The 71,911-nt window shown below is 46.1% G+C and overlaps 1 protein-coding gene and 8 pseudogenes across 1 annotated transcript; all 9 read left to right on the forward strand.

Moving 5' to 3' along the window:
• The first annotated feature begins 5,929 nt into the window (after window positions 1–5,929).
• Window positions 5,930–17,853, forward strand: PHF5A (PHD finger protein 5A). Its single transcript, XM_073642701.1, has 4 exons — window positions 5,930–6,118; window positions 11,739–11,762; window positions 14,622–14,788; window positions 17,675–17,853. Exons 1-4 carry the CDS (start codon window positions 6,067–6,069, stop codon window positions 17,762–17,764), a joined length of 333 nt encoding a protein of 110 aa, XP_073498802.1. The 5' UTR covers window positions 5,930–6,066; the 3' UTR covers window positions 17,765–17,853.
• Window positions 17,854–29,223: 11,370 nt separating this feature from the next.
• LOC141160328 (U2 spliceosomal RNA) lies at window positions 29,224–29,329 on the forward strand (annotated as a pseudogene).
• Window positions 29,330–30,155: 826 nt separating this feature from the next.
• On the forward strand, window positions 30,156–30,261 carry LOC141160323 (U2 spliceosomal RNA; annotated as a pseudogene).
• Window positions 30,262–32,713: 2,452 nt separating this feature from the next.
• Window positions 32,714–32,807, forward strand: LOC141160371 (U2 spliceosomal RNA; annotated as a pseudogene).
• A 3,979-nt stretch (window positions 32,808–36,786) lies between these two features.
• LOC141160291 (U2 spliceosomal RNA) lies at window positions 36,787–36,888 on the forward strand (annotated as a pseudogene).
• Window positions 36,889–37,760: 872 nt separating this feature from the next.
• LOC141160294 (U2 spliceosomal RNA) lies at window positions 37,761–37,862 on the forward strand (annotated as a pseudogene).
• Window positions 37,863–46,767: 8,905 nt separating this feature from the next.
• LOC141160290 (U2 spliceosomal RNA) lies at window positions 46,768–46,869 on the forward strand (annotated as a pseudogene).
• An 876-nt stretch (window positions 46,870–47,745) lies between these two features.
• Window positions 47,746–47,847, forward strand: LOC141160330 (U2 spliceosomal RNA; annotated as a pseudogene).
• Window positions 47,848–48,647: 800 nt separating this feature from the next.
• On the forward strand, window positions 48,648–48,806 carry LOC141160287 (U2 spliceosomal RNA; annotated as a pseudogene).
• The last annotated feature ends 23,105 nt before the right edge of the window (window positions 48,807–71,911 follow it).

Raw genomic sequence — 71,911 nt, forward strand, 5'->3', positions numbered from 1 at the left:
TCCTGTCAGGGACAAAATGTCCCCATTCTTCCGATCAGTGCATTTTCCAATGTTCTGACCCAAACGATCAATAAGTTACCACCTATTTTGTGGAGCCCATGGATCGGTGATAACTTGTTTTAACCAAAGAACCCCTTTAATGCAAACGAACGTAATTGTACATCCCAGTTATGGTGGTGCACAGTATATGTGCAAGAGCCGCCTATGATTTACAGTCAACGCTCCACTATAACGGGGATATCGGCTAACAGTTATTTGCATATTGCTGTAGGGTGGGCCCCGAGGATCAATTCCTCCTGTGGGCCTCAGACACCCCAGTCTGACACTGCTGACAGGTGAGATAATGCACTATAGTACATAAGTTCCGTAAAAAGAAAAAAAATGCAGTGCATGAATAATAACAAAGGGTTACATCACCCACGCAGAGATCAACTTATAGAAGCAGCAAATGTCATAAAATGATATTTTAAAGCGATTGTTATGGGGAACCTATGACATTAAGTGTTAATCTGCAAGTTAATAGCTTTATGGAGGTGCCTGGCCACAGTCCTGAAAGGCGACACCCAAGAGAAAATTAACTTTCACCAGGGAGCCACCCGTTTTCACTCATACAGGCGCAGTCGGCGCAGCTACATTCACCACTCACAGCACCGAGAGCGATGGCTGTAAGCACGCCCTGGCACTGACTGACAGCCAGCTCCGCACTGTCTGCCAGTCTGGCACGCCAGCAGCGCCCGGGAGGAATAAACTTTATTTATTTTCTCCATGGAGCCGCATTTTCAGTAATGTGGCCAGGCACCTTCCTAATGCTATTAACCCGGTATCTGCAGGTTAATAGCGTCATCCATTGTGACAGGTTTCTATTTACAAGAGTTAGGACATATGAAAGGGACAGTGGCATAACAGAGTCCGATAAGTGACAGAGTCCGATGATCCCCGGTTCAAAATTTGGACTTGGACCCCTACATGCATGTTGGTCAGATGTATGGGCCCATGTAGCGTTCTAGAGTCTATAAAGACATACAACCCCTGGCAAAAATTATGGAATCACCGGGCTCGGAGGACGTTCATTCAGTTATTTAATGTTGTTGAAAAAAAGCAGATCACAGACATGGCACAAAACTAAAGTCATTTCAAATGGCAACTTTAGGGCTTTAAGAAACACTAAAAGAAATCAAGATTAAAAATGTGGTACTCAGTAAGGGTAATTTTTTTCACACCAAGCAGAGGGAAAAAATTATGGACTCAATTCTGAAGAAAAAATTATGGAAACACCCTGTAAATTTTTATTTCCAAAACTAACACCTGCATTAAATTAGATCTGCTCGTTATTCTGCATCTAAAAAGAAGTGATCACACCTTGGAGAGCTGTTGCACCAAGCTGACTGACATGAATCATGGCTCCAACACGAGAGATGTCAATTGAAACAAAGGAGAGGATTATCAAACTCTTAAAAGAAGGTAAATCATCACGCAATGTTGCAAAAGATGTTGGTTGTTCACAGTCAGCTGTGTCTAAATTCTGGACCAAATACAAACAACATGAGAAGGTTGTTAAAGGCAAACATACTGGTAGACCAAGGAAGACATCAAAGCGTCAAGACCGGAAACTTAAAGCAATATGTCTCCAAAACAGGTAATGCACAACAAAACAAAAGAGGAACGAATGGGAGAAAACTGTTGTCAATGTCTGTGACCGAACTGTAAGAAATCGCCTGAAGGAAATGGGATTTACATACAGAAAAGCCAAACAAAAGCCATCATTAACACCTAAACAGAAAAAACAAGGTTACAATGGGCTAAGAAAAAGCAATCGTGGACTGTGGATGACTGGATGAAAGTCATATTCAGTGATGAATCGCAAATCTGCATTGGGCAAGGTGATGATGCTGAAACTTTTGTTTGGTGCCGTTCCAATGAGATTTATAAAGATGACTGCATGAAGAGAACATGCAAATTTCCACAGTCATTGATGATATGGGGCTGCATGTCAGGCAAAGGCACTGAGGAGATGGCTGTCATTACATCTTCAATAAATGCCCAAGTTTACATTGATATTTTGGACAGTTTTCTTATCCCATCAATTGAAAGGATGTTTGGGGATGATGACATCATTTTTCAAGATGATAATGCATCCTGCCATAGAGCAAAAACTGTAAAAACATTCCTTGTAAGAAGGACGTTGAAGAAAATGGTCCATGACAAGGCTCCAACCTGCAAAGCTGATCTGGCAACAGCAATCAGAGAAAGTTGGAGCCAGATTGATGAAGAGTACTGTTTGTCACTCATTAAGTCCATGCCTCAGAGACTGAAAGCTGTTATTAAAGCCAGAGGTGGTGCAACAAAATACTAGTGATGTATTGGAGTGTTCTTTTGTGTGTTTTTCATGATTCCATATTTTTTTCCTCAGAATTGAGTGATTCCATATTTTTTCCCTCTGCTTGGTTTGAAAAAAATTACCCTTACTGAGTACCACATTTTTAATCTTGATTTCTTTTAGTGTTTCTTAAAGCCCTAAAGTTGCCATTTGAAATGACTTTAGTTTTGCGCCATGTCTGTGATCTGCTTTTTTTCAACAACATTAAACAACTGAATGAACATCCTCCGAGCCCGGTGATTCCATAATTTTAACCAGGGGTTGTATGTGTTCACCCCCCCCCCCCATGCAATAATAATGCCCCCTGTCCTAGTTCCTTCTTGTAATAATTTCTCCATCATGGGTCCCATTCTAGTGTAATGCTCCCTTTCTGGTATAAAGTCCCCCATTCTGGTGTAATGTCCCCATTCCAGTTTAATGTTCCCCGTTCTGGTATAACACCCCCATCCTGATATACTATACGTGTTCACCGCCCCACATAGATGGAAAACAAGCAGATGGGAAGGTGCACTTAAATGTTTGGCCCAACCATGATGCACCAAGCTCTTGTACTTTGTTTGAGCAGTCATTCTGTGCTGACAGTCGCTTTAATGGCCCCACTGCTGAATATTCCTTGCTCCTTCCGAGAATACTCCGCAACAACCACTTTCAAGGTGGGAGTTGGCATTGGCCTTTCTTCTTTTGTGGGTAGGACCACACAACTGTCCTGACAGAATGCCCACAGATCGCCACCTATGAGGCCGGTCCCGTGTTCCAGCACATGGAGGCTGTACAGCTCTGCACTGAGTCCCAAAGCCTCTGTGCACAGGGCTAAGCTGTAAGCATCATTCCTGAGGGTAAGGGTCCTTTCACACTGTGTTATTATCCACGTTCGTTGGTCCCGTTGGGGCTTGCATCAAAACCCCCCACAAAACGGGATTCGGACAAATGTGCCAACAGGTTCATAGACAACAATGGTGTTGACAGAGCGAATGTGCACTCTGATCTGCATTATTTTCAGTCGTATATGCCTACTAGAGGTGGCCCACAGCCATAGTAGACTGCGCCTGAGTGTGCGCCTCCAGTAGACATAGAAGTCCGAAAAAGATGAATAATAGAGGGCACATTGGCTCTGTCAGCACCTTTGTGGTACAGGGCCCTGTCAGCGCACACATCCAAATTCCGTTTTGCAGGGGATTCAGACGTAAGTCCCGATGGGGCCACTGAAAGGGTATGTGCAGACGATCCGGAGCAGACTGTGGCCCCGAAGCTGCGGAGAAGCCGTCTCTGGCTTCTGCTCATTATGCAAATGAGCGGCGAACGTTTTTTTTCTTTTCTCACAGGCTGACTTTCCCCATAGAGATTAGGTCTATGGGGAAAGCCGCATGCGGACCTGCAGGAGGAAATAGACATGCTGCAGTCTAGAAAGACGCGCCGCATGTCTGTTTCCACGGGTGTGCCGCAGACACATAGTGGACATGGGATTTGTATAAATCCCATCCACTATGCTGTAACATCTGACTGCTGCGGATTGCACACAGCGCAAATGTGCTGCGTCCAATCTGCAGCCATTCCTGACCGTGTGCACGTACCCTGAGGGTGCCAAAATGCAATGTGAACGCACCTTAACACTTTGCTGGCAACAGGTATGACGAGCACAGATGCTACATACGTTATACATTGTGTGCAGAACTATTAGGCAAGTTGTATTTTAGAGGATTATTTTTATTATTGATCAACATCTATGTTCTCAATCAACCCAAAAGACTCAAATATCCAAGCTTAATATTTTTGGAAGTTGGAGTGGTTTTTTTTTTTTACATTTGGCTATCTTAGGAGGATATCTGTTTGTGCAGGTAACTATTACTGTGCAGAATTATTAGGCAACTTAATAAAAAACAAATATAATTCCATCTCACTTGTTTATTTTCACCAGGTAAACCAACACCAGTGCACAAACTTTAGAGATAAACATTTCTGACATGCAAAAACAAAAAAAAAATTAGTGATCAATATAGCCACCTTTCTTTATGATAACACTCAACAGCCTTCCATCCATAGATTCTGTCAGTTGCTTGATCTGTTTTCGATCAACATTGCGTGTAGCAGCCATCACAGCATCCCAGACACTGTTCCGAGAGGTGTACTGTTTTCCCTCCCTGTAGATCTCACATTTTATGATGGACCACAGGTTCTCTATGGGGTTCAGATCAGGTGAACAAGGGGGCCATGTCATTATTTTTTCTTCTTTTAGACCTTCACTGGCCAGCCACGCTGTGGAGTAGTTGGATGCATGTGATGGAGCAGTGTCCTGCATGAAAATCATGTTTTTCTTGAACGATACCGACTTCTTCCTGTACCACTGCTTGAAGGAGTTGTCTTCCAGAAACTGGCAGTAGGTCTGGGAGTTGAGCTTCACTCCATCCTCAACCCAAAAAGGTCCTACAAGTTCATCTGTGATGATACCAGCACATACCAGTACCCCACCTCCACCTTGTGTCTGAGTCGGAGTGGAGCTCTCTGCCCTTTACTGATCCAGCCTCTGGCCCATCCAGAGTCACTCTCATTTCATCAGTCCATAAAACCTTTGAAAAATCAGTCTTAAGATATTTCTTGGCCCATTCTTGACGTTTTATCTTATGTTTCTTGTTCAAAGGTGGTCGTTTTTCAGCCTTCCTTACCTTGGCCATGTCCCTGAGTATCGCACACCTTGTGCTTTTTGATACTCCAGTAACGTTGCAGCTCTGAAATATGGCAAAACTGGTGACGAATGGCATCTTGGCAGCTTCACGCTTGATTTTCCTCAATTCATGGGCAGTTATTTTGCGCCTTTTTTGGCCAACACGCTTCTTGCGACCCTGTTGGCTATTTGCCATGAAACGCTTGATTGTTCGGTGATCACGCTTCAAAAGTTTGGAAATTTCAAGACTGCTGCATCCCTCTGCAAGACATCTCACAATTTTGGACTTTTCAGAGCCAGTCAAATCTCTCTTCTGACCCATTTGGCCAAAGGAAAGGAAGTTGCCTAATAATTAAGCACACCTTATATAGGGTTTTGATGTCATTAGTCAACAGCCCTCCTCATTACAGAGATGCACATCACCAGATTTACTTCATTGGTAGTTGGCTCTCAAGCCTATGCAGCTTGGAGTAAGACAACATGTATAAAAAGCATTGTGATCAAAATACGCATTTGCCTAATAATTCTGCACACAGTGTATACAGCCCATGCATCTAGGTACATGCAGGGTTTACCAGTGTGTAATCCCCCACAGATCAGCCCACCAGCCTGTACTATAACGCAACAAAAGCGCCCCTGTAGCTGGGCAGTCGGCAATGAGCGGTATATACACGTGCACAGGGTCACATGACCATCCTCTACAGCACACTGCGGCTGGGGAAGGCGTCCCTGTAGCTCGGCAGTCCGCACTGAGCTGTATACACGTACACAGGGTCACATGACAGTCCTCTCCAGCACACTGCGGCCGGGAGGAGCGCCCCTGTAGCTCGGCAGTCCGCATTGAGCCCTGCGTGCGTGTGACTAATAATTCCATCTGGGGGATGAGAAACGCCGAACGACGTGAACAGGAAGTCAGAGAGGTCATAGTTTACCGTACAGCCAATCAGCGGGCGGAGTTGTGGGTATCGGAACGAGGCTAGAGACGCAGAACCAACGTGTCTGCTGATTGTGGCCTGGGGAAGAGGGAAATATGGCGAAACATCACCCTGACCTGATTTTCTGCAGGAAGCAGGCCGGCGTGGGTAAGCTGCTCATACCGGGGGACGGCTGGAGGCTTGGAGCCGCTTTAGGCCGCAGGGTTCTGGGCGACTCTCCACCGCTCCTCATGCATCACCTGGTTGTCTCCCTCCTTGTGTTCTCGGGAAGCTGCAGACTGCAGTATCCATAGGGGATGGCAGCTTTAGTACCCCCTCGGGGGCTGTGGGGGGAAGTTACTCTGTACAGTTAGTATATAGCGATATTCTGGCCCAGATTTAGATTATCTTATTTTTAGCTCCTGTCCCCATGACTCCTAATGGCCGGCCCCTTTGCCATCTCAGTGACCCTGTGTCCAACAGGTCATTAAAGGGATTGTCCGTCTTTATTCCATTTGCTTTAAGTTTGTCAAAATCACAAAGTTGTCTGTACTGAGCCCCAGCTCTAACCTCCGCCCCCGGTCCTTGCTGCCATGATGGTAGTAGTGAGATCACGACAATGTCCCGACTGCTGCAGCCGATCAGTGTGCTTAGCAGTAATGCCAGTGTAGATGGCACGAGACCACTGAGCCTAGTGATTGCCTGCAGTGGTCATGTGGAGTTGTCATGACATCACTGCTGCAGCCATATCCACAAAGACTGAGGACAGCGGGGTAAGTACAACTGACTTCTTGATTTGTGTATATATAGAAAGCATATGGAGTAAGAAATAATGGATGGAGAACCCCATTAGCAGTGACAGACTGCACCAAATATCATCGACCAAGCACTACCGGAAATGGATGGAGGTCCCAAAACACTGCAGACATGAACCTCTGAGATGGAGCTGTTATATTTTGGTTAGTGCTGCCATAGTCTGGCATCATAAAAACAGAAATAATGTCAGTACAGGACCCATTTATTAAAAGGGAACCTGCCATCAGAATTTCCCCCATTCATCTGATGCCAGGGTCCTGGTGTATACTCGTAAGTCTGCAGATGCTACTGGTGTCACCAGCCCATGGAGCGATCAATGTAAGTACATGGGCGGGCTCAACTGGATCACTTTGGGACTCGCATGAGATGCTGTAACGCCATAGGATAAAATATGTGCAAAATACAAGGACATAAAAACACACAGATGAACTGTCTGTGATATACAATAGCCAAAAAACTTCCATATATTGTTGCTTCCAAAGATAAAGATATATGTCATATAAGCATATTATATCTGACACAACCAAGGGAAAAATGGCAATAAGAAAAAATGGAGCCTGCGGTACACTATACCAACTGGTTGTGCCTCAAATATGTGAGAACATGGAAACGATAGCCCTATCAATGGTGACCATTTAACCTTACTATATATAGAAATGGAACATCCTCACCAGTTTTGATATCCGTTCACGCTCTCAGACTTCAGAGTAGCTCCATATGATGGGGGCAGACCAAAACTCATAAGGTCACCAGCCCATCACAAAATACCGGTCCCGACGCGTTTCTTAGCCTTAGCTCGTCATCAGGGGAAAAGGAGAGAAGACATGCGGTATGCACGCTGCCCAAAATCGCGCAGCTCATTCACCAGACAGCGCCATCTGACACTTTGATAAGTCCTCTTTTAAATCCTGGTCGCGCTATGTTCGCGATCGTGTCACTTCCGGTTCCGGTCAACTGACATCCGGTATGTGGAACGCAGATGCCGGCTGTGACACGCAAGCGTCACTTCCGGTGTGCGCATCACATACAAGGAAGAAACCGCACACTACGGAGCGACGATTAAGGGGCACACAAGGTAGCCAACTGACATCTTGTGTTGGATGGTGCCAAGAAGCCCTCCCATCCACAAATACCCCAAACCAGGGCGAGTATCCAGACCATACAGTAGCTGACACTCATCCAGGAACATACCATATATGCGGCGGTATATACTAACCGCGTCTGTTCTGCCCCAGTGGTTCAGGAGCTGGAGATACTTCATAGGTCAAAACCGCACAGTGGGTGCCACGGCCGAGCCCAAGAGCGCACTTGAAACCCAAATAGGGTAATGAAGATAAAAAATATGGAGATGAAAATGAAATTATGAAAAAAAGGGGAGGTATGAAAAAATATAAGAAGGAATATGAGGGGACCTCCTAGTTCCCCTCATGGGTCCCCTCATATTCCTTCCAGCTCCTGAAACACTGGGGCAGAACAGATGCGGTTAGTATATACCGCCGCATATATGGTATGTTCCTGGATGAGTGTCAGCTACTGTATGGTCTGGATACTCGCCCTGGTTTGGGGTATTTGTGGATAGAAGGGCTTCTTGGCACCATCCAACACAAGATGTCAGTTGGCTACCTTGTGTGCCCCTTAATCGTCGCTCCGTAGTGTGCGGTTTCTTCCTTGTATGTGATGCGCACACCGGAAGTGACGCTTGCGTGTCACAGCCGGCATCTGCGTTCCACATACCGGATGTCAGTTGACCGGAACCGGAAGTGACACGATCGCGAACATAGTGCGACCAGGATTTAAAAGAGGACTTATCAAAGTGTCAGATGGCGCTGTCTGGTGAATGAGCTGCGCGATTTTGGGCAGCGTGCATACCGCATGTCTTCTCTCCTTTTCCCCTGATGACGAGCTAAGGCTAAGAAACGCGTCGGGAGCGGTATTTTGTGATGGGCTGGTGACCTTATGAGTTTTGGTCTGCCCCCATCATATGGAGCTACTCTGAAGTCTGAGAGCGTGAACGATATCAAAACTGGTGAGGATGTTCCATTTCTATATATAGTAAGGTTAAATGGTCACCATTGATAGGGCTAACGTTTCCATGTTCTCACATATTTGAGGCACAACCAGTTGGTATAGTGTACCGCAGGCTCCATTTTTTCTTATTGCCATTTTTCCCTTGGTTGTGTCAGAGATATAATATGCTTATATGACATATATCTTTATCTTTGGAAGCAACAATATATGGAAGTTTTTTGGCTATTGTATATCACAGACAGTTCATCTGTGTGTTTTTATGTCCTTGTATTTTGCACATATTTTATCCTATGGTAATAAATGTTAAGTTTTAAGTTTCTATAACACTACACCTGCTTGCATCTACATTTATTTTCGTGTAGTTATTTCTAAAATCCCCGCTGCTGTATTTTGATGCTGTAACGCCCCAATAGCTCGCGGCGATGTGTTATGAAATCATATTTAAAATTCCAACATCTGAACAAAATCATAACTAATAAATAACCTTTATTATGAACATTGCATTCACAACAGGACCCTAGTGTCAGATTAATATGCACAATTCTAACATTAGGTTCCCTTTGAATGGAAACAGAATTGTCATAAAATATTTTGCTTGCTTCCTTCCAGCTGTTATCTTTTTTTTTTTTTTTTTTTTTAAGCTAGATTTTTTAAAAAAATGAAATTTGTAAAATTTTTTTTTTTTTTAAGCTAAAATACCTGGTATAAACTGGATCCACTTACTGTTTGAAGATTAAAATCTTTTGGAAATAAATCATAAAGGATGGTCATCCATTATGTCCTATGTTTATGGGTCCATTTTTTAGCAGTGCGTTTGACCAGAACACCCCTTTAAAAAAAAAAAAAAATGTATATATATTTATTTATTCTATTAAACAAAACCAGATGCATAACAGAAAACAAAGTGGCGGTTTTTAAATGAATCCATTTTTTTCCTCCCTAATTTCCAGAGGAGTGGCCAAAAAAACCTCACGGCTGTACAGTCATGGCCAAAAGTATTGAGAATGAGACAAATAGCAATTTTTCCAAAGTTTACTGCTTCATTTTTTGTAATGGCAATTTGCATATACTCCTGAATGTCAAAGAGTGATCAGCTTAACAGCAATTACTGTACTTGCAAAGTCAATATTTGCCCAGAAAATGAACTTTAACCCCCAAAACACATTTCAACATCATTGCAGTCCTGCCTTAAAAGGAGCAGCTAACATCGTTTTAGTGATTGATCCATTAACACAGGTGTGGGTGTTGATGAGGACAGGGCTGGCGATCAATCAGTCATGATTAAGTAAGAATGACATCACTGGACACTTTAAAAGGAGGCTGTTTCTTGGTATCATTGTTTCTCTTCAGTTAACCATGGTTATCTCTAAAGAAACACGTGCAGCCATCATTGCACTGCACAAAAATGGCCTAACAGGGAAGAGTATCGCAGCTACAAAGATTGCACCTCAGTCAACAATCTATCGCATCATCAAGAACTTCAAGGAGAGAGCTTCCATTGTTGTCAAAAAGGCTCCAGGGCGCCCAAGAAAGACCAGCAAGTGCCAGGACCGTATCTTAAAACTGTTTCAGCTGCGGGATCGGACTACCAGCAGTGCCGAGCTTGCTCAGGAATGGCAGCAGGCTGGTGTGAGTGGTTCTGCACGCACTGTGAGGCGGAGACTCTTTGAGCAAGGGCTGGTTTCAAGGAGGGCAGCAATGAAGCCACTTCTCTCCAGAAAAAACATCAGGGACCGACTGATATTCTGCAAAAGGTACAGGGAGTGGACTGCTGAGGACTGGGGCAAAGTAATTTTCTCTGATGAATCCCCTTTTCGATTGTTTGGGACATCTGGAAAACAGTTTATTCGGAGAAGAAGAGGTGAGCGCTACCACCAGTCTTGTCTCATGCCAACTGTAAAGCATCCTGAAACCATTCATGCATGGGGTTGCTTCTCAGCCAGGGAAGCGGCTCACTCACAGTCTTGCCTAAAAACACAGCCATGAATAAAGAATGGTACCAGAATGTCCTCCAAGAGCAACTTCTCCCAACCGTCCAAGAGCAGTTTGGCGCCCAACAATGCCTTTTCCAGCATAATGGAGCACCTTGCCATAAAGCAAAGGTGATAACTAAATGGCTCATGGAACAAAACATAGAGATTTTGGGTCCATGGCCTGGAAACTCCCCAGATCTTAATCCCATTGAGAACTTGTGGTCAATCATCAAGAGACGGGTGGACAAACAAAAACCAACAAATTCTGGCAAAATGCAAGCATTGATTATGCAAGAATGGACTGCTATCAGTCAGGATTTGGTCCAAAAGTTGATTGAGAGCATGCCAGGGAGAATTACAGAGGTCTTGAAGAAGAAGGGGCAACACTGCAAATATTGACTTGCTGCATTAACTCATTCTAACTGTCAATATAACCTATTGGTACTCATAATATGATTGCAATTATATTTCTGTATGTGATATAAACATCAGACAAACACTAATAAAAAACAGAGGCCAGCAGATCATGTGAAAATATAATTTTGGTGTCATTCTCAAAACTTTTGGCCATGACTGTATGGTCGGAGCGTGCGAGCACTGCCCTGTGTCGCCACTGAACAGTGTCAGGATGTAGGGAAACACCCCTAAATGGTAACACGCCGTTGTCACTGTATTCATACATTCTTACACACAATGAAAAGATGCTCCTAAATTGATATGATTGCTATTTGCTAAAGGAGACATGACAGGAATGTGGACAGGTTTTACAGCCTTTTATCACACCCTGGTCACCATCAGCAAGAGGTAATCCCCCTCCGCCCCCCACGCCAATGCTGTAAAGTCAATGTTTATATAGGTACATATTGTTTTTTCTTAGATGGGAATTAAATATTTTTAACGTGTGATAAATAACTATTTTATTGTTGAGAGAATCTATAATATTTTAATTTTTTTTATTATTTTGTTTTCAGCTATAGGAAGACTATGTGAAAAATGTAAGTATTTGAAATATAATAATTTTCTTGTGCTATCAGATAAATTCTAGAAACTCTGATAAGGATGATCAGATTCTTTAAACTGGTTTTCCACTTTTGGAAAAGTGGATGCCAAATAGTGTTTAACCCGCCTTAGCGCCTGTTTCCCGCCTCTGGTCTGTGTTTTGGCTGCAGTGGTGATGTCACAACTCTGCCACTGTAGACGACAAGAGCTGCAGAGCTCATGTGATTGGCTGCAGCGGTGGGTGCTTGGGAGCGTGAGTACTATCTGATTTTATTTTACATTATAGGAATCTTTTGGAGTCCACTTCTCTAAAAGTGAAAACCCCTTAAAGCTGATTATATACATAAGATGATGATTCCCCCCATCTCCTTAATAATGGTCAAGATCTTCTGGAACAGTGATCCATTTACAACTGAGAAAATGTAACATAAATATATGTATCCCTTGCATTATATATCTTTACATCTACATGTCAGATGCACCCTTTCCCAACATATGATGTTCATGTGAACTGCATAGGTTAATTTATCCCCACTCAGTCTTGAATAGCTTTACACTAAGGGCACAGACACACTGCCGTATTTCTCATGCGAGGATCATATCGCAGTCCTCGGACTGACTGTCTGGTCTCCTGACCTGAGCATGACAGCTGCATAGAAATACATCATGCTGTCATGCTCAGGTCAGGAGAGGTACCAAGCCAGTCCGTGCACTGTGGTGCGATCCTCGCACGAGACCTACCGCCGTCTGTCTGTGCACTAGGGTTGAAAACGAGTATAAATTTCACCCCAACATAATTCAAATACCCCAGATAAGTCTGCTGCCACCACCTATGGAATTTGAGGCCAATAAGTAACTCAACAAGCAGGCACACTTTGCTGTCTCACAGTGAAATGGTTAGTCTATATAGAGCTGTGGATTCTTTGAAGAGGTTGTCAGGCCTGAAGTTACAAGTCTGCAGTAACTCTGTGACTGCAGACTTGTGAATCCTCACACTGCACGCGCTGTGATGATTCAACGATGTCAGCATTGGGCAGTCATGGAACCACAAGTATGCGATTTGCGTGTTTCCGGCTAGACTGTTCCAATTAGACTGTTTCTGGCCTCGCTCAATACACTTACACTTGCATTAAGTGAGGCTGTGCCCATCTAGTCATATGACTGCATACATGTCAATCGCATACCTTCGGTGCTGCGCCCTCTGCTGCCTGTGCCAGAGAATCCTCACAGTGCGCAGTGGGCGCAATGTGAGGATTCACAAGTCTGCAGTCACTCTGTGAGCTTAAGACCGGACAACCCCTTTACATTTTATTACATTTCGCTCTTTCATTCTTTTAGCTTCAACAGAAAGGTACAGTATTTATAAAAAGTACAAAACGACTAAATAAGATGACATACAAACAAGCGCCTAGTTATAAAAGAGTCTTTTGTACTCCTTGAGTGAGCGGGTAATATTGGAAACACACCTTAGATATTGGGTCTGACCACTAAAAAGTCCACATGTCAGGAGAGACCTGTTAGTCAAGGTGATCGAGGAGGAAAAAGCCCCCCGAAGACCTAGTTTAGTCGTATAATCTGCAGGCAGATTTTCAAAGTTTTCTCCCTCTTAAACTCAGCAGTTTTAGAGTATAACATTCATGGCTGCCATAATGCAGCCAATGTCTGATGATATTGTCTGTGGTTTGGTCAGCCTGAATCAGATGACAGGTTCCCTTTAAAAGGAATTTGTTTCCGGGTTTTTCCACCTAATCTTAGAGCAGCATGTTGTAGAGACAGAGGCTGATTCATCAAAGCAATTTTGCCAGAACTCTTGCGTAAACTGCTTTGAAAATTCGCACAATTTTGGCCCAACTGAGTTGTGCAAAAATGTAGCAGCTTTTGGTGTTTTCACACTAGTTTCTCTCAGCCCCATCAAAATGGGCAGAGGTAGAACTGGGCGCGGTGGAGGCATGACACCACAACTAGTCTTCTGACAAGCTTTTGCATCTTACTCCAATCAGATTCCTGGTGTGGCGCACACCATGTGTCCAATGCTCTTGATTCAGTAAGAGGTGAGTACCTCCTAATGAATCAGGAGCGCCTTCAAGACCAGCGAGAAAATCTCTGGTCTTGATGAATCAAATCCAGGGATGTCACTTACTGGGCTGCTTGCTGCAGTTTTGATAGTCACTATTTTATTAGCAGGAGATTATCACTAGAGGCCTAGTAAACCTGCTGCCATATTCATGAGCTCTGTATCAGCCCACCACTGATTTTTATTTTTAGGGTGTTTTATTTTATGCTGTTTTTGAAGCCAAAACTAGGAGTGGATTTGTTGGGGGAAGTAGAATTCTTCTGATATAAATCTCTTTCCGACAACCTATTCTTTGCATTAGCTTCAAAAACCGCATCACACCAACACGTGATAAGGTGCACTTAAGGTACGTGCACACTTTATTTGCAGCAGAAATTTCTGCATCTCCTGGCAGGAAAAACACTGTCTAAAGGTGATTTATTTATTTATTTTTTTTATGTGTGTTTTTGTTGCAGATTTTTCCCCATTCATTAATATCATTGAAATCTGTAGCAAATACGCTGAAAGAATTGAAATACTGCAGAATTAAATCTGCAAGGAAAAATAAACATGTGCATGTGACTTCAGGATTCTTATTCACTTTGCTGCCACTAGGAAATCCTTCAGGTTTTGTGACAAATCTGCGCAGAAAAAAATGTGACAAAATTGCAACGTGTGCAGAGGCCCTTATACAGCATGTGTAATTGTTCTATTACTGTTGAATATTTTGCTTTCACCCTGTTAAATGCCTCCAAATATGGGCTGTATTCAACTAAAAAAAAATGCATTGTTAATTTTGTAGGTGATGGAAAGTGTGTTATTTGTGATTCGTATGTGCGGCCTTGTACCCTGGTCCGGATCTGTGATGAGTGTAATTATGGTTCGTACCAAGGCCGTTGTGTCATCTGCGGAGGCCCAGGAGTGTCGGATGCTTACTATTGCAAGGAGTGCACCATTCAAGAGAAAGATGTGAGTGACATAATCCAATCGCATGTGGGCCGAAAACAAAAAATGAGATGTACCGTATTTTTCGGACCCTAAGACGCACCCCAAATTTTGGGGTGGAAAATAGGAAAAAAAATATTTTTTATAAGATTGGGTCCGTCTTATAGTCTGATTAGGTATCTTACCTGGGGGGTGGTGGAGCAGGAGGCAGGGTCCTTCAGGAAACCGGCCCGGCGGAAGTGAAGGAATGCTGCGGACCCTGGATACATGAAGCCGGTGCCCCAGCAGCTGTGAGTTGCGGTGATGGTGGAGCAGGATCACAGGTCCATCCTTTCCCTGCCTCAGGAACCCGGCGGCAGCAGAAGAGGTGAGATGCCGGTGTCTGGCCTGGGGCCTGTGGACTGGCCTGGGGCCTGGAGCTGTGAGCGGTGTCCGGCGGTGCGGCAGAGCAGCGTGTGCGGCTTCCGGTGGCCGTGGCCATCTTCCTGAGGCTGTGACCTACGGGAAAATGGCCACTGGAGCTCCAGGAAGCCGCACACGCTGCTCTGCCCCACCGCCGGACACCGCTCACAGGCCCCGGCTCCACTGCTTAACCACCCGACACCAGCGCACAGGTACAGGCCCCTGCTCCAGTTGCATCTCACCTCTGCCGCCGCCAGAGGACCCTGCGATCCCCACTCCACCACCACCGGTAAAGTAACGTTCGGACCATAAGACGCATCCTCCCCCCATTTTCCTTTCAAATTTTGGGGGAAAAAGGTGCTTCTTATGGTCCGAAAAAGTTTGGATACCTTCTCATTTAAAGATTTTTCTGTATTTTCATGACTTTGAAAATTGTACATTCACATTGAAGGCATCAAAACTATGAATTAACACATGTGGAATTATATACTTAAAGTGTGAAACAACTGAAAATGTCTTCTATTCTAGGTTCTTCAAAGTAGCCACCTTTTGCTTTGATGACTGCTTTGCACACTCTTGGCATTCTCTTGATGAGCTTCAAGAGGTAGTCGCCTTCAAGATTGTTGGAAGACCATTTCCGGAGTTCCCAGAGATGCTTAGCACTTGTTGGCCCTTTTGCCTTCACTCTGCGGTCCAGCTCACCCCAGACCATCTCAATTGGGTTCAGGTCTGGTGACTGTGGAGGCCAGGTCATCTGGCGTAGCACCCCATCACTCTCCTTCTTGGTCAAATAGCCCTTACACAGCCTGGAGGTGTGTTTGGGGTCATTGTCCTGTTGAAAAATAAATGATGGTCCAACTAAACGCAAACCGGATGGAATAGCATGCCGTTGCAAGATGCTGTCGTAGCCATGCTGGTTCAGTATGCCTTCAATTTTGAAGAAATCCCCAACAGTGTCACCAGCAAAGCACCCCCACACCATCACACCTCCTCCTCCATGCTTCACGGTGGGAACCAGGCATGTAGAGTCCATCCTTTCACTTTTTCTGCGTCACACAAAGACACGGTGGTTGGAACCAAAGATTTCAAATTTGGACTCATCAGACCAAAGCTCAGATTTCCACTGGTCTAATGTCCATTCCTTGTGTTCTTTAGCCCAAACAAGTCTCTTCTGCTTGTTGCCTGTCCTTAGCAGTGGTTTCCTAGCAGGTATTTTACCATGAAGGCCTGCTGCACAAAGTCTCCTCTTAACAGTTGTAGAGATGTGTCTGCTGCTAGAACTCTGTGTGGCATTGACCTGGTCTCTAATCTGAGCTGCTGTTAACCTGTGATTTCTGAGGCTGGTGACTCTGATAAACTTATCCTCAGAAGCAGAGGTGACTCTTGGTCTTCCTTTCCTGGGGCGGTCCTCATGTGAGCCAGTTTCTTTGTAGCGCTTGATGGTTTTTGCAACTGCACTTGGGGACACTTTCAAAGTTTGCCCAATTTTTCGGACCGACTGACCTTCATTTCTTAAAGTAATGATGGCCACTCGTTTTTCTTTACTTGGCTGCTTTTTTTCGTGTCATAATACAAATTCTAACAGTCTATTCAGTAGGACTATCAGCTGTGTTTCCACCAGACTTCTGTACAACACAACTGATGGTCCCAACCCCATTTATAAGGCAAGAAATCCCACCTATTAAACCTGACAGGGCACACCTGTGAAGTGAAAACCATTTCCGGTGACTACCTCTTGAAGCTCATCAAGAGAATGCCAAGAGTGTGCAAAGCAGTCATCAAAGCAAAAGGTCGCTGCTTTGAAGAACCTAGAATATAAGACATATTTTCAGTTGTTATACTTTTTTGTTAAGTATATAATTCCACATGTGTTAATTCATAGTTTTGATGCCTTCAGTGTGAATGTACAATTTTCATACTCGTGAAAATACAGAAAAATCTTTAAATGAGGTGTGTCCAAACTTTTGGTCTGTACTGTATATAATGTAAAAATAACTGCTAATGAATAGTACAGAACTTTTTCAACTATATTTAAATTATAGCATGATTATATGTTTATGTGCATAATTATTATATTTTTATTTGGCTTCAATGAGACTCCATATGCACAAGGTTATGAAATATTCTAGATTTCTGCATAGTTCCCTGCTGATTTACTTGTATCTATCAGCACAGAACAAGCTCAATAAGAAAGCCACCTGGTAATGTGTGAATACATTGACAACTAAGATTCACTATTCCTCAGTGGGACTTGTCGCTGTCCACAGTTTTTGACAAGGGGGAATACTCGCATGCCAGCTTGTTCATACATTTTCAGGGGAAATAACAGAAGCCTAGCACAGAATTCTGAGTTGTCACCTTATAATTTTTAAGTACATTAGAATTTTACATCCAAAAAAATAATTACTAAACTATTTAAACAAAACTGATTGTTTTAATTTGCTTGATCCTTATATTTTTATATTTTTTTTTTTTTAAACCATTTTACCCACTTTTTTCCTTCCCCAGAGAGATGGTTGCCCAAAGATTGTGAACTTAGGCAGTTCGAAAACAGATCTTTTTTATGAGAGAAAGAAGTATGGTTTCAAGAAGAGGTAGTTCAGAGTCTGGATCCTGCTTGATGGAAACTGTACATTTTTTTTATTATTATTACTGGATAATTAGATCAATAAATTCTGTTTCTACAACCATTTGTTTTGGGTGTTTTGTTCTTTGTCATGAGTTCACAGATCTATCTAAACATCAACATTTCCAATCTGTTGAGCTGTATTATTATTATAGCGCCATTTATTCCATGGCGATTGGTATTGGGGACATATCACTTTGAAAAATATTAATACGTTTTGTAACAAACTTTATTTTTACTGATAAAAACAATTGCCTGAAAGTTGTCATAATGGTACCTAGTTTGATGTAATTATGACCATTATAGTAGTATACTGCTTTTCTGCTGTAATTGTAATTTATTTGCAAGACGTGTCCAGAAATTGCTAGAACAAAAAGGTGATGGCACAGCTGAAGACCTTAATTTTTAACCCCTTTACAGCCTGTGCTGTATTAGTACGCACAGGCTGTAATCCCCCGGTTCAGTGAGGGCTCCTGTGGTGAGCCCGCACTGAACCGGGCACATGTCACCTGATTATTACAGTTGACTAGTGTTGAGCGAGCACTAAAATGCTCGGGTGCTTGAAGCTCGGGTCGAGCTCGCCGTGATACTCTGGTGCTCGACCCGAGCAACGAGCCCAATGTTAGTCTATGGGAGACCCGAGCATTTTTGTAGTGGCACCCCCGGCAGTCTGTGGAAAGCCTAGAAAGTGCCCCAAACGATAGTGACAGTGCTCAAATGACATGGGGACAGCATGGGGATCGCCCCAGGAAGCATTTCTGACCCCCAGGTCACTGCTGTCAACAACGTGGTCAGAGGTATTAAGCCACTGTTAAGGGCTCACAATAAAAAGTTCAAAAACGAAACAAACTGTTTTCCTGTGAAATATGTTAACCCCTTAACGACCTTGGGTCTTTCTGTTTTTGTGTTTTCATTTTTTGCTCCCCTTGTTCCCAGAGCCATAGCGTTTTTTCTTTTTTGGTCAATATGGCCATGTGAGGGCTTATTTTTTGCGGGACGAGTTGTACTTTTAAACGCCATCACTGGTTTTACCATATTGTGTGCTGGAAAACAGAAAAAAAATTCCAAGTGCGGTGAAATTGCAAAAAAAGTGCTATACTACAGATGTTTTTTGTTTTTATTTTTTTCCACGTTTACTGAATGCTAAAACTGACCTGCCACATTATTATTCTCCAAGTCATTGCGAGTTCTTAGACACCAAACATGTATAAGTTCTTTTTTATTTAAGTGTTGGGGGGAAAAAAAAAATGACGCGATTTTCCGAGACCCTGTAGCGTCTCCATTTTTCGGAATCTGGGGCCGGGTGAGAGCTTATTTTTTTGCGCATTGTTTTTATTGATACCATATTGGAGTAGATGCGATGTTTTGATCGCCCTTTATTGCAATGTTGCAGCGACCAAAAAAACGTAATTCTGGCGTTTAGAATTTTTTTTCTCGTTACGCCGTTTAACGATTGGATTATTTTCTTACATTGATCGGGCGATTCTGAACGCGGCGATACCAAATGTGTGTGTTTGTTTTTTTAAATTATTTTATTTTGAATGGGGCAAAAGGGGGGTGATTTAAATCTCTATCTATTATAATTTTTTTTTACACTTACTACATGCTTCAATAGTCTCAATAGGAGACTAAAAGCTGCAGTTGTCTGATTGCCTGTTGTCTGAAATGCTCCTGTGCTATGAGCGCCGACCGGTGGCGCCCATAGCTAGCGAGACATGACAACCACAGGGGTCTGCTGCAGACCCTGGGTTGTCATGCCAACCCATCAGTGACCCGCGATCACGTGACTGGGTCACCGATGGGCGGAGCCTAGGACGCGCTTCCCATAAGCGCGAGTTAAATGCCGCTGTCAGAGATTGACAGCGGCATCTAACTAGTTAGCCGCGGGTGGATCGCGATACCATCCGCGGCTGTTGCGGGCACATGTCAGCTGTAAGAATCAGCTGACATGTGCTCGGTTCAGTGCAGGCTCAGCGCTGGAGCCCCCGCTGAATCGGCCTTTCCGACCTGGTGCGTACTATTACTGACCAGGTCGGAAAGGGGTTAAGGAACATCCTTTCCAGGGTAAAGACTTGTATATAAGGTAAAATAAATAACCGAAAACAAAAATGCTCCTCCACACCTTGTTCTATGTTCACAAGTAGGATTTTTCATGCGTTTTTGCACTTTTGTATTGCTTTCAACCGTGACAAATGCATTCACCGGGAAATGTCATTTTAACATTTTACAACCTTATCTGGCCATGTGCTGTGTGACACATGCATACAGTGCTGAAAAGACATGGGAACAGCATGGGGAAGACCCCTGGAAGCATCTCTGACTCCCAGGTCACTGCCTAAAAGTGTGCCCATCAGAAGATGCAGACTTGCAACTATCCCCGTGCAAGTCCTTGTCCCAGGGCAGTGTTCAATTGTACCTCCCCCATTACTTGCAATGCAAGCGCAAATATGCAGCCAACCACCCACCCACCCGCAGGCTGCAATACCATACTGCTAGCTTTCACTTGAAATGGGGCCTTTTAGTTTGGAGGAGGCCGAAGCTGGCCACTACCTCATGGCTGCTTCGGCAGCGAGGTATCCATACTCAGTCCCCAGCCGCCCGGCGGCCAGGTGTCCACACTCGGTCCCCAGACGCCGTGGGGCGGCCGGGTGTCCATACTTGGTCCCCAGCCGCCCCATGGCTGGGTGTCCACACACGGTCCCCAGCCGTCTGGGGGCGGCCGGGTGTCCATAAGCGGTCCCCAGCCACCCCTATTTCTCCTGTCACTTTCCCACACACTTTTCTTAGCCTGGCCTGCTTTAGGGCTGCATTGGACGAGCCCACCAGAGAACCAGACTCCTCCGGTGGGCCCTGGCTTCTCCATCAGGGGAGTTGAGTGCCAAAGTGAGGAGCATGATGATGATGATGATAGAAGTTAGCATCTGCTTTGTTTTTTTGGAATGCAAGCGCATGTATGTAGTAGCAGCTAGGCCTGAGGTGGTCAGCGTTTTGGCGCATATCCTATCTCCTCCGAGGATTGCTGGGATGTTTTCCTGCTACTATCCCAGTTCTATGACTCCCGTTAAAACAAAGCTTCAGGTGATAAATGATGGATGAGGTGGTGGCAAAGGAGAATGGTCCCTGTTCCTCCTGCTCTTTCACATCAATATCAGGCCAGTCAACCACACATGTCTTGTAGGATATGTTACTGTACCAAAAGGAGCGCTTCGGCTACACAGTTATAGGGCATACAGTGAGTGCAATGCCTACCAAAAATTTAGAGGCACTCCAAAGCCTATTGGAAGTGACATGGAGGTCAGAGGGCCTTAACTAAACCATTTTTTCCATTTATAGCAACTGGGTCTCCTGTGCACTGTTGGCCTAAGCAGTGAATGGAAGGCTTTCCAAAAATTCTGAGGAACTGCAATGCCCCTTGAAACAGACGTGGATTACAGCGTACTAAAAACCTTCTACCCATTATTGGGGAGTGGGTCTCCCTTAGTGTTCGCCTATGCATTGAAACGCAAAAGCTGACTAAAATTAGGAGGAAATGCAATGCCCGTTGGAAGAGTGGTGGAGGTCACAGTAGCTTAACAAGACGGTTTTAATGCCCCTCGGAAGAGATGTGGAGGTCGCAGTAGCTTAACAAGACTGTTTCAATGCCCCTTGGAAAAGTGGTGGAGGTCACAGTAGCTTAACAAGATTGTTTGAATGCCCCTTGGAAAAGTGGTGGAGGTCGCAGTAGCTTAACAAGACGGTTTTAATGCCCCTTACAAGAGCCATGCAGTACAGCATATTACAAACATTATTCCCATTATTGGGGAGTTGGTCTCCCATACTCTTTGCTTATGCCTTCCAAGCAAAAGCTGCCTAAAATTAGGACGGAGGAACTTGCAATGCCCCTTACAAGAGCCATGCAGTACAGCATCTTAAAAATATTATTCCCATTATAGGGGAGTGGGTCTCCCACAGTCTTTGCTTATGCCTTCCAAGCAAAAGCTGCAAAAAATTAGGAGGAAATGCAATGCCCGTTCGAAGAGTCGTGGAGGTTAGAGTTAATTAAAAACAACATTTCAATGCCCCTTGGAAGAGCTGTGGAGTTCAGAGTGGTTTAACAAGACGCTTTTAATGCCCCTCGGATGAGACGTGAAGGTCCCAGTAGCTTAACAAGGCGGTTTTAATGCCCCTCGGAAGAGACGTGGAGGTCGCAGTAGCTTAACAAGACGGTTTTAATGCCCCTTCGAAAAGTGGTGGAGGTTGCAGTAGCTTAACAAGACGGTTTTAATGCCCCTTACAAGAGCCATACAGTTCAGCATCTTACAAATATTCTTCCCATTGTTGGGGAGTGGGTCTCCCACAGTCTTTGCTTATGCCTTCCAAGCAAAAGCTGACAAAAATAAGGATGGAGGAACTTTCAATAATGGCAACATTGACCACGGTCACCCTGGTGGTATAGTGGTGGTGGAGGCTGAGGATAAGGAGAAGAACATAAAACAGCCGAAATGAGGAAGCGTATACCCATGTGTGGGTGTGAAGCGGTGCATGTGAATACACCTCCCGAAATAACACAGTGGATTTGACTTTGTTACTCTGCTGTCATTTGGTGGTGATGAGAAGTCTGGCCCAATCCAGCCCTTGTTCATTTTGATAAGGGTCAGCTTGTCAGCATTGTCAGTTGACAGGCGAGTGCGCTTATCAGTTATAATTCCCCCAGCGGCACTAAAAACACGCTCCAATAACACGCTAGTGGCAGGGCAGGCCAGGACCTCCAAGGCGTACAGAGCGAGTTCATTCCAAGTGTCCAACTTGGATACCCAATAATTAAAAGGCACAGAGGAATCACAGAGGACCCTGGTAGGGTCGGCAAGGTACTCCCTCACCATCTTTTGAAACTTTCCACTCCTTGTGAGAGTACCCCGTGCCTCAGGGTCTGTCCGAAGGGAGGGTCTGAGAAAACTGTCCCAGAACGTTGACAGTGTTCCCCTGCCTCTGCTGGATTGGAGTTGCGTCTCTCTCGCATGTAATCCTTCGTTGGGCAACAAACTGTGACCTCTGCCGCTAGCTTGTTCAGAGGGGAATTTTTTTAACAGTTCTGCAGCAAGGGCCTTCTGGTACTGCCCCATTTTTGTAGACCTCTGCACCTCAGGAATAAGAGAGTGAAAGTTCTCCTTGTAGCGGGGGTCTAAAAGTGTGACCAACCAGTAATGACTGTCACCCAACATTTTGACAACGCGAGGGTCACGGTTAAGGCAGCGTAACATAAAGTCAGCCATGCGTGCCAGACTGGTAACGGGCAAGACTTCCGTGTCCTCACCAAGATAACGACTGACCATGCTCTCCTCCTTCTCCTCCTCCTCCCCCCCCATGTCCCCAGGCCACACACACTGAACCGACGGTATGACAGTTGTACAGGTACTACCGTATACAGCGCGTGATACAAGCTCCTGTTCTTCCTTCTCCTCCTCCCCTCCCTCATTGTCCCCCAATGCACGTTGGGATGAGATGAGGCTGGGCTGTGTGTAATCGACCGCTATGGCTTCTTGATCCATCTCCTCATACTCTGGCTGCAATGCCTCCTCTTTAATTCTCTGCCACGAGCGTTGCAAAAGACAAGTGGAATGCTGACGCTAATGATGGTGTCATCGCCACTCACCATCTTGGTGGACTCCTCAAAGTTTGTCAAGATGGTACATATGTCAGACATCCAGGTCCACTCCTGAGGTCTTATGTGTGGAGTCTGACCTGAATATTGATGGCCTTGTTGCAGCTGGTACTCCACAACTGCTCTCTTCTGCTCACAAATCCTTTGCAACATGTGGAGGGTAGAGTTCCAACGTGTGGGGACATCACAACACAGCAAGGGCGGCGGAAGCTGTAGCCGACTTGCGAAAATGATCTGACAGGCGGCGTACTTTGATGACCAGATCTGGCAACTCGGGGTACGATTTAAGAAACCGCTGAACCACGAGGTTAAGCACATGAGCCAGGCGTGGTACGTGTGTGATCTCTCCTCGCCTCAGAGCCGCCACCAGGTTACGGCCATTGTCACACACGACCATGCCTGGATGTAGGTTCAGCGGTCTCAGCCACAGATCTGCCTGTTCTTTCACAGCTGTCCACAACTCACAAGCAGTGTGAGGTTTCTCACCTAAGCTTATGAGTTTCAGCACAGCCTGTTGCCGCTTGGCGGAGGCAGTACTGCTGTGCTTCCAGCTTGTAACTGATGTTGTGATATATGAGATGGAGGCTGAACATGAGGAGGAGGAGGATGATGCGCAGGAGCTGTACACTGTGGGGGCAACTCTGACTGACATAGGGCCCGCAATCCTCGGTGTGGGGAGGATATGTTCCGTCCCAAGGTCCGACTGGGTCCCGGCTTCCACTATGATTACCCAGTGTGCCGTCAGGGAGATGTACCGTCCTTGGCCACAAGCACTTGTCCACGTGTCCGTTGTCAGGTGGACTCTCCCAGTAACTGCGTTATTGAGGGCACGGCAGATGTTTTGGGACACGTGCTTGTGTAGTGCGGGGATGGCACACCGGGCTAAATAGTGTCGGCTGGGGACCGAGTACCGAGGGACGGCCACCGCCATAAGGTTGCGGAAGGATTCTGTCTCCGCCAGCCTAAAAGGCAGCATTTCCAATGCAAGCAGTCGTGAAATGTGCGAATTTTGGACTGTGGCCTGTGGGGCTTTGGCTGCGAATTTCCACTTTCATTAAAAGGTCTGGGATATGGACAATTGAACGCTGTGGTGGGACGTGGACGTTGATGCTGTTTCTTGAGAAACTGCCATAACAAGTGAAGACTGAGAGGAGGGGGCATCTTTGCATGCAGTATGGACAGTGGATTGCCTTGCACACACAACAGGGGGTTCTATTGCACGCACAACAGCGGAAGAAGCAGCACAACAGCGGAAGAAGCAGTGGTGACACCCGCTGATACTGGTCGTGGACCCTGGGGTTCACCCCACAAAGTCAGATGCTTTGCTGCCATGTGCCTGATCATGCTGGTGGTGGTCAGGCTGGTAGTTTTGTCACCCCTGCTAATGCTGGTATGGCAGGTGGTACAAATGGCCTTTTTTGGGTTATCAGCAGAGTCTTTAAAAAAATTCCAGACTCTGGAAGACCTACAGGTTGTACAGGCAACGTCCCTCGTGTTGGTGTTACGGGGAACTGTTGCCTGCCTTCTGTGTGCGGCCACCACACTGCTTCTTCCTGCCTGTTGGGGTACTCTGCCTCCCTCACCCTGTGTGCTGCTGGCCTCGCTCTGCCTGTCCTCCTGCCACTTTGGGTCAGTTACTAGATCATCCACCACCTCCTCCTCTTCCACTTGCGCACCACGAACCTCCTCCTCACTTCCTGGCAATTGTGTATCGTCATCGCCCACCTCTTGTGACAAATTGCCAGCGTCGACTTCCGGTGGCCGTGGCTGTTCAAATATTTGGGCATCGCTACATAGGATCTCCTCTTCCACCACTTCAAGCGGAGCAGGCGAGGGGCACAAATTTGGAAATGGACCAGTGAACAGCTCTTCAGAGTGTCCAAGTTTGGGATCAGTTGCTGTCTGACGACACTCGGCATGGTGGGAGGAAGGAGCATCAGGGTGAGGAGGAGTATGCGGTCGAGACTCACAGCTACTAAGATTTGACCGCGTGGAAGACAGACAGGAAGTGGTGGTGCCCAGGTAACTGGAAGTATTATCTGCTATCCAATTAATAACCTGTTCACACTGATCAGTTTGCAATACTGGTGTTGTTCTGTGCTTCCCTAGTAATTCGGTCAAGAAGTGGGAGTGAGAAGATGTGGCTGTTGGTTGTGGCACATTTTCACCTTGGCCACGGCCCCGTCCTCTGCACGCACCATCACCAGAACGTCCAGTTCCACGTCCCTTGCCACGTGCCTTGCCCATTGTAAAGGAAGTAAAATAGCTTACACTCGCACTATCAATGGAAAAAGGGTAATAAAAAGAAGATTACAACCGTGGAAGAGGAAAAGCACAGTTCTATTTCTCTGGCCTACACCCGACTCTTTTAAACCATCTGAACAATCAGGGAGAAACTATTAATGTTTTTCTTTACGGAAAAAATACCGAAAGCTGAATAATAGAGATTTTTTACCGTGCAATGGCAAAACCACAGTTATTGTTTACTGGGGTATACCAGACAATTTTAATTAGATATATTAGCGGCTGAACAGTGAGCGGCACACTCAAACTGTTCTTTTTTAGGTAAACATGGCCCAAAAGTGGATAATAAAGAGGTTTGAACCGTGGAACTGCAAAACCACACTTCTATTTCTTTGGCCTTAACCAGACTATTTTCAACAGATATATTTGTGTCTGAACAATCTGGAGCCACTATTACTGTTTTTCTATACGGCAAAAAATGGCAAAAGCAGAATAATAGAGATTTTTCACCGTGGAACGGCAAAACCACAACAATAATTTACTGGTGTATACCAGACTCTTTTAAACAGATATATTGGTGTCTGAACAATCAGGAGACACTATTACTGTTTTTCTTTACGGCAAAAAATGCCAAAAGCAGGATAATAAAGAGCTTTTACCCGTGGAACTGCAAAACCACAGTTCTATTTCTCGGGCCTACACCAGACTATTTTCAACAGATATATTTGTGTCTGAACAATCAGGAGACACTATTACTGTTTTTCTTTACGGAAAAAATACCAAAAGCTGGATAATAGAGATTTTTTTACCGTGGAACGGCAAAACCACAGTTATAATTTACTGGTGTATACCAGACTCTTTTTAAACAGATATATTGGTGTCTGAACAACCAGGAGACACTATTAATGTTTTTCTTTACGGCTAAAAGTGCCAAAAGCAGGATAATACAGAGATTTTTTACCGTGGAACAGCAAAACCACAGTTATAATTTACTGGTGTATACCAGACTTTTTAAAATATATATATTTGTGGCTGAACAGTGAGCGACACATTCAAACTGTTTTTTTTTAGGTACAAATGGCCCTAAAGTGGATAATACAGAGGTTTGAACCGTGGAACTGCAAAACCACACTTCTGTTTCTCTGGCTTACACCAGACTATTTTAAACAGATATATTTGTGTCTGAACTGTCACAGACACACTTTTTTTTTTTGGGGGGGGGACACCAAAAGGTTAATAAGACGGGTATTTGTACAGTGTGAAGGAGGAAAAAAAAAAAGAGGATTTAGATGAAAAAAAAAGTATTTTTCCTGGCCCTCCAGGACCTGGAGCTAAGTCCAGAAATTTCAGCAACAGGAGCACACAGGACTGTAATGCAGCGTTTGATTCTATGACCACTGCGTCTCCTACACGGCTTGCCTGCCTGATATTCGGGATGGATATTAGTCCTGAGAAGGACGGTTTGTTTGATTTGGCAGCCTTAACAGACCCTACACTAACTATTTCGCAGTATAAATCTCTCCCTAGCTCAGCAGCGCTTTCCCTACACTAGCTGATCTGGAGCGACTGTGTCCAAGATGCCCGCGCCCGGTTTAAATACTCGAGGTGACGCAGTGCGGCCAGCCAATCAATGTAATGCCCACAACCAACATGGCTGCAGCATTACTGTGACTGGCTGGCAATCCCTGCATGTTCATTGGCTCTGTAAAGAGCGCCAAACATGCAGGGCGGAGACCCGAGCTCCCGCCCCAGTAACCCGGAAATGCTCGGTGCTCGCCGAACATCCCGAGTAGCGTGATGCTCGGGCGAGTACCGAGCAGTGTCGAGCATGTTGTCTCAACACTATTATCTATCTATCTATTTATCTATCCATCCATCTTTCTATCCATCTTTCTATCTCTTCCTTCCTGAGATAAGCTGCAATAATGCATTTGTCCTTTGCTACACCGTTGCACACACACCATATACCTAGTCAGTGGCCTTGTTATCAGCTGCTACTCTTTTAACTCAACTGTCCCATCAGTTGGGTGTTGCTGAGTACCATGCATTTAAAAAAAAATTGGGGGCCGCTACGATTTCTTTAGTGAAATGCTGGCTCCCTGTGGTGGAGCACTGACTTCTTTAATTTTCTATCTGTGGATGAAAAAAAGATATAAAAAAGTTTGGTCTGAGATGTTGTTTTAAAGTGCTACCTAGGTCTGTCAATTAGAGCATCCTATTGGTTTTCACCCAGGCAGATAAATTGCTTGCAATAGATGTAATGAGTGAATGGAACAATGGAATAATGCAAGAGAATGGGACAATGGAACAATGGAATAATGCAAGAATGGAAGAATGGAACATCATTGCACGTGTCATAATGGGCTCCTGGCTTTTACCTGGCTGTGTTGCTGCAGTCAGCTTCAGTCTGCAGGGAGCCTGCAGACTAGGAAGAAGCAAAACCTACAAAAGACAAAAAATATATCTCATATATCTTATATATAAGTGTAAAGCAAAGTTGCATATTAAATATAGGGTACTTTGTGAACTATTTTTGATCAAAAAAAGTATACAAGCCGTCCCACCAGCGACAAGGTGACCCTAAATTGGCACGGTACCTACACTGTCTATATTAAAAACCTTACTGTATATCAAAGTTGAAGTAATGCATATAAAAGGGTAGACAAATAGGACAGGGTCCCAACTCCAGACCACCTAGGCCCGTGGTAAGCTACATATATACTAATCATCTCAACAAAAGGGATGCCACACCCTTAATTTGCACAGAATGCAAACAAGACAAAAAACCAAGCAATGTGAACTGAGGTCTAAGATGGTACACATGCAAGAAATAGGAGCATGTTCACACTAGCAAAAAGAAGCAAAACCTACAAAAGACAAAAAATATATCTCATACCCTACCATCATTATATATAAATGTAAAGCAAAGTTGCATATTAAATATAGGGTACTTTGTGAACTATTTTTGATCAAAAAAAGTATACAAGCCGTCCCACCAGCGACAAGGTGACCCTAAATTGGGACGGTACCTATACTGTCTATATTAAAAACCTTACTGTATATCAAAGTTGAAGTAATGCATATAAAAGGGTAGACAAATAGGACCGGGTCCCAACTCCAGACCACCTAGGCCCGTGGTAAGCTACATATATACTAATCAGCTCAACAAAAGGGATGCCACACCCTTAATTTGCACAGAATGCAAACAAGACAAAAAACCAAGCAATGTGAACTGAGGTCTAAGACTAGGAAGAAGGTGGACTGCTGCTTGTTTGTTCACTAATTAGTTTTCCTCTCCCCATCCCCTTGTCTTGAGGTGTATGGAAGAGCGGGGAGGGGGGGGGGGAGAATGTGTGAAAATAGGCAGACTTATGCAGAGTAAAAATGCGTGCGTGGGCTGCAGCTGTAACAAGCAGCAAAGTTGTGGGTTTTAAGTTGTCTATTGATGAATAACATGTCATCCTAGGGGAAGTCTTTGTCCCCATTCCTACAATGGGTGCCTTCTTGAAGCCTGGGTGCAGTCATAGGCCAAAACCAATTCAGGTTATCGCTTCTCGGCCTTTTGGCTAACATCAAGTGTAGCATCTGTTCTCATTTAGTATATGTGCTTTGCTTTTACCAATATATTGTATTGTAATGTTATCTATCTATCTATCTATCTATCCCTTCCTTCCTGAGATAAGCTGCAATAATGCATTTGTCCTTTGCTACACCGTTGCACACACACCATATACCTAGTCAGTGGCCTTGTTATCAACTGCTACTCTTTTAACTCAACTGTCCCATCAGTTGGGTGTTGCTGAGTACCACGCATTTGAAAAAAATTGGGGGGCCGCTACGATTTCTTTAGTGAAATGCTGGCTCCCTCTGGTGGAGCACTGACTTTAATTTTCTATCTGTGGATGAAAAAAAAGATATAAAAAAGTTTGGTCTGAGATGTTGTTTTAAAGTGCTACCTATGTCTGTCAATCAGAGCATCCTATTGGTTTTCACCCAGGCATATAGATTGCTTGCAATAGATGTAATGAGTGAATGGAACAATGGAATAATGCAACAAAATGGGACAATGGAACAAGGGAATAATGGAAGAATGGAACATCATTGCACGTGACATAATGGGCTCCTGGCCTTTATCTAGCTGTGCTGCTGCAGTCAGCTTCAGTCTGCAGGAAGCCTGCAGACTAGGAAGAAGGTGGACTGCTGCTTGTTTGTTCACTAATTAGTTTTCCTCTCCCCATCCCCTTGTCTTAAGATGCATGGAACAGCGGGGGGGAAGGGAGAATGTGTGAAAATAGGCTGACTTATGCAGATTAAAAATGCGTGCGTGGGCTGCAGCTGCAACAAGCAGTAAAGTTGTGAGTTTTAAGGTGTCTATTGATGAACAACATGTCTTCCTAGGAGGAGTCTTTGTCCCCATTCTTACAATGGGTGCCTTCTTGAAGCCTGGGTGCAGTCATAGGCCAAAACCAATTCAGGTTATCGCTTCTCGGCCTTCTGGCTAACATCAAGTGTAGTATCTGTTCTCATTTAGTATATGTGCTTTGCTTTTACCAATATATTGTATTGTAATGTTATGTATCTATCTATCTATCCATCTATCTATCCCTTCTGTTATGCACACGCCCGGACTGACTGGCATGTGCATGTTTAGTGATCCCACTGGACCATGAACCGGAGAGTGCCTGGAGGGGCATAACTAAGTATCTACCCGATCCGACCAAGGTCGCACGACGGCTAACGACGCCTGTGCACCAGGGACGAACCGAGCAGAGGGAACAGGTGTGACTCCAGGTCAGACTCCGGACACGGCTGTTGACCCACACCGGGGAATACAGGAACAGGCAGGTTAGAGCGCAGGCTGGGTAGGGTCCAGTACAGACTAGGAGATGGGTTCAGAGCCGCAGATGCGGTAATCAAGCAGAGTAAAGCGAAACCGCAGGTGCGGTGGACAAGGCTGAGCAGAGCGAAACCGCAGGTGCGGTGGACAAGGCTGGGCAGAGCGAAACCGCAAGTGCGGTGGACAAGGCCGAGCAGAGCGAAACCGCAAGTGCGGTGGACAAGGCTGAGCAGAGCGAAACCGCAGATGCGGTGGACAAGGCTGAGCAGAGCGAAACCGCAGGGGCGGTGGACAAGGCTGAGCAGAGCGAAACCGCAGGCGCGGTGGACATGGCTGAGCAGAGCGAAACCGCAAGTGCGGTAGACAAAGCAGAGCAGAGCGGGCAGAAACCGCCAGAGCGGTAAGTAAGGCAGAGCAGAGATAAACTGCCAAAGCGGTGAGCAAGGACAGAGCAGAGGGGACAGTTCTTTGTTCACACGGAACAGACTGGAAGAGAAAGGCAGAACCAGATACACACAAGGTACTTGCAAAGAAGTAGCGAGTGGACTCCAAACTCACAAACAGAAGTACAGCGACAATGAGTAGGAGTTAGGTGCAGGTTCAGACTCTGCAGAAAAAGAGAGGAAACGGACAAAGAGACAAAACAGGTAACAGGTTAGGAGACAGTTCAGACAGGAACAGTACTGCAACGAAATACAGGAACGAGCCTAGGTATAGGCAAGAGCTGGTTCAGACACTGCAGCAAAAGGGAGGAAACGGACATAGAAACAAAACAAGTAACAGGTTAGGAGACAGTTCAGACAGGAACTGTACTGCAACGAAATACAGGAACGAGCCTAGGAATAGCCAAGAGCTGGTTCAGACACTGCAGCAAAAGGGAGGAAACAGACATAGAAACAAAACAAGTAACAGGTTAGGAGACATTTCAGACAGGAACTGTTACTGCAGCGAAATACAGGAACGATCCTGGGTATACGGCCCCCACAGGCAGAAACGAACAGGCTAGGAGCGTGTTCAGACAGGCCTGGGAATACAGCCTCCAGGAAGGCGGACAGGCAGGGAAAAACAGAACAGGACCTGGCACATTCAGAGTCAAGGAGCACACTGAATGTTAAAGTTGCTCAGGCACCAGCTTCCAGGTGTAGCTGGTTTAAATATTCAGTGACTGACAGCAATAGGCTGAGGACGCATTAGGGGTGTGCCCACAGCAGCTACAAGAAACAGGAAGTGACCAAGCCGCCGCCCTAAGCAGCCAGAATAGAGCAAGCAGACAGCATGGAAAGAAGCCAGGCTAGCAGATTGGACTGATGATCAAGTTTGCGATCTTGCATAGTGGGAGATGGTGCCCTATGCAAGAACGCCGCCAGGTATATTACACCTTCCTTCCTGAGATAAGCTGCAATAATGCATTTGTCCTTTGCTACACCGTTGCACACACACCATATAGCTAGTCCGTGGCTTTATCAGCTGCTACTCTTTTAACTCAACTGTCCCATCAGTTGGGTGTTGCTGAGTACCACGCATTTAAAAAAAATGTGGGGGCCGCTACTATTTCTTTAGTGAAATGCTAGCTCCCTCTGGTGGAGCACTGATTTCTTTAATTTTCTATATGTGGATGAAAAAAAAGATATAAAAAAGTTTGGTCTGAGATGTTGTTTTAAAGTGCTACCGATGTCTGTCAATCAGAGCATCCTATTGGTTTTCACCCAGGCAGATAGATTGCTTGCAATAGATGTAATGAGTGAATGGAACAATGGAATAATGCAAGAGAATGGGACAATGGAACAATGGAATAATACAAGAATGGAAGAATGGAACATCATTGCACGTGTTATAATGGGCTCCTGGCCTTTATCTGGCTATGCTGCTGCAGTCAGCTTCAGTCTGCAGGGAGCCTGCAGACTAGGAAGAAGGTGGACTGCTGCTTGTTTGTTCACTAATTAGTTTTCCTCTCCCCATCCCCTTGTCTTAAGATGCATGGAACAGCGGGGGGGAGGGGAGAATGTGTGAAAATAGGCTGACTTATGCAGATTAAAAATGCGTGCGTGGGCTGCAGCTGCAACAAGCAGTAAAGTTGTGAGTTTTAAGGTGTCTATTGATGAACAACATGTCTTCCTAGGAGGAGTCTTTGTCCCCATTCTTACAATGGGTGCCTTCTTGAAGCCTGGGTGCAGTCATAGGCCAAAACCAATTCAGGTTATCGCTTCTCGGCCTTCTGGCTAACATCAAGTGTAGTATCTGTTCTCATTTAGTATATGAGCTTTGTGTAACGGGTCTGGGAGGCGGAACCTCTGAGCAACTATACAAGGGGGCGGCCCTTGTAAGGAAGCGGGTGGCGCCCAGGGAAGACGGGCAGGTAGTCACAGCAAGTGACAGGGACAGTCTCTGGGAAAACGGGCAGGTGGTCACGGCAAGTGACCGGGACAGTCTCTGGGTAAACGGGCAGGTGGTCACAGCAAGTGACCGGGACAGTCTCTGGGTAAACGGGCAGGTGGTCACGGCAAGTGACCGGGACAGTCTCTGGGTAAACGGGCAGGTGGTCACGGCAAGTGACCGGGGCAGTCTCTGGGTAAACAGGCAGGTGGTCACGGCAAGTGACCGGGACAGTCTCTTGACAGGCGCGTGGTCACGGCAAGTGACGGCAGAGCCTCCAGGTAGGCAAGCAGGCTGGTAGCAGGTGGACGCTCCCAGGTGAGCGGGCAAGAGTCTCTGGACAGGCAGGTGGTCACAGCACGTGACGGCGGAGCCTCCAGGTAGGCTAGCAGACAGGTAGAAGGTGAGCGCTCCCAGGTGAGCGGGCAAGAGTCTCTGGACAGGCAGGTGGTCACAGCACGTGACGGCGGAGCCTCCAGGTAGGCTAGCAGACAGGTAGAAGGTGAGCGCTCCCAGGTGAGCGGGCAAGAGTCTCTGGACAGGCTGGTGGTCACAGCACGTGAGGGCGGAGCCTCCAGGTAGGCTAGCAGGCAGGTAGCAGATGTGCGCTCCCAGGTGAGCGGGCAGACGGATCCATAGACAGACTGGCAGGGCTGGTAGGCAGACTGTCGGACCGCAGGAATAGTAGCAGGTTGACACGAGACAGGCAGGTATCAGACAGGAAGCTGGCAGGAAACTGGCAGGTAACTGGCAGGTAACTGGAAACGGGACCTGAGGGCTGAAGCAGAGTGATGAACTGTGCTACAACATTGCTCGGGCACCTCCATTTTGGAGGCGGTGCCTTATATATGGTGAAGTCCTCCGGCCATTGGCCGGGGACTCCTTAGGACGGCGCGCGCGGCCCCTTTAAGAGAGGGGGAGCGCGCGCGCGCCCTAAGCACCGTGGCCGGGAAGGAGCGCGCGCTGCTAGCAGAGCGGGAGGAAGACGCCGGGCACGGAGCGGAGAGGTGAGGGGAACAGCGTCCCTGCCTAGCAGGAGGCAGGGACGCCGACGCTACACTTTGCTTTTACCAATATATTGTATTGTAATGTTATGTATCTATCTATCTATCCATCTATCTATCCCTTCTGTTATGCACACGCCCGGACTGACTGGCATGTGCGTGTTTAGTGATCCCACTGGACCATGAACCGGAGAGTGCTTGGAGGGGCATAACTAAGTATCTACCCGATCCGACCAAGGTCGTACGACGGTTAATGATGCCTGTGCACCAGGGAGGAACCGAGCAGAGGGACCAGGTGCGACTCCAGGTCAGACTCCGGACACGTCTGTTGACCCACACCGGGGAATACAGGAACAGGCAAGTTAGAGCGCAGGCTGGGTAGGGTCCAGTACAGACTAGGAGACGGGTTCAGAGCCGCAGATGCGGTAATCAATCAGAGTAAAGCGAAACCGCAGGTGCGGTGGACAAGGCTGAGCAGAGCGAAACCGCAGGTGCGGTGGACAAGGCTGAGCAGAGCGAAACCGCAGGTGCGGTGGACAAGGCTGGGCAGAGCGAAACCGCAAGTGCGGTGGACAGGGCTGAGCAGAACGAAACCGCAAGTGCGGCGGACAGGGCTGAGCAGAGCAAAACCGCAAGTGCGGTGGACAGGGCTAAGGAGAGCGAAACCGCATTTGCGATGGACAAGGCTGAGCAGAGCGAAACCGCAGGTGCGGTGAACAAGGCTGAGCAGAGCGAAACCGCAAGTGTTGTGGACAAGGCTGAGCAGAGCGAAACCGCAGATGCGGTGGACAGAGCTGAGCAGAGCGAAACCGCAGATGCGGTGGACAAGGCTGAGCAGAGCAAAACCGCAGATGCGGTGGACAAGGCTGAGCAGAGCGAAACCGCAGATGCGGTGGACAGGGCTGAGCATAGCGAAACCCCAGGTGCGGTGGACAGGGCTGAGCAGAGCGAAACCGCAGATGCGGTGCACAAGGCTGAGCAGAGCGAAACCGCAGGTGCGTTGGACAAGGCCGAGCAGAGCGAAACCGCAAGTGCGGTGGACAAGGCTGAGCAGAGCGAAACCGCAGATGCGGTGGACAAGGCTGAGCAGAGCGAAACCGCAGGGGCGGTGGACAAGGCTGAGCAGAGCGAAACCGCAGGCGCGGTGGACATGGCTGAGCAGAGCGAAACCGCAAGTGCGGTAGACAAAGCAGAGCAGAGCGGGCAGAAACCGCCAGAGCGGTAAGTAAGGCAGAGCAGAGATAAACCACCAAAGCGGTGAGCAAGGACAGAGCAGAGGGGACAGGGCTCTGTTCACATGGAACAGACTGGAAGAGAAAGGCAGAACCAGATACACACAAGGTACTTGCAAAGAAGTAGCGAGTGGACTCCAAACTCACAAACAGAAGTACAGCGACAATGAGTAGGAGTTAGGTGCAGGTTCAGACTGCAGAAAAAGAGAGGAAACGGACAAAGAGACAAAATAGGTAACAGGTTAGGAGACAGTTCAGACAGGAACTGTACTGCAACGAAATACAGGAACGAGCCTAGGCATAGCCAAGAGCTGGTTCAGACACTGCAGCAAAAGGGAGGAAACAGACATAGAAACAAAACAAGTAACAGGTTAGGAGACAGTTCAGACAGGAACTGTTACTGCAGCGAAATACAGGAACGATCCTGGGTATACGGCCCCCACAGGCAGAAACGAACAGGCTAGGAGCGTGTTCAGACAGGCCTGGGAATACAGCCTCCAGGAAGGCGGACAGGCAGGGAAAAACAGAACAGGACCTGGCACATTCAGAGTCAAGGAGCACACTGAATGTTAAAGTTGCTCAGGCACCAGCTTCCAGGTGTAGCTGGTTTAAATATCCAGTGACTGACAGCAATAGGCTGAGGACGCATTAGGGGTGTGCCCACAGCAGCTACAAGAAACAGGAAGTGACCAGGCCGCCGCCCTAAGCAGCCAGAACAGAGGCAAGCAGATAGCATGGAAAGAAGCCAGGCTAGCAGACTGGACTGATGATCAAGTTTGCGATCTTGCATAGTGGGAGATGGTGCCCTATGCAAGAACGCCGCCAGGTATATTACACCTTCCTTCCTGAGATAAGCTGCAATAATGCATTTGTCCTTTGCTACACCGTTGCACACACACCATATACCTAGTCAGTGGCTTTGTTATCAGCTGCTACTCTTTTAACTCAACTGTCCCATCAGTTGGGTGTTGCTGAGTACCACGCATTTAAAAAAAATGTGGGGGCCGCTACGATTTCTTTAGTGAAATGCTAGCTCCCTCTGGTGGAGCACTGACTTCTTTAATTTTCTATCTGTGGATGAAAAAAAAAAGATATAAAAAAGTTTGGTCTGAGATGTTGTTTTAAAGTGCTACCTATGTCTGTCAATCAGAGCATCCTATTGGTTTTCACCCAGGCAGATAGATTGCTTGCAATAGATGTAATGAGTGAATGGAACAATGGAATAATGCAAGAGAATGGGACAATGGAACAATGGAATAAAGCAAGAATGGAAGAATGGAACATCATTGCACGTGTCATAATGGGCTCCTGGCCTTTACTTGAATGTGCTGCTGCAGTCAGCTTCAGTCTGCAGGGAGCCTGTAGACTAGAAAGAAGGTGGACTGCTGCCTGTTTGTTCACTAATTAGTTTTCCTCTCCCCATCCCCTTGTCTTGAGGAGCATGGAACAGCGGGGGGGAGGGATGAATGTGTGAAAATAGGCAGACTTATGCAGATTAAAAATGTGTGCGTGAGCTGCAGCTGCAACAAGCCGTAAAGTTGTGGGTTTTAAGGTGTCTATTGATGAACAACATGTCTTCCTAGGGGGAGTCTTTGTCCCCATTCCTACAATGGGTGCCTTCTTGAAGCCTGGGTGCAGTCATAGGCCAAAACCAATTCAGGTTATCCCTTCTCGGCCTTTTGGCTAACATCAAGTGTAGTATCTGTTCTCATTTAGTATATGTGCTTTGCTTTTACCAATATATTGTATTGTAATGTTATCTATTTATCTATTTATCTATCTTTCTATCTATCCATCCATCTATCTATCTATCCCTTCCTTCTTGAGATAAGCTGCAATAATGCATTTGTCCTTTGCTACACTGTTGCACACACACCATATACCTAGTCAGTGGCCTTGTTATCAGCTGCTACTCTTTTAACTCAACTGTCCCATCAGTTGGGTGTTGCTGAGTACCACGCATTTAAAAAAAATGTGGGGGCCGCTGCGATTTCTTTAGTGAAATGATAGCTCCCTCTGGTGGAGCACTGACTTCTTTAATTTTCTATCTGTGGATGAAAAAAAAGATATAAAAAAGTTTGGTCTGAGATGTTGTTTTAAAGTGCTACCTATGTCTGTCAATCAGAGCATCCTATTGGTTTTCACCCAGGCAGATAGATTGCTTGCAATAGATGTAATGAGTGAATGGAACAATGGAAAATGCAAGAGAATGGGACAATGGAACAATGGAATACAGCAAGAATGGAAGAATGGAACATCATTGCACGTGTCATAATGGGCTCCTGGCCTTTACTTGAATGTGCTGCTGCAGTCAGCTTCAGTCTGCAGGGAGCCTGCAGACTAGGAAGAAGGTAGACTGCTGCCTGTTTGTTCACTAATTAGTTTTCCTCTCCCCATCCCCTTGTCTTGAGGAGCATGGAACAGCGGGGGGGAGGGATGAATGTGTGAAAATAGGCAGACTTATGCAGATTAAAAATGTGTGCGTGAGCTGCAGCTGCAACAAGCCGTAAAGTTGTGGGTTTTAAGGTGTCTATTGATGAACAACATGTCTTCCTAGGGGGAGTCTTTGTCCCCATTCCTACAATGGGTGCCTTCTTGAAGCCTAGGTGCAGTCATAGGCCAAAACCAATTCAGGTTATCGCTTCTCGGCCTTTTGGCTAACATCAAGTGTAGTATCTGTTCTCATTTAGTATATGTGCTTTGCTTTTACCAATATATTGTATTGTAATGTTATCTATCTATTTATTTATCTATCTTTCTATCCATCCATCTATCTATCTATCTATCTATCTATCTATCTATCTATCTATCTATCTATCTATCCCTTCCTTCCTGAGATAAGCTGCAATAATGCATTTGTCCTTTGCTACACCGTTGCACACACACCATATACCTAGTCAGTGGCCTTGTTATCAGCTGCTACTCTTTTAACTCAACTGTCCCATCAGTTGGGTGTTGCTGAGTACCACGCATTTAAAAAAAATTGAGAGCCGCTACGATTTCTTTAGTGAAATGCTGGCTCCCTCTGGTGGAGCACTGACTTCTTTAATTTTCTATCTGGGGATGAAAAAAAAGATATAAAAAAGTTTGGTCAGAGATGTTGTTTTAAAGTGCTACCTATGTCTGTCAATCAGAGCATCCTATTGGTTTTCACCCAGGCAGATAGATTGCTTGCAATAGATGTAATGAGTGAATGGAACAATGGAATAATGCAAGAGAATGGGACAATAGAACAATGGAATAATGCAGGAATGGAAGAATGGAACATCATTGCACGTGTCATAAAGGACTCCTGGCCTTTTTCTGGCTGTGCTGCTGCAGTCAGCTTCAGTCTGCAGGGAGCCTGCAGACTAGGAAGAAGGTGGACTGCTGCCTGTTTGTTCACTAATTAGTTTTCTTCTCTCCATCCCCTTGTCTTGAGGAGCATGTGTGGCACCCCAGGGGTCTGGTTTCCACAGTAATAGCAGTATTACGTCTGTGAGCAGGTGGGAGGTCTCCTGGGCAGGAATCCTAAGCATGCCACACCTCCTGCCCAGTCCTGGGAGGGGAAGAACTTCCCCTATAAAAACTGGGGCTGAGGCAGGGTTAGAGAGAGGAGTTCCAGACAGAGACGGAGTCTGGTCTGGACACGCAGAAACAGGGACAGATAGACATCAGGAGCTCTGTAGGAGCCAAGGAGAAGCGCCAGGGGCTGGAGCTGTGCAGAGCTCGCCCTGGGAGAAGGTACTAAAACCGGACACAGGAGTCCGAGGCTGTGGGGACTAAGATATACCCAGCAGCAGAATCCATCCGGCAGGGGATTCCAGGTCCTCTGGCCATAAAAGCCCGGAGGCTCAGTCACAACGAAGGGACCAGCACCGCCATCCCGGAGCGGAGGCTAACAGGAGGCCCCAGGTCACCAGCCATACGGGTGAGCACCACACGGTATACCCAGAGACGTGGGCTACTTGTAACCGCCGAAAGCAGGGTAGCCAGGAAGGGTACAGACTAACGGGAAGGCCTACAACTCCACCTGGCCAGGGGAACTCCGGCTTACTCGCAGACTAACCAGGCCCCAACTACTAGCCAGTACTCCCGGGGGAATTTGCCTTGTACCATCAGTAAAGGCCCTGAACTGTACCCTCGCGTCTCCGTGCTTCCTTGTCGCACCGTTAGTGCTGGGACATCCACACCATCACTCCCAACATCACCCACATCCGCTGCCCTGAGGCCATACCTCTCCCGTTGGGGGTTATATCAACATTGCTGCACACCTAAACCACCAGCCTCAGCGGTCTACCCTGCAGCGGCGGTTTCATAACTGCATTCAACGGGTGGCGTAGTCGGACACTAATACCATCACACCAATAACTGCCACTTAGTTTGACACCCTGGGCACGGACCGGGTCACCGCCACAAGAAGACTACTACCCCCATCGGATCCGGCTCCGGGTATCCCCCGCGCGCACGCGCGCCGCACTACAGCACTGGCCCAGGGGGCGCGTCAACATTGGCGTAGTCGGCAGGATTACGTGCCCGCAACCACCGGGTACTGCGTGCCTGAAAAAAGAGACTTTTATACTTACCTGTGGTGAAGTTTCCCGCCGTCCGGAGTCGTTTCCCGCCATCTGGAGCCGATTCCCGCCATCCGACGCCATCTTCTGCCTTCTTCCCGCCATCCGTGGAGTTTTCCCGCCATTGGACGTCATCTTGAGGGTGCCGCGTGGGAAGAAGAGGGGCGTGGACTCCGAAAGCCCGCGAGAACTGAAGCCCCGCCTCACGTCCGGACGTTGCGTAAGGTCCTGGAAGGAGCCCAGCGGACGCCGACGTCACAGGAGCGCGACGGAAGGTCCTCAACCCTGACGATCGACTGCGGAGCCGCGGCCTACGGAAGAGGATCATCGCAAGGTAGGCCACGGTCCACTAGGGGGGAGGAGGATGTCGGATACGGAGGAGAGCTTCACCGCCACAGCCGCCGCCAGCGCCACCGCTGCTGCGGTCATGGCTTTCACCATGCCCTATATCCCGGTGGCAGCCTGGCTACCCCAGTACTCAGGGGAGTCACATACCCTAAATGACTTCAGAGAAAGGCTGGATAGCCTCTTCCAGGTGTATCCCCTCACGGAGGCGCAAAAAGTGAGCATCCTGGTGGCCCAATTAATCGGGGCAGCCCAAAGGGAGGTAAAGTCCTGGCCACCTGGGAGGAAGAGGACTGTCAGAGACATACTAACCCGGCTGAAAGACACATTTGACACCCGCACCTCAGCCGAAATAAAACTAAGATTTTATGGGTGCAAACAACGGGCACATGAGAGTATAAGAGACTATGCGCTAAACCTACAAGAGGCCCTGAGAGCCATTAAGCAGGCAGACCCTGACAGCGTGGGAAATGAAGATAAGCTGTTGACTGAACAATTTATTGAGGGTCTACTGTGCAATGCCCATCGAACCCAGTTGCGGGCAATGGCCTTACAGGACCCTGACCTGGACTTTGCACAGTTCAAGGACAGAGCCATCCGGGTGCTCCGAGAACCGGCACCAGGTGGCGCTGTGACCCACAGGCGCCCTGCTATCACTTACCACCAGGAGACGGCGCCCTTGTCTGCAGGGCCTGTGGGAGCTGATGCGCAGGCTTTAAACAGTGACCCGGCTACAGACCTGCACCATCAGGTCCAAGAGCTGACTAAGAGCGTTGCTGCGCTAACCAGAACTGTGCAGTCTTTACAGGTCTCTTCACCAGGAAAGATTCAGCTGGCATCCGGACCGGAGGACGTCCCGTGGCGCCGACTGAGGAGGACCCCACCGGCCAGAGGAAGACCCAGCGACAGATACAACGAGGACGGATGACCCATCTGCCGCCGCTGCAATCAAGCCGGACATGTGGCAAGGTACTGTCATTTAAACGGGCACAACCTGGGGTAGAGGGCCAACCCCCAGGCATAAGACCATCAGGCCCATCAAACTGGCGTGATAAATACGTAGGGGGACGTCCAATCTTGCCTGTGGTACTGGATGGCATTCCTATGAGTGCCCTACTAGACACCGGGTCACAGGTCACCACCATCCCGTACGTGCTCTTCAAGCAGTACTGGAATGATTCGGACATAACCCGCTACCCAGACGACGACCTGAGTATCATCGCCAGCAATGGTCAGCCCGTGCCACAGGTGGGATTCAAGAAGGTGACCATTAAAATCGGTAAAGTCGAACTGGCGGCACAAGGACTGATTATAGTGGACATAGACCGTCATGAGAGTCACCCTAGAATCACCCTGGGAACCAATGTAATTGAAAATTGTCTTGCAGAGGTGATTCTCATTTTACAGCAGGTTGCCAAGAACGCCAGTTCCGGCCAGCAGCGTGTGCTCCAAAAAGAGATCCGGGCACTGATGAAGCGGCAACAGGTGGAACTATCTGGTGGTGAGATAGGTAGCGTGAGAATGTGTGACCCGTTCCCTATTGCCATGCCCCCAAAAAGTGAGATGATGATTTGGTGCCGGGCAGCTATTGGTCTAAGAGGTAGAGACTACCAAGCAATGGTAGAACCCGTCTACTCAGACAGTAGGCCCACCATTTTGACAGCACGGGGGGTGGTCGATGTACGCCATGGTAGGGTGCCCGTTCGCATCATAAATATCGGTGAGAGAGAAGTACACCTGCCCCAGTATGCCACACTAGCTAAATTGATCACCATAAACCAGAATTCTGTACAGGCCGTGGAACCCTTGCCTCCATCTCAACCAGAGGAAGGTAACGGCTCTAAGAAACCAGTGGAGGACTGGTGTCAGCAACTACATCTGGGTACTGACTCCACTCCCTCACACCAGAAACAAGGAGTCTATCGGGTGGTTCGAGAGTACGAGAGAGTGTTTAGTAAACACCCGCTAGACTTCGGGCGAGTAAAGGGGGTAGAACACCACATCCCCACGGGAGACCATCCTCCCATAAAGGAGAGATACCGACCCGTACCCCCTGCACACTACCAACACGCCAAGGGGATGCTTAGAGACATGAAGGAAGCTGGGGTAATCAGGGACAGCTGTAGCCCCTGGGCAGCTCCACTAGTCTTAGTGAAAAAGAAGGACAACACTATGAGAATGTGTGTAGACTACAGGAAGGTCAACCGTATCACACACAAAGATGCGTACCCGTTACCAAGGATAGAAGAGTCCTTAGCTGCATTAAAATCTGCTAATTTCTTCTCTACTTTGGATCTCACTAGCGGGTACTGGCAGGTTCCTGTAGCAGAGGCAGACCGGGAGAAGACCGCATTCACCACCCCGATGGGTCTCAGCGAATTTAACTGCATGCCGTTCGGGCTCTGCAACGCACCAGGAACCTTCCAACGGTTGATGGAATGCTGTCTGGGACACCGGAACTTCGAGACGGTCCTGTTATACCTGGACGATGTCATCGTCTATTCCAAGACCTACGAGGACCACCTGAAACACCTGGCAGAAGTGTTCGAAGCTCTGGCAAACTACGGCCTAAAGGTGAAACCCTCCAAGTGTCACCTCCTGAAACCAAAGGTGCAATACCTGGGACACGTGGTGAGTGCTGACGGAGTGGCTCCTGACCCTGATAAGATCACCGTGATTAAGGACTGGCCAAGACCCTCCAGCATAAAAGAAGTGCGGCAGTTCCTCGGGTTGGTAGGCTACTACCGAAGATTCATTCCCGGTTTCACCAAAATGGCAGCCCCTATGCAGGACCTCCTGATAGGTCAATCTCGAAAAGCCAAAAACCAGAAGCCGCCCTTCAGGTGGGAAAAGCTGGAAGAGGAGTCCTTTAGCCAGCTGAAGATGGCCCTCACGGGGGAAGAAATCCTGGCATATCCAGACTACAGCCAGCCCTTTATCCTCCACACGGACGCAAGTAACATCGGGCTAGGAGCCGTGCTGTCCCAGATCCAGCAAGGAAAAGAACGGGTAATCGCTTACGCTAGCCGAAAGCTACGACCCACCGAGAGGAACCCTGAGAATTATAGCTCATTCAAGCTGGAGTTCCTGGCAGTAGTGTGGGCAGTGACCGAACGTTTCAAGCATTACCTTGCCTCCTCCAAATTCATCGTGTACACGGATAACAACCCGTTGACACACCTGGACACTGCAAGGCTCGGTGCTCTGGAACAGAGATGGATGGCTCGCCTGTCCAACTTTGAATTCACCATCAAATACCGGGCAGGACGCTCAAATGCCAACGCGGATGCCCTGTCTAGAATGCCGAACTTACCGGACGTAGGGGAAGATCCAGAAGATCTGGAAGAAGTTGAGCTCCCTGCGTTCCACCGTCATGGGATTACCCTGTATTCCCACCGTGTGAAGGACAGGCGCTCCGCGACGTTCAATCCCTTGCCCCACTACAACTGGGCGGAGACGCAAGACAGTGATCCTGCAGTCCGTCTGGTGAAGGAAATGCTGACCCAAGCCGATGCCAGTCTGGACCCAGACGCCCCAGAAGAGACTAAGCAACTGTGGAAGGAGAAAAGTAGGCTGTTCCTCTACAGGGAGAAGTTGTGCCGGAGAATGGTTAACTCTCGAACACATGAGTTGACCTGGCAGGTAGTGGTCCCCAGACGAGACGCGGCTATGATTCTGGAGGCGTACCACAACGGAGCAGGACATTTCGGGTGGAAGAAGCTGGAGTTCTTGTTGCGTGAACGGTTCTACTGGGTAGGCATGAGAGGAGCCATCGAGAGGTGGTGCAGAGACTGTGGACCGTGCCACCTAAGAAGGAAGGACCGTGCCAGCCAGAAGACTCCCTTGCAGCCCATCATCACCCGACAGCCACTGGAACTGGTAGTCCTGGACCATGTGAAACTGGCTCCAAGCAGATCTGGGTATGTCTACGCCCTCACAATCGTAGATCATTACTCCCGGTTCCTGGTGGTGGTCCCGGTCAAGGACTTAACGGCTCAAACAGCAGCTAGAGCCTTCCAGCAGCACTTCTGCCGTCCACACGGGTACCCGGACCAAGTGCTGACAGACCAAGGGCCAGCCTTCGAAGCGGAAGTCTTCCAGGAGTTCTGCAACCTGTATGGCTGCACGAAGATAAGAACAACGCCCTATCACCCACAAACTAATGGACTCTGCGAGAAGATGAACCAGGTGGTGATAGACCTCCTGAAAACATTGCCCCTGGAAGAACGCAGTCTGTGGCCTGAGAAGCTGCCTGATCTGGTGGACCTATACAACCACATCCCTGTAGGTTCTACCAACTGTACCCCGGCTTACCTAATGAGAGCGAGACCTGGTAAGCTGCCTATCGACCTGGATATGGGAGTCCTGACGCCCGAGGACACCTCGCCAGAGGCAGATTGGGATACAGGACGGCAGCAGCAGTATCGGAAAGTGCAGGAGAGCGTGGAGCGAAGTCTGTCTCAAGCTAGAGAAAGGCAAGAGAGGGCTTATAATCAGTATGCTCCCGCTGTTCCCCTGGTACCTGGAGAGCAGGTCTTGAAGAGGAAAAGACGGCTCCACAAGTTGGATGACCAGTGGGAGAAGGACCCGTACACCGTACTGCCATCAAGCCATGAGAGCCCAAAGATTTGCGTGATCAGTAAGGATGGAGGAGAAACCACAGCCGTTGTCTCCAGAGACCACCTGAAGAAGTGTCCCGAGCAGCTGCAAAGCCCCGAAGAGGAAGATCAAGAAAACCCTCGACCCGCAGAGGAAAGGGAAGAAATGATCAGGACTGTACTCGGAGACTTCCCCCGGTCTTGGACACAAGTAAACGGTGCTGTCGTGGTACCCGTCCTCACCTTTCTCCAGCCAGCCCCGCAAGTGCCTACAGAGGAACCAGTAGAGCTGGAAGAGCAGCCGGCCCAAGAGGCAGAAGAGTCCACGCCAGCAGTACAGGAGGATCAACCCTCTGCTAGTAGTGAGCCTGCCGTGCCCCTAGTGAGCCAAAGAGTGCGCAAAGCTGCCCAGCCTGCCCATAACACCTCCTACACCCTGTAGTGCAGGACCAGTTAGTGAGCTCCGTAGGTCCACTAGGGTTACCAGAGGCCAGATGCCCGTACGTTGGAGAATCTAAGTTGGCTAGTTGCTTTAACTATTTTATGTTTACCTGTTTTGTTGTAGTCGTTGCTAATTATGTTTTTCAGTTACAGATTTCTTTATATGGACTGACAGGTTATGGACAGTGAGTAACCGGAACTCTGTTGTAAATATGTTTGGAGCGTAACCCAGGAATGGACTAAAGACTGTTGAAGACTCGGGGCAGGACAGACCCCTACCTGGTTACGGCTCCCTGTTCTTTGGTGAAATGGACACCCTTATTGCTTCCCGGTTACGGACACGCCGTGACCATCTCATGTATTTAATTGTTATTGTTTATACCCTGTTATGTTTAGTCCGGGAGTACTAAATTTCACTAGGGGGGAATGTGGCACCCCAGGGGTCTGGTTTCCACAGTAATAGCAGTATTACGTCTGTGAGCAGGTGGGAGGTCTCCTGGGCAGGAATCCTAAGCATGCCACACCTCCTGCCCAGTCCTGGGAGGGGAAGAACTTCCCCTATAAAAACTGGGGCTGAGGCAGGGTTAGAGAGAGGAGTTCCAGACAGAGACGGAGTCTGGTCTGGACACGCAGAAACAGGGACAGATAGACATCAGGAGCTCTGTAGGAGCCAAGGAGAAGCGCCAGGGGCTGGAGCTGTGCAGAGCTCGCCCTGGGAGAAGGTACTAAAACCGGACACAGGAGTCCGAGGCTGTGGGGACTAAGATATACCCAGCAGCAGAATCCATCCGGCAGGGGATTCCAGGTCCTCTGGCCATAAAAGCCCGGAGGCTCAGTCACAGCGAAGGGACCAGCACTGCCATCCCGGAGCGGAGGCTAACAGGAGGCCCCAGGTCACCAGCCATACGGGTGAGCACCACACGGTATACCCAGGGACGTGGGCTACTTGTAACCGCCGAAAGCAGGGTAGCCAGGAAGGGTACAGACTAACGGGAAGGCCTACAACTCCACCTGGCCAGGGGAACTCCGGCTTACTCGCAGACTAACCAGGCCCCAACTACTAGCCAGTACTCCCGGGGGAATTTGCCTTGTACCATCAGTAAAGGCCCTGAACTGTACCCTCGCGTCTCCGTGCTTCCTTGTCGCACCGTTAGTGCTGGGACATCCACACCATCACTCCCAACATCACCCACATCCGCTGCCCTGAGGCCATACCTCTCCCGTTGGGGGTTATATCAACATTGCTGCACACCTATACCACCGGCCTCAGCGGTCTGACCTGCAGCGGTGGTTTCATAACCGCATTCAACGGGTGGCGTAGTCGGACACTAATACCATCACACCAATAACTGCCACTTAGTTTGACACCCTGGGCACGGACCGGGTCACCGCCACAAGAAGACTACTACCCCCATCGGATCCGGCTCCGGGTATCCCCCGCGCGCACGCGCGCCGCACTACAGCACTGGCCCAGGGGGCGAGTCACATGGAACAGCGGGGGGGAGGGATGAATGTGTGAAAATAGGCTGACTTATGCAGATTAAAAATGTGTGCGTGAGCTGCAGCTGCAACAAGCCGTAAAGTTTGGGTTTTAAGGTGTCTATTGATGAACAACATGTCTTCCTAGGGGGAGTCTTTGTCCCCATTCCTACAATGGGTGCCTTCTTGAAGCCTGGGTGCAGTCATAGGCCAAAACCAATTCAGGTTATCGCTTCTCGGCCTTTTGGCTAACATCAAGTGTAGTATCTGTTCTCATTTAGTATATGTGCTTTGCTTTTACCAATATATTGTATTCTAATGTTATCTATCTATCTATCTATCTATCTTTCTATCTATCCATCCATCTATCTATCTATCTATCCCTTCCTTCCTGAGATAAGCTGCAATAATGCATTTGTCCTTTGCTACACCGTTGCACACACACCATATACCTAGTCAGTGGCCTTGTTATCAGCTGCTACTCTTTTAACTCAACTGTCCTATCAGTTGGGTGTTGCTGAGTACCACGCATTTAAAAAAAATTGAGAGCCGCTACGATTTCTTTAGTGAAATGCTGGCTCCCTCTGGTGGAGCACTGACTTCTTTAATTTTCTATCTGGGGATGAAAAAAAAGATATAAAAAAGTTTGGTCTGAGATGTTGTCTTAAAGTGCTACCTATGTCTGTCAATCAGAGCATCCTATTGGTTTTCACCCAGGCAGATAGATTGCTTGCAATAGATGTAATGAGTGAATGGAACAATGGAATAATGCAAGAGAATGGGACAATAGAACAATGGAATAATGCAGGAATGGAAGAATGGAACATCATTGCACGTGTCATAATGGACTCCTGGCCTTTTTCTGGCTGTGCTGCTGCAGTCAACTTCAGTCTGCAGGGAGCCTGCAGACTAGGAAGAAGGTGGACTGCTGCTTGTTTGTTCACTAATTAGTTTTCCTCTCCCCATCCCTTTGTCTTGAAGTGCATGGAACAGCGGTGGGGAGAGGAGAATGTGTGAAAATAGGCAGACTTATGCAGATTAAAAATGCGTGCGTGGGCGGCAGCTGCAACAAGCAGTAAAGTTGTGGGTTTTAAGGTGTCTATTGATGAACAACATGTCTTCCTAGGGGGAGTCTTTGTCCCCATTCCTACAATGGGTGCCTTCTTGTAGCCTGGGTGCAGTCATATGCCAAAACCAATTCAGGTTATCATTTCTTGGCCTTTTGGCTAACATCAAGTGTAGTATCTGTTCTCATTTAGTATATGTGCTTTGCTTTTACCAATATATTGTATTGTAATGTCATCTATCTATCTATTTATCTATCTATCAATCCCTTCATTCCTGAGATAAGCTGCAATAATGCATTTGTCCTTTGCTACACCGTTGCACACACACCATATATCTAGTCAGTGGCCTTGTTATCAGCTGCTACTCTTTTAACTCTACTGTCACATCAGTTGGGTGTTGCTGAGTACCTCACATTTAAAAAAAATTTGGGGGCCGCTATGATTTCTTTAGTGAAATGCAGGCTCCCTCTGGTGGAGCACTGACTTCTTTAATTTTCTATCTGTGGATGAAAAAAAAGATATAAAAAAGTTTGGTCTGAGATGTTGTTTTAAAGTGTTACCTATGTCTGTCAATCAGAGCATCCTATTGGTTTTCACCCAGGCAGATAGATTGCTTGCAATAGATGTAATGAGTGAATGGAACAATGGAATAATGCAAGAGAATGGGACAATGGAACAATGGAATAATGCAGGAATGGAAGAATGGAACATCATTGCACGTGTCATAATGGGCTCCTGGCCTTTATCTGGCTCTGCTGCTGCAGTCAGCTTCAGTTCACTAATTAGTTTTCCTCTCCCCATCCCCTTGTCTTGAAGTGCATGGAACAGCGGTGGGGAGGGGAGAATGTGTGAAAATAGGCAGACTTATGCAGATTAAAAATGCGTGCGTGGGCTGCAGCTACAACAAGTAGTAAAGTTGTGGGTTTTAAGGTGTCTATTGATGAACAACATGTCTTCCTAGGGGGAGTCTTTGTCCCCATTCCTACAATGGGTGCCTTCTTGAAGCCTGGGTGCAGTCATAGGCCAAAACCAATTCAGGTTATCGTTTCTTGGCCTTTTGGCTAACATCAAGTGTAGTATCTGTTCTCATTTAGTATATGTGCTTAGCTTTTACCAATATATTGTACTAGCTTTTACCCGCGGCTTCGCTCGAGTGGAATTTGGTCTGCCACATTAAGTTTGGTGACAGATCATTTTAATAGTAAAAAAAAATAATCTTAATAGTAAAAAAAAATAATCTTATTTAGTTACTCGTACATCCAAAATTTCAGATGTCTAACTTCAAAACTGACGGATTCCATACAATCTTTGAACCCCTATAATATGAAGAGGGAAACTCTTGAGGGTGGAATTATCAAAATAACTTTCTTAGTGCTCATTTAAGCTATAATAGAACCTATCAGCAAATTTCAAGATGCTAAGTTCAGTGGTTTCGGCTGTGCGTTGACTGCTAGGTGTGTCAGTCAATCAGGTTTACAGTTTTATATAATCTTCGCCTGTATGGTGCGTTTATAAAAAGTAGCCCTATGTCCTTCCGCAGGCTTGAAATTATCCATATCAAATTTCATCACAAACGGATTACTAAATGCTGATTAATAAATAGGACGGTCTGAAGTTACTTGCGTTTAATATTGTAAAGAATTAGTATGTAATTGGAATAATGGACATCTGCAGGTAATTTATCTATGTGTTTTTACTGCAATATACTCCTGTAAACGATGTTATTTGATTTCTTTCGTTCAGCGAAAATATGTAGATTTTGCGATTTAGAAACACGTGAGCAAGCTACGTATAGCTGACCGTGGGAAAAACAGGGCGTGCCTAAATGTATCCCCGCTACCTTCAAAGTTTGCCCTTGCGATTTATTGATGGTCATTGAAAATGCAACTTTAAGTGGGAACTGCAAACGTTTGAAATTAAAGGGTAAGTTATTGGGTATTATTGGGATGCGTGGTATAAGAATATTTTCACCCTTAGCTTCTCCAGTTAAAATTGTGGCCTTTACAATGTGCCTGCCTAGTTCAGTGACTCGCAATCTAGTGCCATTACATAATCTCGGGGCGTTCAAGTTGCGCATTAACAAAACGGGTATACCGACCTTTAATTCGAGCTTATGAGATGGGACCCCGGATAGCTCCAAAGAGTTAAGAAACTCCACGGGGTAGCTCGTACAGTCTTCAGATGACATGACTGTGTCGATGGAGTTGTAGGTTGTTGCATCGCTGGTTACTTGGTCCAAGATAATTTTATTGATTTTCGCAACTGTTTCATTTCTTGGTGCTAGTATAGTTCTTTCACATAGCCAATTTTCATCGTGGATGTTTTGTTGCAAATTTGGAAAAACTTGAGCAATAAGTGCGTCTTCCGAATCCACAACACGACAAAATTGGTTAGTGAATAGAACCATACCTTCTTCGTCAGTTTCGATTCGACCTTCACGGATCTCGAGCAGTTTCTCAGCGTACGCGCCCGACTCTAGATCACTGAATAACTGGACACGCATGTTGGTGGTGAGGTGCAGCTTTTCAACTTTGGTCCATAAATATGAGGATTTCAGACATGCGTTAATTTCGTCTGCTGCAGTGCCTCGCTCAATGACAGGCAAAGTTTGCCTAAAGTCCCCAGCCAATAAAACAACCACACCACCCATTATTGTTTGTTTACTGTGTAAGTTTTGTAGACAACGATCAAGAGCTTCGATGGCGCGTTTGTGTGACATTGTGCACTCGTCCCACACGATTAGTTTGCACTGTTGCAACAGGAGGCCACGGGCGCTGCTCTTGCTGATATTACATGATGGGGTTTCTTCGTTCACCAGATTAAGAAGTAATTTAAAGACTGAATGTGCCGTCCGTCCACCGCTTAGCAATGTTGCAGCAATTCCAGAGGAAGCCACAGCTAATGCAACGTTATGACCGCTACGAATTTTTGCTAAAAGTTAATTAAGCAAGAAAGTTTTTCCTGTACCACCCGGGGCATCAAGGAAAGAAAGTCCGCCTTCACCATTCTCAACTCGTCCTACTATTTTGTGATAAATCTCTCTTTGATCAGGTAGCAAACGTGGCTCAGTTTCGCAAACGTGAGCGTCTAACTGGTTGGTATCATAGCTTAGCTCTTTTATCAACTCGTTCGACAGCTCTCCTCTACGCCGCGGTGAGGGTAGACCAAAATCAGATAATTTCTTTCCAGAAATTATAAATATTTTGTCCTCGATAAGCCCCAACACCTCATTGAAACAGAGATCATCGTTAACGTGATCCATTCTTTCAAATCTGTGCATGATATCCTCTAATAACGCAGTTTTATACTTGTGCCAGAGTTGTAGAGGATTGGATAAACCGCAAGTGCATATCAATATGGCAAACAGCTCTCTTATTTGCGCCGGGGAGCGACATAGCACGGCCTCTTCTAAGGTGGTATCCCAGTGGTTATCATCTTCCAATAACCCCATCTTCTCACACACCTGCCGAAAAGTTGCAAGTTCTTGACCTTCAAATGTTTTTAAATCCGAGAAGTTGGTTGGACCCCTTATTACATTCAGCAGCATACGCAAGCAATAACATTCAAAATTGCTAACATGCACCGTGTAAATGCGACCTAGAGCGTCTCCTGCCTTCACACCTGGCCAGCCATCGACAGGTGTTCCTTGTAAACGACGTTTCCATTGCTTCCGTGCCACATTCCAAGTATAGTAGCGAGGCACGTCAATGTAAAGTAATGTTTTTGCAAACGTATCACTTTGGCACAATAGGAAAAATGCAGTTAGTGTAGTTTTAGGTGGTGCTTCTAATCTCTCTCTAAAATTATTTTCCGTAAAGTAAACCCTCTCGCCATTGGGTAAATGAATCGCGAGATGAGTGACGGTTGGGTGTCTCTCGTGCAGAGGCAGACCTAAGATCCGCCACGCTGCTTCGTTACTACTAACATATCGGCCGGTTCTAAAGGTCTGCACCTCATCTCTTGGGTCAATGTTAACATTCCCTTGCTGGCGGATGTTAAAAATAGCCTGGTCGCTACCCTTATTAATACCGTATATTTACAAATATATTTTATCGCCTGTACCGTATTACAGAACTCTACATTTAAATGAGAATTAAAAATTTTTGATAAGAGTGGAGAATATGGGACCACCCAGCTATTGTCCACCAATATTTCCTGTGTTCCTCTACGGGTTTTTATAATCGTCGTGCGTCCACCATTCTCTGGTGCTCTGCGCCTGTACCAAGGATAACCTTTGTCATTGGTTTGAGTATCTTTTAAAAGCTTCCTCGGATATTTTTTGGTACATTTTCCTTCCTTCATGCATGGCGATGAAGAATTGAATGTACCACATGGCCCGTGAATCATATTCTTTGTCACTGTATCATAGAGCTTTTGATCGGTTTCTGGGTTTGGTATCTCAGCACATATGATTTCGTCAATTTGGTTCGGATGCAATTTTTCCTTTAACCACAGCAGTAAGTGCACATGAGGCAAACCTCGCTTTTGCCACTCGATCGAGTACATGAAGCATTGCATATCACCAAATATGTTACCTTTTGTAAGTAGAGCTACCAACTTCTGTACTGTTATTCTAAATACTCGAGCTGTTAAGTCATGTCTGTCCGTTGAATTTTGACCAGCCATAAGCTCTTTGGTGATTTCTGGCCAAGCGGGGTTGCAAGTCATTGTAATAAATAAATCAGGCCTCCCATAATTACGTACGTATGTGAACGCATCTTGTGTGTATTCGTGTAGGTATCTCGGGCTATTTACAAATGATGACGGGAGAATCACCATCTGACCTAAGTTATTTGGATCCAAATCCGCATCATTTCTTATTGCATCTTGCAAGTGAATATAATTTTCTGCGCGCAGTTTTTTTTTATTTAAAGAAATGAACCTTAAGCGCTCACTTTCCATCTTTACATACATGTCGACCAGAAACTGATGAAGTAGGAGCCTACACTTAAGCATCAAATTAAAATCGCTGCGACGGACCATCAAGTGAAAGGCATAAAAATCTTTGCAGGACACCTTTTTGCTTGGCATTGCTTGTTTGGTAATTGGATTTATCTGAGGAATATCAATGCTGTACCCCTCTTGTCCTTTCCAAAAAATTATTGGGTACTCGAGAGCGTCATAGAATCTATGTGTATCGGGAAACCTAGTGAGCATGCCATCGCGCGGCTGCACAACGATGTCCCGAGACATAGTTTGTTCGCTACTAACTATTACAGCAGCTATTTCATTTGTAGTAGGGGCATTGAATCATCTCTCATGTTGACCACGTGGTACACAGTCTGGGTGAATCACTACTTTGAAATGATCGTCATTGATCATTCTGTCTCTAGCCGTTTTAAATTCATGCACCAAAATGTTGTGGTCGTGAAGTACTCGTTGTAATTTTTTAACTATGTTTCTATCTACTCTTTGCACGCACTCAGTACGCCTGTTGATTTGTTCTTCTTCGTCACCTATGAAATAAACTTATAAAAATTGTGGTTACGAAATGGACGTAGGAATTAAAGAACCGATATGGTGGTATACTTGTCCTTGTATTGTAAAGGTCGGGCAAAACCCTGGCATTGAGACAATCTGATCTGCTCCAAAAGACGTCATATGAAAGCACATGTTGTATTTTCTTATATTATTTAGAAAAAGGCGAGATTCATCAGTTTCATTAGAGAAAAGACCTTTTAAAGGTTGAACTGGCTCGTCTATATAAGGAAGAGCTACTTTCCCGCCCAAACAACACATACCTGCTGCTTCCTCTTTCCACTTAAGAGCTCCGCAATATTTGCAATCTATGGTCATTGCTTCTATTTTTATAAGCTTGTGAGTTTCATAATCAAGAGTCTCGTCATACTCAAATGCAGCTTTATTAAACAATATCCATGTATTTCTTGTAAATGTTTGACGTCGCTGTGCTGCCCTTTCAGCAACAGTGCGTCTGCGAGATTCGGCCATTTCATAAGTTTCAGTGGCTCTTTGGGACGCCATGTAAGTCGCTTACTGCTGACGTCGAGCTTGGGACTGTTCTGGAGTTTCAGCAGCCCGTTGAGACGCCAGATACTCCGCATGCTGTTCACGTCGGGCTTGGGACTGTTCTTGAGTTTCAGCAGCCTGTTGAGACGCCAGATACTCCGCATGCTGTTCACGTCGGGCTTGGGACTGTTCTGGAGTTTCAGCAGCCCGTTGAGACGCCAGATACTCTGCATGCTGTTCACGTCGGGCTTGGGACTGTTCTTGAGTTTCAGCAGCCCGTTGAGACGCCAGATACTCCGCATGCTGTTCACGTCGGGCTTGGGACTGTTCTTGAGTTTCAGCAGCCCGTTGAGATGCCAAAAACTCCGCATTCCGTTCACGTCGGGCTTGGGATTGTTCTGGAGTCTCTGCAGCTCTATGTGCCGCACAACGTACCGCCTGCTCAAGCCTTCGTTGCTCGGCTTGTTGAGACGTGTCATCACGTCTAATTATTTTCATAGCTCGGGCTTTATTAGAGCTTTGCGAAATGTTAGACTTACGCTTTCGCGGCATTTTTATAAGTACTAATTACAAAATAGGTACTTAGTAAAGTTCAAACAAAATACTAAAACAATCTAATTAGTTATATTACGATCGCTGTACAGACGATATCAGTTGTATATGACTGGTCTATGAGGAGCAGCTGTGGCGCGGTTACCCATAGCAACCATTCCCAGTGCTCTGTGGGAGCTGAGAGCAGCCTGCTGGTGCTGTGGGTGACATGCTGCGCTGCACACACACAGGGCTGTGCTGCACACAGGAGGGGAGGACGCCATTTGTGTAGCGCTGCTGCCGGTGCTGTCAGGCTGCAGTGTGTGCATCCTCCATGGAGCCGCGCTCAGGTTACTGCCCCTCCCCGTGTGTGAGTCACTTCCCCTCCGCCCAGGTGAGGCGCTCGGAACTTTCCCGGCTGCAGCAGCTGGCGCAGGTGAGCGCATGTTTTATTATACGGTGTTATGTGGAGGGACAATGGCGGCGGGGACCCCCTGTGTGAGGACAATGACGGCCCGGTGCCCCCGGGCAACCTGCAGGAGGAAGCCTCACACTCCCCCCGGGCTGTGGGCGCGGGCAGGCCGTGCTGGGACGTGTAGTTCCCTAGTAACCTGTTCCTGACATATGGGCTGTTTTCTCTGATTTTTTTTTTTTTTTAAATGTCTGAGAAAATGTCATAAATTATCCTTCTCCCTTCAGCTGTTTCCAGAGTGTAATGTATCAGGGTGAGCTCATGACTGACAGCTGCCAAAGTTTCTAGGAAATGTCAGTCCCTGGGGGTCATATGTGAACCCCCGGTGCCACACTTGTACCTGGCCACGGTATATGATCACCCCTGTATTCTGATTGTGGACAGGAGGCAACTGTGACCTCACTATACAATGATCCACTATGGGCAAATTATTGTATTATCAATCTCTTCTGACTGCTGTAAATCAGCCATTTAAATATCACCTGTGTATGTGTGTATATAAGAGAGCTCTCAGAGGCCAGATTTTTTTCCGACTTAGTTGACATGTATCGTTATATTACGACCAAAATTACATAAAATCATTACAAATTGTAGCCTATATGTTATTCCGATGTATAATCTATATTACTGAAAAGTTTCATGCAAATCCGTCCAGTAGTTTTTTCGTGAAAGAGTAACAAACATACATACTCACAAACTTACGCATTTATAATATTAGTAGGATTGTAATGTTATCTATCTATCTATCTATCTATTTATCTATCTATGTATCCCTTCATTCCTGAGATAAGCTGCAATAATGCATTTGTCCTTTGCTACACCGTTGCACACACACCATATACCTAGTCAGTGGCCTTGTTATCAGCTGCTACTCTTTTAACTCTACTGTTCCATCAGTTGGGTGTCGCTGAGTACCACACATTTAAAAAAAATTTGGGGGCCGCATTGATTTCTTTAGTGAAATGCAGGCTCCCTCTGGTGGAGCACTGACTTCTTTAATTTTCTATCTGTGGATGAAAAAAAGATATAAAAAAGTTTGGTCTGAGATGTTGTTTTAAAGTGCTACCTATGTCTGTCAATCAGAGCATCCTATTGGTTTTCACCCAGGCAGATAGATTGCTTGCAATAGATGTAATGAGTGAATGGAACAATGGAATAATGCAAGAGAATGGGACAATGGAACAATGAAATAATGCAAAAATGGAAGAATGGAACATCATTGCACGTGTCATAATGGTCTCCTGGCCTTTATCTGGCTGTGCTGCTGCAGTCAGCTTCAGTCTGCAGGGAGCCTGCAGACTAGGAAGAAGGTGGCCTGCTGCTTGTTTGTTCACTAATTAGTTTTCCTCTCCCCATCCCCTTGTCGTGAGGTGCATGGAACAGCGGGGGGCATTATATGAAAAGCAAGTGTATAACATCTTAGATTACATTAAAACCTATAGATGCATTCATACAGATCCTACAAATACATTTAAATTCACCACCTTGTACTAGGTGAAGTGATGGGGGGTTTTGACCATAAAAAACACATTTCTGGTGAAAAAAGAAAAAAAAAACAAAGCATCCTGTTATACCTGTTTTTCATGGGTTCCCAAAAACCCACAAGGAAATCTTTCCACCACCTCTTTGGACTATTCTTTCATGGATAGGCTCTCTAAATGAAGGTGTTAGCATCTGGGTTGATCCTCATCTACAACCTTTTGTGACAAGAACACCTGTGTTGTTGTTTTTTTTTTTAAGGACAGTTCTTCGGTGCTTAGAATTGTTGATGCTATAGCCTGGTCTGGTCAGTGCGATATTGTTAACCTTTATTCATGTATTCCACACACTTTAACTTTGGAAACTATTGTATATCACCTCAATAAATATTGTTCATTTGATGCCAAACTTAAAAAAAATATTCTTGGAGCCATTGATTACCTTTGTAACGGGTCTGGGAGGCGGAACCTCTGAGCAACTTATACAAGGGGGCGGTCCTTGTAAGGAAGCTGGTGGCGACCAGGGAAGACAGGCAGGCAGTCACAGCAGGTGACCGGGACAGTCTCTGGGTAAACGGGCAGGAGGTCACGGCAAGTGACCGGGACAGTCTCTGGGTAAACGGGCAGGAGGTCACAGCAAGTGACCGGGACAGTCTCTGGGTAAACGGGCAGGAGGTCACGGCAAGTGACCGGGACAGTCTCTGGGTAAACAGACAGGAGGTCACAGCAAGTGACCGGGGCAGTCTCTGGGTAAACGGGCAGGTACGACCTGTGACGGCTGAGCCTCCAGGTAGGCTAGCAGGCAGATGGCAGATGAGTGCTCCCAGGTGAGCAGGCGAGAGTCTCTGGATAAGCAGGTGGTCACAGCATGTGACGGCGGAGCCTCCAGGTAGACTAACAGGCAGGTAGCAGATGAGCGCTCCCAGGTGAGCGGGCAAGAGTCTCTGGACTGGCAGGTGGTCACGGCACGTGACGGCGGAGCCTCCAGGTAGGCTAACAGGCAGGTAGCAGATGAGCGCTCCCAGGTGAGCGGGCAAGAGTCTCTGGACTGGCAGGTGGTCACAGCACGTGACGGCGGAGCCTCCAGGTAGGCTAACAGGCAGGTAGCAGATGAGCGCTCCCAGGTGAGCGGGCAAGAGTCTCTGGACTGGCAGGTGGTCACAGCACGTGACAGCGGAGCCACCAGGTAGGCTAACAGGCAGGTAGCAGATAAGCGCTCCCAGGTGAGCGGGCAAGAGTCTCTGGACTGGCAGGTGGTCACAGCACGTGACGGCGGAGCCTCCAGGTAGGCTAACAGGCAGGTAGCAGATGAGCGCTCCCAGGTGAGCGGGTTAGCTGGTCCATAGACAGACTGACAGGAGTCGGAAGGCAGACCGTCGGACCTCAGGCTAGCAAATGGGTAAGCGGATAACAGGCAGGAATCAGACAGCAAACTGGCAGGAAACTGGCAGGTAACTGGAAACGGGACCTGAGGGCTGAAGCAGAGTAGTGAACAGTGCAACAACATTGCTCGGGCACCTCCATTTTGGAGGAGGTGCCTTATATATGGAGGGATCCTCCGGCCATTGGCCGGGGACTCCTTAGGGCGACGCGCGCGGCCCCTTTAAGAGAGGGGGAGCGCGCGCCCTAAGCACAGTGACCGGGGGAGAGCGGGCGCTGCAAGCAGAGCGGGAGGAAGCCGCCGGGCACGGAGCAGAGAGGTGAGGGGAACAGCGTCCCTGCCTAGCAGGAGGCAGGGACGCCGACGCTACAACCTTTTTATGCCATAACTTCTTCATAATCAATTCCAATTTTTTTTCACAAATAAAATGAGCGACGATGGGGTCTCGTTTTCTCCCGTCACTGGCCATTCTATTTGTTTCATGGTGGGAAGAATTTTTTTATTTTTTCAAATTTGAACCCCTTCCATAACATTATGTGGTACGGGCGCTATGTTGACGACCTGTTGTTTATATGCTCAGGAGATGCAATGATCGTGCCACATTTCATGGGTTATTTAAACAATAATAGTATCAATATAAAATTCACTTTTCAGGACCCAATAGTAAAATGATTTTTTTGGATCCAATGCTAGAAGGTAATGCCATTACAGAGAAGAATCACTGCTCCATTCTTCGTAAACCTGTCTGCAGCAATACCACACTGCGCGTAGACATCTGCCATCCTGCTGACACCATTAATTCCATCCCATATGGGGAATAAATATTTATTAAAGAAAGTAAAATTGTTAAGGAAAAACTAAAAATAAGGGGCTATAAAAAAAAAAAAACTAACTGAGCAATCTCTCAACAAGGTAAAGCTATCTCTAGGAAAGTACATTACAATCCAAGAAAGATAACAATACTGGCAGTACTATGGTTAACTTTATACTCCTTTCAGCTTGCAATACAATGAAATAAAAAACATAGTGTCTGAATATATCCCCATTATTTTTTGTTATTTTTTTTTTTATCAGGATGACATTTTCTATACAATATTGGCTAAACGCCATAGAAATGTAGCCAGAAGAGGTTTTTTCATTTGCCAACAACTTGTCACCGAGCTTTTTAGAAACAACCTCACAATCATACTGGGCTGTTGGCTAACGGCTTTTTTAACTGTGCTGATAATAAATGCAGTATGTGCAAGTACATTAAAAAGGCAGAGAATTGACTATTTCTGGACCATAAATTCTTTTATTTTAATTGCAACATGCAATATGTCATTTACTGCATTTTTTGCAACATTTGAAATCGAAACTATTGCACTATAATAAGGAGAAGGGTATGCGCTACGCCTGAATGGTGCCAACAGGGTGCAAATCGATAATACAATAATTAGAGTACCACCTCAGCACAATATAAAGTCCGTAGTCAATAATTTTATGGAGTTTTCCAAATTTATTGCCAAAATTATAAGACTGACTTCAAACCAATGTTTCGGCTATCAAAGCTTTCATCAAGGTTATCTGTATATAACAAATTTATCAAATGTTAGTATGTCAATCAAAGAAACAAAACCAAGCATAAGGGATTACAGAAGAAATGAAAAACAGAAATACATCCGTCTTAATGCAATTGGCACAATGTATTTACAAAATAAAACACATGTTGTAATAACAAGTATACATAAACGCAAATACAATGCTGATGAGACTGGAAAGAAATAGGGGACATCCTGTCCAGGTGAGAATCGTTCTGCAAACGAATCAAGTAATATGAATAAGGAGATAAAGGTAAATATAGTATCAGGTTCAGAGGTCCTGTGGTATTGGAAAAAAGTAGAGAATAAGGTAAGGATTCAGGAAGAAAGAAAAGGGAAGAGAAGAGAAGCCAGGAAAGAGAGAGAACAAAAAAAAGAAAAAACAAAAAAAAACTAAAAAAGGGAGAAGGAAAGGAGAAGGGGAAAAAGAAGAGGGGGGAGGAAAGAAAGGGAGAAGGAAAAAAAGGGATGGAGAGAGAAAAAAGAAGGAAAGAAAAGAAGAAAAAAAGCAGAAAAATAGGATAAAATGCAAAAGATACCATATAAATAGTAGAATGATAAATAAAACCAGAATGAAAACACAAGAACTCAACTCAGAAGAAAAATGGAATATGATAAGATAACAAGTGGGATACAGTAGGCTAAAAATTGGAATATGGTAAGATAAAAATGCCCCCAACGTGAGACAGGAAAGGAAAAGAAATAGAGACAATATTGAAGGGTAATAACATGAAAATAACCTGAAACAGGGGAGGATAATTACCTGTCCACTAAGGCTGGAGAGGAGTTAGATTATCTATAAAGAGCATAGTGTATGTGATTAAAAGACTATATAAATGACCATCCATAATTAGCAAGGTATATAGTACCAAAGAAGATGTAGCAATACCTGGTCAATCCTGCGTGATCCATGTAGGGAATAGTGGCCGGGTACGGGCGGTGTGTGCTCCCTCATTCATGAAGCAGAGTTATTTAGTGCCGAAGGCGGAAGTGCGTGCCCGGCAATGCAAGTCAGCTGTGCGGTGACGCGCAAGACGGAGCTGCGCATGCGCCGGACAGTCACGGCCAGAAAAAGCCGAGAGGAACCGAAGAAGAGAGAAAAGAAGCCAAAGCAGGGGGAGAAAACAGAACAGGGCATGCACAAAGAGCTTCTGGCAATAGATGTGTGGAATAGGAGAGGAAAACAGAGAGAAAGGAGACACAAGGAATAGATGTAGAGAGAAAAGAAAAAATATAAGGACAGCCTAACATACAAGTACCAGGATGGGAAAGAAAGGGAGGGAAACAGGGAGTAGAACAACAGGCTAGAGAGGAGAGATCAGTAGATAGAAATAACATGAAAGTTAAGATAAAGTACATAAGAATAAAGAATAAATAATTAAGTAAATAGGTAAAAATAGATAGGCAGAAATTATAATAGAAGGAATATAGTGGGAAGTGGAGAAAGGAAGTAGGGAAATAGAACAGGCAAATAGGGGCCTAAAGGAGAAACAGAAGAAGTAAGGGGATAAGGGAGGAGACAAAGAAACGAGGGGGGTGGAACAAGACAGACAAAGAAGGGAAAGGAAGAGACAAACAAGACATAATACCTGAAAGACCGCTAGTTGACCTGTAAAACATAGAAAACTAAAGTAAAGGAGGAAAAATAAGAAAAAGATATATATACACATTGTGGGTATATCAAAACTTAGCTGGCATACGTAGCAAGAGGTACAGTCCTAAATAAAGGCAAATCAATAGAAGATTTCATATTCCCTATTTAAGCCATAGGGTTCGAGTGTATTTAGTCTTTAAATCCAATATGACTCTCTTTCTTTCAGTCTGAGAATCCTGTTTCCACCCCGCCTAGGTAGAGGAACATGTTCCAGAACCTGGAAACGAAGCTGCGAAATATCATGACCTCTCGAAATAAAGTGTGCCGGTATAGGTAACGTTGTTCTCTTACATCGTATCATAGATTTATGTTGAGAGATGCGGTCCCGGATATGCTGGGTTGTCTCTCCAACATATCCGAGACCGCAGGGGCATTTAATAAGGTACACGACATATGACGAGTCACACGTGAAGAATCCACCGATAGGGAATTTCTTTCCCGACCGGGGATGTGTGAACGAGTGACCTTTGGAAATGTTGGAGCACTGTAAACAATGGAGACACGGGAATGTCCCCTTTCTCTGCGTCGCCAAAAAAGTCTGCGTGTCCTTAACCACTTTAAAGCCAATATCGGCTCTAACCAGCATATTACGGAGATTACGAGGTTTTTTATGACATATCAGAGGTGGATTCTGGAATTCAGGTATGTTAGGGTAGGACTTCCCTAAGAGTGCCCAGTGGGTATAAATGGCTGTATGAATAAAACGCATAAAAGGATGATAGGTATTCACAAATGTCACTCTTGGACCCTCAATTTTCTCTCTAGGTGTATGCGATGTAAGGGATAACCCCGGTTCCTAAACTTGTTCTGCTTTTCTCTCAGTCTAGTCTCATGGGTATAGTCATCTGAAACAATGGTTCCTAAACTTGTTCTGCATTTCTCTCAGTCTAGTCTCATGGGTATAGTCATCTGAAACAATGCGGTTGACCTTATAGAATTGTGAACATGGTAGTGACCTTTTAATATGATCTGGATGACAACTGGAGAAGTGGAGGAGACTATTCCTGTCCGTCGGTTTAGTAAAAAGATTAGTAATTAATATTCCCTCCTGATTCAAAATGACATATGTGTCCAAAAAATTGATTTTGTGAGGGTGAGAATGTAGCGTAAAAGTTAGATTCGGGACAGAAAGGTTGACCGCATCAAAAAAAAAAAAGCATCCAATGTAGATTGTTCACTGTGCCATATAAGAAAAATGTCATCAATGTATCTCTTCCAGAGTAAAGCATGCCTCTGGAAGAGAACATTGGTGTATATAAAGGTGGATTCAAATTGTGCCATGTATATGTTAGCATACGGCGGCGCCACGTTAGAGCCCATTGCTGTGCCGGTCTTTTGTATAAAAAATTGATCCTCGAAAATGAAATAATTTTTGGGTAGGATAAGTATCAATAACGATATACAGAATCCTTTACTTGGAGTACAAAAGTCAGTAAATTCATCGAGGAATGTTTCAACCGCTTAGATACCTCTCGTGTTCAATGCTCGTGTATAAGCTATTTACATCTAAACTAACAAGCAAACAGCCTGACGGAATAGAGTTCAAGTTTTGTATAGAAGCCAAAAAATGGGAGGTATCTCTAAGGTATGATGGTATATGGCACAGCAGTAGGGTTAGAATTTTTTCTAAAGTGATGGCTAGGGGTTATAGCAGGGAATTAGTGGATGCCACTATAGGTCGACCTGGGGGAGAGTGTACATTTTTATGTATTTTTGGGAGGGTATAGAATACCGGAATGACCGGATGTTGATTAATCAAAAACTCACTCAATTTATTGTCAATAACGCCCTGGGATCTGAAACGATCAACCAATTCTCATATCTCTCTAGCTATGGCTAAAGTGGGGTCGTGTAACACTAGTAGATATGCACTTTTATCGTTAAGTTGTGAATATATTTCAGAGACATAATACCGTCTATCCATAACTACAATGGAACCGCCTTTGTCGGCGGGTTTAATAACAATTTGTTTGTTCATTTTAAGATCATTAGCTGCCCGTATTTCAATCTGAGAGAAATTACGTTGAATCTGTAAATGACCATTCCGGATTCGCTGTAGCTTAGTAGCTACATCCCTCTTAACTAGGGATATGTATGTTTCAATAGGGTAATAGGACCGTGGTGGGCTAAAACTGCTAGCCTTATGTAATTTAAGATCCTTAAGCGTAAAACCTTGTTTAGAAATAGATGAGCCACCATCGTTCGGGGTTAGGGATAGAGTACGACCTAAAGGTAGAGGGCTCTATTGAAAGTGGGCCATAAGGCGCAATGTCCTAAAGAAACGATGAAGTTCTTGATCCAAAAGGAATTCGTTGAAGTTTGGGGTTGGACAAAAGGAAAGGCCTCTCTGTAGTATGGAGAGCTCAACAGGGGATAGATTATAAGACGAGATGTTGTATACTATCTGTTCCATAGTACCTGTGATCGGGTCTGCATCCAAGTCGAGGTTGTTGACTGTATGTCTCCTACCCCTCCTTGTCGATTCCTTGGACCTCTTCTGCGTCTGCGCTCTAAAAAATAGGTAGTACGTTTAGAGCCATCACTATCAGAACTGGTAGAAAAGGATGATGTACCCCATCTCGATATTCTGTGTCCTCTAAAGGGACTGATATCCTGCCATCTATATACTTGGTTACGCTGATAATCTTCCGTATCCCTTAAGAATTTGATTCTCTTGCGTTCCTGTAGGGTGGTACGAAACTCTACTATAGTTTTATCAGTTTTATTCTTAATCTCATTGAATTCTTCTGATGTCAATGTATTATTCATCTGTGTCTGGATACTGGTGATTTGAGTATCGACCTCTGTCAGTTCCTTCTGCAAGAATTCAATAGTTAGCAACATTATATCCATGGAGCACTTATTAAGGATGCCCTCAAATTTAGAGCAAAATTCCTTTTTTTCAGCAAAAAGAGTTGGTCGCAAAGAGACTCTGAGGCCCCGCGGGATCCTCTGTACCCTATGGTACTCTGCCAACGTAACATAATGTAATTCATACGCTGTTTTCTTGCGTTGAACTTTTTTGTAGTCTAAGGCGTAATTCATCAGCCGGGGTATGAAGAAATTGTCCCGGAATATAGGATAATTACCTGTCCACTAAGGCTGGAGAGTAGTTAGGATATCTATAAAGAGCATAGTGTATGTGATTAAAAGACTATATAAATGACCATCCATAATTAGCAAGGTATATAGTACCAAAGAAGATGTAGCAATACCTGGTCAATCCTGCGTGATCCATGTAGGGAATAGTGGCCGGGTACTCTCTTCCCTTTTCTTTTCCCCTCACCCATGACAGCACGCCTTGAGAGAGGGATCCGCCCCACCAAGGACAGGAAACCGTCTGAAATAAAAGGGCGGTACCTCTCCCTCGCTTCAGTTGGTTTCCTGTCCTTGATGGGAACCTGTCTGAAGAAAGGTGTCTTACTAACCTGGGCCTGTTCCGGTGTGGAAGAGCGGGCACCTGCCTGTGCACCGGGTTCCGGGTCCCAGAAGCGCCGTCCGCGGTTCCCTGGAGCAGTGTCCGAGCGGGCGCAGGCGGTGAGGAGGGCTCCGGCTCCCCGCAGAGCGCTGCGCTGTCCTCTCCCTGCCGCAGGCTCCTGGCTGGTCGCACGCCGGGAGCAGCGTCTTCCGGGTATGACACAACTGACGTCACGGCGCAGTGCACGCTGGGAGAGGAGTGGCCGATGACGTCGGAGGGCGGCACCTGGATCCAAGATGGCGGCGCCCTATAAGCGCTTGCCGGCCAGCTTTTTTCAAAAATCGGCAGGTGGGTGTCAGGAGGGGGGAGGAAACATGAACCGGAGTAGGTCCGGATGTGCCCTATTTTAGGTGGGGGGGTTCTCCTGACAAGCACTGCTTATGCTCAAGCTCATGGTGTAGCAGCTATGGCAGACCAGGACAGCCAGGAGCAGCAGCAGCTGACCCCTCCACCTCATCAACGCCAGCGGAAGAAGCAGTCGGACACCTCGCACATGGAACACCGCTCCAGCAACCGCAGTGGTAGCAGGAGGAGCAAGGTGTCGGACGCTTCAGGGCCATCCAGAAGGGATTCATCTTATGTCCCGCCACAGCCTCCAAATCCGGTACCCTTTTGTGACTTCAGGGGTAAGTGATCTTCGTGAATGTCACTTAATAGTAATGGAAAGTTATGTGCTTCATTCCTTAGGAACCTAAGAAGAGTAGCACCAAAAAGAAGCACAGGGTTTGCGCCTTATGCCAGGCCCCCCTTTCCATAGATTGGCAGAAACAGCTTTGTGCAAGCTGTATTAACCAAACCATAGCGGAGAGCACCCCGGATTTCGCTTCTAATTTGAGGTCCGTAATCCGTTCAGAGGTGCAGGATTCCCTGAAAGGCTTGCTAAAGGGGAAACAGAGATCCCATAAAGATATTTCCACCAACTATGATTTATCCTCCCAGTCAGAGGATCTTTGCCTCAGTGATTCGGCATCCTCCTCTTCATCAGACAGTGGTAGGCCCTGTTTCCCTATTGAGGATACTGACAAGTTGGTCAGAGCGGTCAGATCTACCATGGGGTTGAGGGAGGAAAAGGCAGCCAGGTCCCTGGAAGACATTATGTTCGCAGGCCTGGAGGAAAAAAAGAGACTCTCCTTTCCAGTGAATCCCAAAATTCAGACCCTTATAGACCGGAAATGGAGGAAGCCGGAGAAATCAGGAGTATTGCCCTCATCCTCTAAAAGGAGGTACCCCTTCGAGGATAGTGTCTCTGAGTCCTGGGACAAAATTCCTAAAGTTGACGGGTCTGTCGTCCGATCATCCAAAAGATCGTCCCTACCCCTGGAAGATTAGGGCAGTCTAAAGGATGCTCTGGATAAGAAGGCAGACTCCTTCCTGCGTCACACCTGGGAGGCGGCAGCAGGGGTCGTGAAGCCAGCAGTAGCAGGCACTTGTGTCGCTAGGTCACTTATGGTGTGGCTTCAGCAATTAAGAGACCAGCTCAAGGATAAAAAGATGTCCAGAGATAAAATCCTCTCCAATCTGCCTTTGCTACAAGCAGCATCTGCTTTTTTGGCCAACTACTCAGCGGATTCAGTTAAACTCGCTGCCAGGTCTGAAAATTTGTCTAATGCTGCCAGACGAGCCCTGTGGCTCAAGGGTTGCCCAGGAGACCTACAATCTAAGCATAAGCTTTGTTCTCTTCCTTGTGATGGTAAACTTTTGTTTGGCCAAAAACTGGATGAGCTTTTGGAGAAGGCTGGCGACAGAAAGAGAGGTTTCCCAGGGTTCATGGGGGAAACAAAAGGGTCCTATTTTCGGAGGAAGAGATTTAACCGGGTCGCCCTCCGGGAGAAAGGAAAAGATGGGAGCCCAGATCTAAAAAGGACTCTGGTTACATGTTTGGAGGACCATCCTCCAGTACCAAAAAATCTCCCCAATGATGCAAGGCTAGAGGTCGGGGGAAGGTTTTCCCATTTTATCCCAGCTTGGGAAGCCATCACTTCAAATCCCTGGTTGTTGGATATCATAAAGAACGGCCTAAAGATACGCTTCAGTCAGGTCCCTCATCGAACCTTCATGATCACCTCCAGGAGGAAGTCCAGGGAGGAGCAGATGGCTCTAGAATCGGAAGTGTTAGACTTAGTCAACAAGCGGGTCCTTCACGAAGTTCCAGTTTCACAATGGGGACGGGGATTTTATTCCCCCCTGTTCGTGATAAAAAAAACAAATGGGTCCTTAAGGACCATTATCAACCTCAAAAGTCTAAATCAGCTGATAAACAACCAGACTTTCAAGATGGAATCAGTGAACTCTGCAGTAAAACTCCTACACCACAATTGTTTCAAGGCAGTTATCGACCTAAAAGATGCCTACTATCATGTCCCAATCCATCCTGACTACCGGAAGTACCTAAGGGTAGCCCTGTTCATCCAAGGACAATTGAGACATTTCCAATTCACTGCCCTACATTTTGGACTCTCGATAGCACCAAGAGTGTTTACAAAGGTTATAGCGGAGGTGACAGCTTTTCTCCGAATCAAGAACGTGGTGATTGTTCCCTATCTGGACGACTTTCTGATAATAGGGAAATCGGAGGACCATTGTTCCTCTCAACTTTTAGAAGTCAGGACAGCTTTACATCAGATGGGGTGGTTAATAAATATTCAAAAATCAAAGCTATCCCCCTCAAGGACTCAGATCTTTCTGGGCTTGACCCTAGATTCCCAACACCAATCCTGTTTCCTCCCGGAAGACAAGGTTTGCAAAATAATCAGCCTGGTCTCAAGGGCCATAAGGTCTCCCATGATGTCCTTGAGAGAAGCAATGTCCCTACTAGGCTCCATGACTTCCTGTCTCCCGGCAGTCAAATGGGCCCAGAGTCATATGAGGCTTCTTCAGTGGGAGGTCCTGTCAGCACAGAAATCCTTCAACGGACATTTAGGAAAAAGACTATCTCTTTCTTTGGAGACAGTAAACTCCCTCTCCTGGCGGACAAACAGGGAGAATCTGACCGCAGGCTTACAGTGGTCCAAACCAGTCGACCACACAATTACAACAGATGCAAGTGGCTCCGGCTGGGGGGGGTCATCTAGCAGACCTCTCAGTTCAGGGGCTCTGGCTACGTCACGAAAAAGAAGCGTTATCAAACCTAAAGGAGCTTTTGGCAGTAGAGAAATCCCTGATAGGCTTTCTTCCCCACATACAGGGTCGCCATGTCCAGATCAGGTCCGACAATCGGACGACAGTGGCATATATAAATCACCAGGGAGGAACAAGATCTCGCTCCCTTATGGTAGTGGCAAACAGGATCCTGCATCTAGCAGAACAGCATCTCCCATCCCTCAGTGCTCTTTTCATCCGGGGGGTAGAAAATTCAAGGGCAGATTTCCTCAGTCGCCACACTTTAAGACAAGGAGAGTGGGCTCTAAACCCAATAGTCTTCCAACAGATTATCCAGCTATGGGGGTCACCGGACATAGATTTGTTCGCCACCAGGGCGAACAGGAAGGTGGAGAGATTCTGTTCACTAAATCCAACAGAGAATCCCTATTCTGTAGACGCTCTACAGATACCCTGGAAGTTCGGGAAGGCCTACGCGTTTCCACCGATAGTGATGATCCCGGGAGTTGTGAGGAAAATTCTGGAGGAGGTGGCGAGGATAATTCTGATAGCCCCCTTTTGGCCAAAAAGGCCCTGGTTCTCCCTGCTTCGCCTAATGTCGGTCTCGGATACCTGGGTCCTGCCGGACAGGCCGGATCTTCTCATCCAGGGGCCGATATTCCATGCACAAGCCAAAGGTTTCCATCTGGCGGCTTGGAATTTGAGAGGTTGTTACTGAGCAGTTGGGGTTTTTCACCAGGCCTAGTTTCTACCCTGTTGGGTAGTAGGAAGCCCATAACAACTAAAATTTATTCCAGGGTCTGGGGAAAATTCCTGGATTTTATAGACTCCCCATTGTCAGATAAACCTCCAGTTAGAGAAGTCCTAGAATTTTTACAAAAGAGACGTGACCTGGGGTTGGCTACGGGAACACTCAAAGTTATGGTGTCCGCCCTAGGGGCGCTCTATAATTGTAACCTGGCAGGGAACAGATGGGTCTCTAGATTCATTAAATCCTGTTCCAGAGCTAAGCCAGTTCGGGCTCTCAGAGTTCCTCCCTGGGACCTGAATTTGGTTTTAAATGCACTCTCTGGCGACCCATTTGAACCCCTGCAGGTTATCTCTCCAAAGATCCTCACCCTCAAAACCATTCTCTTAGTGGCCATAAAGTCGGCCCGTAGGGTGAGTGACCTGCGGGCCCTTTCCGTTGATCCCCCATACACCCAAATTCATGAGGACCAGGTCGTCCTGCGTACAGATCCAGCGTACCTTCCAAAAGTAGTATCCAGATTCCACTGTAATCAGATTGTACTTCCCTCTTTCTGCAGTAACCCTAAAAACCCCGGGGAGGTTAGGTTCCACAATCTAGATGTTAGAAGGGCATTACTACAGTACATAGACATGACTAGTCAGTGGAGGAAGGACATGTCCTTGTCTTTGGCCTTTCAGGGGAGTAGGAAAGGTCACGGGGTATCAAAGGGAACTATTGCTAGGTGGCTTAGGGAGGCCATTTGTCTAGCTTATACATCTACAGGTGTTCCGGCACCGGACAGTATTAAAGCTCATTCCACCAGAGCTGTCACAACCTCCTGGGCAGAGAGAGCAGATGTCTCGATTGACCAGATATGTAAAGCTGCTACTTGGTCTGCACCATCCACCTTCTACAAGCACTATCGGTTGGATCTATCCTCCTCTGACCTTACCTTTGGGAGAAGGGTACTTCAGGCGGTGGTCCCTCCCTAGGGTGCTCATATTCTCCAAAATTCTCTCAAGGTGTGCTGTCATGGGTGAGGGGAAAACACCAAGGTTACTTACCGGTAGCCGGTTTTTCCTGAACCCATGACAGCACCCGTAGTTTTCCCCCCCTGTCTTTCTCACGCCCTGGTGAAGCACTTTACATTTTGGGTGATTATATATGTATATATATATTGTAGGTGTTGGTTATGCGTCTGACCTTTTCTGGAGGTCCTCTCAATGCTCTGTAATCCAACTGAAGCGAGGGAGAGGTATCGCCCTTTTATTTCAGACGGTTTCCTGTCCTTGGTGGGGCGGATCCCTCTCTCAAGGTGTGCTGTCATGGGTTCAGGAAAAACCGGCTACCGGTAAGTAACCTTGGTGTTTTTCTTATTTTCTTTCTTCCTTACCTTATTCTCTACTTTTTCCAATACCAGAGGACCTCTGAACCTGATACTATATTTACCTTTATCTCCTTATTCGTATTACATGATTCGTTTGCAGAACGATTCTCACCTGGACAGGATGGCCCCTATTTCCAGTCTCATCAGCATTGCATTTGCGTTTATGTATACTTGTTATTACAACATGTGGTTTTTTATTTTGTAAATACACTGTGTGCAGAATTATTAGGCAAGTTGTATTTTAGAGGATTATTTTTATTATTGATCAACAACTATGTTCTCAATCAACCCAAAAGACTCATAAATATCCAAGCTTAATATTTTTGGAAGTTGGAGTGTTTTTTTTTTTAGATTTGGCTATCTTAGGAGGATATCTGTTTGTGCTGGTAACTATTGCTGTGCAGAATTATTAGGCAACTTAATTAAAAACCAAATATAATCCCATCTCACTTGTTTATTTTCACCAGGTAAACCAATATCAGTGCGCAAAATTTAGAAATAAACATTTCTGACATGCAAAAACAAAAACCCCAAAAATTAGTGATCAATAAAGCCACCTTTCTTTATGATGACACTCAACAGCCTTCCATCCATAGATTCTGTCAGTTGCTTGATCTGTTTTCGACAACATTGCATGCAGCAGCCACCACAGCCTCCCAGACACTGTTCCGAGAGGTGTACTGTTTTCCCTCCCTGTAGATCTCACATTTTATGATAGACCACAGGTTCTCTATGGGGTTCAGATCAGGTGAACAAGGGTGCCATTTCATTATTTTTTCTTCTTTTAGACCTTTACTGGCCAGCCACGCTGTGGAGTAGTTGGATGCATGTGATGGAGCATTGTCCTGCATGAAAATCATGTTTTTCTTGAACGATACCGACTTCTTCCTGTACCAATGCTTGAAGAAGTTGTCTTCCAGAAACTGGCAGTAGGTCTGGGAGTTGAGCTTCACTCCATCCTCAACCCGAAAAGGTCCCACAAGTTCATCTTTGATGATACCAGCCCATACCAGTACCCCACCTCCACCTTGCTGGCGTCTGAGTCGGAGTGGAGCTCTCTGCCCTTTATTGATCCAGCCTCTGGCCCATCCATCTGGCCCATCAAGAGTTAGTCTCATTTCATCAGTCCATAAAACCTTTGAAAAATCAGTCTTAAGATACTTCTTGGCCCATTCTTGACGTTTTATTTTATGTTTCTTGTTCAAAGGTGGTCTTTTTTCAGCCTTCCTTACCTTGGCCATGTCCCTGAGTATCGCACACCTTGTGCTTTTTGATACTCCAGTAACGTTGCAGCTCTGAAATATGGCAAAACTGGTGGCGAATGGCATCTTGGCACCTTCACGCTTGATTTTCCTCAATTCATGGGCAGGTTTTTGCGCCTTTTTTGGCCAACACGCTTCTTGTGACCCTGTTGGCTATTTGCCATGAAACACTTGATTGTTCAGTGATCACGCTTCAAAAGTTTGGAAATTTCAAAACTGCTGCATCCCTCTGCAAGGCATCTCACAACTTTGGACTTTTCAGAGCCAGTCAAATCTCTCTTCTGACCCATTTTGCCAAAGGAAAGGAAGTTGCCTAATAATTAAGCCCACCTTATATAGGGTGTTGATGTCATTAGACAACACCCCTCCTCATTACAGAGATGCACATCACCAGATTTACTTAATTGGTAGTTGGCACTCAAGCCTATGCATCTTGGAGTAGGACAACATGTATAAAAAGTATCAAAGTGATCAAAATACGCATTTGCCTAATAATTCTGCATGCGGTGTATATTGTGCCAATTGTATTAAGATGGATGTATTTCTGTTTTATCATTTCTTCTGTAATCCCTTATGTTTTGTTTTGTTTCTTTGATTGACATTCTAACATTTCATAAATTTGTTATATACAGACAACCTTGATAAAGGCTTTGATAGCCGAAACGTTGGTTTGAAGTCTGTCTTATAATTTTGGCAACAAATTTGGAAAACTCCATAAAATTATTGACTACGGACTTTATATTGTGCCGAGGTGTTATTCTAATTATTAAACTAGCCATAAATGTTAAAAAAAAAGGATCACAGAACACATAGAAAACATTTAATAATAAAAATAGAACGTATTCTGGTGCAACAAAACATTTTTTAGATGTACATGAAGGAGCAATGGACAGCTTTTCCTTCTTTGGTATTGAGAAAGTTAATCTACCTGCCAGGGGAGTAGATTGGCAAAAAAAAATCCTTCTGGGGGAAGACTTTTGGATCGTAAAATTGGAGTGCCAAAGCAAATGAATTATAGAATTGATACTATGTCCATTTATCAATAATTGTTGTTGATTTATATTCATGTAAATATTCTTGGAATAACTCTTTTATAAGACATTGTTGATGACTTCCTATATCCACCTGGAATTTCCTGTTCCATGATTGTTGTTGCTGTCTTTAAATACATAGTTATCCCAGGATGTCTAGGTACTCTCTAAGGGCGGTAACGCCAGACAGGGCCGCTATCAGGGCATCACTGCTCTTACTACTGTATGGGACCTGGGCCCCGCCGCCTCTCCCTC

Source organism: Phyllobates terribilis, unplaced genomic scaffold (assembly GCF_046119375.1).
Source record: "Phyllobates terribilis strain yellow unplaced genomic scaffold, ASM4611937v1 Scaffold_8__6_contigs__length_399053987, whole genome shotgun sequence".
Taxonomy (NCBI): domain Eukaryota; kingdom Metazoa; phylum Chordata; class Amphibia; order Anura; family Dendrobatidae; genus Phyllobates; species Phyllobates terribilis.

What these genes read in the sequence shown, in the direction of transcription:
- PHF5A (XM_073642701.1), top strand. Translation starts at nt 6,067, where the DNA reads ATGGCGAAACATCACCCTGACCTGATTTTCTGCAGGAAGCAGGCCGGC. An exon ending in AGGAAGACTATGTGAAAAAT is followed by an intron (nt 11,763 to 14,621) that starts GTAAGTATTTGA and finishes TTAATTTTGTAG; the next exon opens with GTGATGGAAAGTGTGTTATT. An exon ending in GCACCATTCAAGAGAAAGAT is followed by an intron (nt 14,789 to 17,674) that starts GTGAGTGACATA and finishes TTCCTTCCCCAG; the next exon opens with AGAGATGGTTGCCCAAAGAT.